The following is a 72,089-nucleotide window of genomic DNA, read 5'->3' as shown; positions in this document are numbered from 1 at the left end:
TATCATTAGATTCCAAAGTCCATAGTTTTGTGGTAGTAGAGGGATGCTTACACCATGTTGGGTACAGAAAATGTATGCATGTCTTTAAAGGTGTACTCCGAATTTATACTGCAGTATGGAGAGTGGGAATATTCTCACAGCAGTTAGGCAGATCACAAGGTCATAAATCCCAGATACTATACTATAAAAAGCAGCAGCCAAGAGGGCTAAAGTTAGTAGATTAGTTCTTCACATAGACGTTCATCGGAAAACAAGACCTGGAATAAGAGAGAACACTGTTGGAGCTAACATGTGGAGTGTAACTGGTTTATACCTTGAGGAATTACCTGTTTTTTTTTTTTTTTTAGAGCTGTGGGGACAATGCACTTCATACAAAAGCCATTCTTTCTGGTGTTTCTTTATTGTTCAAATTTCATTTCAGTAGTAATTTGTTTGGGGCAGCAATGTTATCAGCTGCTGTGACTTTTCATGTATTTGGGTATTCACACTAGTAAAAGTCATTTATATCGGTTTCTGGGTTCATTTTTCTACACAGCTGAAATCTGTTATGGTATGCCTCATTTCTGTAATATGGATTGTCCCATGGGTAGCACCCAGGGAATATGTAAGCAAAGTACCCAGACCACCTTAGATGATACTGGTCAATATGAAAGAACATTAGCTGTACTACAAGACCCACTTAAATTGCAAAGCTCCTTACTCATTCACTGTGAGGCCAGCAACTCTGAAAAAGAACCTAATTTCTGCCACTTTTCTTTTCTAACACATTTTTGTTTAATAGCAGCAATGCAACTACTACACTGAACTTGCTTTCAAAATAAATGCAATCTACTACATCAAAAAATGTCCTCATTCCTACCAGCATAATCAACATCAGGCAATTCACTCTGTTTTACTGCAGTAAAATCTAAATGACCAAACCAAGATGATTTCTGTTAATTACGATTAGATAACAATTTCTCATGATCTTATCCTTTCAGGCTCTACCCAAACCTGTTGAATATTGGTGAGACTGGTTCATAAACTGATTGGAAAACTGAGTGCTTTAACACAAAGCTGAGCTCTGTCTTCACCAACACTGCCTGGTAGAATGAGAGCATTATCACAAAGCTGAGCTCTGTCTTCACCAACACTGCCTGGTACAATGAGAGCTTTAGCACAAAGCTGAGCTCTGTCTTCACCAACACTGCCTGGTACAATGAGAGCTTTATCACAAAGCTGAGCTCTGTCTTCACCAACACTGCCTGGTACAATGAGAGCTTTAGCACAAAGTTGAGCTCTGTCTCCACTGACACTGCCTGGTACAATGAGAGCTTTACCACAAAGCTGAGCTCTGTCTTCATCAACACTACCTGGTACAATGTCTCCAATACTGCAATTTGCTACACTAGTCAGCTGGTCAGTTGCTTAATCCCTTCCTTATACAAACACCCCCAACAACAAAAAAATGAAGTAAGGTAGCTGACCCCCCCTCACCTAGAGACAGCAATTCACTGTTTTATGGGAAAGAATCACAGTCTCTCATTTGCTGTCACTGATGTTAATGACAATCACTTCACTTGTGGCACTAATCCAGGCCAGTATAACCCAGAGATCACAGCCTTTCGAAATGATGAGCACACATTCAGTATACCAGGTTTTAACTGGGGTAAGCTCTTTCTGAAGGGTACAGGTGTCAGTGTGGGTCATGAAAATAATAACAGTTTATCTTAGTTAGCCAGAAGTCCTGGTTCTCATTTTGGAGATCAGAGAAGTAAATGCCAAAAAGAAGGGGTACCAGTATAGATCCAGGGATGGGGGACTCTGCTGATTACCTTCATAATTCAGATGACACCTGCCACATGAACTACGCGGGCTCTGTCTTTTAGCCTGTTTGACATCTGTTTTAGGACATATGGCTCTACATTTAAATAATTTAGCTTACTTGCAATGGCTACATGCACAACCAGCTCATGGTCAAATGGGACCCTAGGCAGGTTAATGGATCAATGCCACCAGCTACCATACCACCCTACAGTCAGCAAGCACCCCGCTGCAGCCAGACACTCCCAGCCAGCACCCCTCTCAGTCATGCCCCCACCAGCACACCCCTAGCCATTCAAGTGCTCTATTACTTGGCCATTTCTCCCCAGTTACCATAAACACTGTTCACACCTGTCAGTGTGAATACTAGTTGTGACACTCGTGCCCTGGCGCAGCAATCAAGGAGCCTCAATCCTCACCACTAACACCAGAGAGGGCATCTCATATATGAGGAAAGGATAACAAATACACACAGTACAGTGCAATTTCCCTTAAGGGCACACAGGAATCACAGTCAGTCTGGGGCTGGTCACTCCCTTGCTCTCCAGGTCCTCAATAAGACTTCCCACTGGCACAGCTATAGGGTCCAGATCTCAGCCTAGTGGGCAAGCTAAGCTTCATGTCCCTGCCCTAGTAGCTGACACACGCACACATTTTGAGGAGAGTTTATACAACCACACAGACACTCCTGGGGAAGGCTGGCACAGGTTCTCCAGCTGTGCCCTTTTTTCCCAGACTATATGGCAGTACCTGCTGCCACCATCCACTAATAATTATCAGCTACTCAGAGGCCGTTAAAAGGGTGTCCAATTATTACTGTGCAATATTATTATCCAATTGATGAGTGTGACTAAACAGTAAAATCTTATTTGGAGTGATTTGGACAGTAAACTATATAAATATGCAATGTACTCTAGAGCTTAAATTATCTCTACACAAACCAGCCACAGTTAAAAGGTTTTAAAATATTTAATAACAAATTATTAAAACCACAAGACAATACTTTTTACTACACAGAGCTAGTCAAGAGTTCAGAGATCACACAGAAATACTTAAAATAAATCAGTAGTACAGTTCTGACATCACAGAAAAAACCTAGTCTAATCTTTCTAGTTCCTAATTATTTCTAAAATAGAACACAAGTCTAAGATAACTTGCATATGAGCAAGGCAGGGCTGTGAGTTGGATGATCAAGACAAAAATGCTTAATGCCTTCTTATTCTCTCTGTTTAAATTGAAATTGCAGTTCTGATAAACATTACATCATTCTTTCACTTTGTGTTCCCAGGCTGACATATACTACATTATTTTGTTATCTTGCAGCTGCAGGAAACTACAGCCATAAAAGACATTCCATATGTAAACTCTAGTAATTATTCCTTAAGTTAAAACAATAGGCAGGATGCCTTCATCTTGCCCTGCCTTTGCAGAATTGTAAACATCAAAGACAGTTATGAAATAATTTGAACATGCTTGTCTTAGCTTTCTTTACAGCAGAAGGCAATGTTGCTACATTGTTTTAAGTTCACATTTCACAGCATATTCTTTCATTTAAGAAAAAAGGTCTGTAGTTCAACATTCATATTTACAAATGATAGAATTATGTATAAAATCCTATCTGGCTAGGTTGGCAGCCTTTAAACTAGTTTCTTCTTTACTTCTACAGTGATTACAGATATTTGGATTTAATTTAAAACTTTTATTTCAAATGTTATTGCACAAACACTGATAGGCATTTGCTAAACAAAACAATAGTCTCACAATGAAAACACGTAGCACGAGGAACAATAAACTTCTCTGTCCCTGAAACTCACATTTGTTGAAATCTATATTCACAGATTCTGGCCAGTGGTGGATTACATGTCCCTTTGAGCTGTTTTCAAACCATGAACCTCCAGCAGACAGTTTTAGGATCATGCAAAAATGCTTGTGTTCTTTGGGTCACTTTCCTGATAGTATTAAATTATATTCTTTGTTTAATACAGCACCACTTGCTAGATTGTGCATTTTATATTTGTAGATTTGAACATTTTTCTGGTAAGCAATTAGACAAAACAAATGAACTAATAATAACAAAATTACCCATTTCAGAACATTTCAGGCATTAAAGGCCTCTTAAATGGCTGTCATTATAAATCAGCCAATACAAGTCAATATGCACAATCCCTGCAGAACTAAAAGAAATGTGAATAATTCCACATTAAAGAGAACTATAACAAATAAAGAGGTTGCTACTGGCAAACATCTTTGCATTGTAATGTTTCATCTACAAATTTAATGCCTCCTGCCCTTGAAGAATAAATTGCCAGTGTTACATTAATAAAAAAAAAATGTGTGCTGATGATATACAATAGGAAATGACTGGCAAACTGACAAGTTCATAGTTACTAGACATCTCATTCCAAGGAGGACAAACTTAGGAGTCCAGCACCCTCCCCTTTAAGCTGCACAGTAGTATCAGCCATTGATCTACCTGGTGTGGGAACAGAATCCATAGCATTCTGCACTAAAGGAAAGTATGCTACCTGTTACACCCCAACACCTAACAACACTGCTCTGAAACTCTGACTGAAATTGATAGAGTGTAATCTTCAGTGATCTACAAAAAACAAGTAAAAGAAAGAAACTGTATAGAAACCTGGCATCTGGTGTGTAGATTTAAGGCACTTGCCTGCTCTTAATATTTAAAGGTTCATTGTTTGAATCTGAGTAAAGTCACTTGACTAGACAGTGCCCTTAATTCAACGCTGGTGCTAGCAATTTGGGGGGCCCAGCAAGTTTCAAGTTGGGGGCCCCACCCAGGAGAATATAAAATGTGACCACATTGCTATCATGCCCCCTTTCCTGTCATGCTCATTCAGCATAATTTAACAATCACTGTATAGTGTTACTACTTTCGGACCATTAAAAAGACTTGAAGTGTCAAGGTACACACTGACTGGCCTTTAGTACCAATGTTACATTATCATTATGAGAAGCCCCTGCACCACAGCAAGGTAGCCACTCACAAAGGTACATGCACACACTGACTGGCATTTAGTAGCAATGTTGTTACGCTATGACAAGCCTCCATATCGCATCAAGGTAACCAGGCCCACAGAGGTACACAAAAACACTCTCACTGACTCCTACACACAGCACAGACACACAAGACAAAGACAGCAATACAGAAAGACTGAACTGAGACAGCCACACAGACTCCCTCACACAGGACAGAGACACACAAGACAGACAGCTACACAGACTCTCACACACAGGACATAGACAACCACAAATTAAGACAGCACTATAGCAGGACTGAACATTAACACCCACACAGACTCCCACATACAGGACTGACACCATCACAAGATAAAGACAGCAATATAACAAGACTGAACAGACACACAGACTTCCTCACAGGGCAGACACCAATACAAGATAAAGACAGCAGTATAACAACACTGAACAGACACACGGACTCCCTCACACAGGACAGACACCATCACAAGATAAAGACAGCAGTATTACAAGACTGAATAGACACACGGACTCCCTCACACAGGACAGACACTGATACAAGATAAAGACAGCAGTATAACAAGACTGAACAGACACACAGACTACCTCACACAGGACAGAGACACTCAAGACCAAGACAAAACTACAGCGACACTGAACAAAGACCCCCACAAGATGAAGGCAACACTACCATAGGACAGAACTGAGACACCTAGAAAGATTTTAAAACACAAGCCAATGACAGAACTATAGCAGGACTGAACATTAAGACCCACACAGACTCCCACATACAGGACAGACACCATCACAAGATAAAGACAGCAGTATAACAAGACTGAACAGACACATGGACACCCTCACACAGAACAGACACCAATACAAGATGAAGACAGTAGTATGGCAGGACTGAACAGACACACAGACTCCCTCACACAGGACAGAGACACTCAAGACCAGGACAAAACTACTGCGACACTGAACAAAGATCCCCACAAGATGAAAGCAACACTACCGTAGGACAGAACTGAGACACCCAGACAAATTTCAAAACCCAAGCCGATGACAGAACTATAGCAAGACTGAAATACACAAGCTTTTAATAAACTGGCCCCATCACACAAGACAGACAGCTACTGACATGCACTGCCAAGGCACACAAGACAGCCATGGGACAGACATAGACAAGACTGCAGACACACAAGACACACAGGAGAAATTAAAGAGACTGAGGCAGACAGCATTGTTAGATGTAAGTTGGTGAAGAGAGGGTATTCTAGCCATGTGTTAAATAGGGCTGTGGAAAAAGTGAGAAAGCAAATCTCTGGTTGGAGAACATGGAGTCATGTAAAGCATCATGGGCGTGGAGATTATCACAAGGTGTCTGAGGATGACTTTTTTTTTTCAATAACTTTTCCCCTTTTTCAGCTACATTGAAGGCATTAATATATAGGTTTTGCCTATTATCCAGCAGGATGATGAAGTGGGGAACATTTTCAAGGGAAGGTTATTTTTTTTCATAGTAGATTTTATAATTTGAAGGAACTATTGAATAGTAGGGTAAATAGCAGAATGGAAATTAGTTCTGACATAGTAGGCACCTTTAGATGTGGAAGATGCAAGGTGTGTGATAAAGTTAAAAACATTTCAGGTACATTGATTAATGGAAAAAGTTTACTGCCCTGGGATCTTACAACTGTAGTACCAGTGGGGTTGTTTATGCCATTGGATGTGATTGCCTACCTGTAAAGTGGTATATAGGTCAAACCAGAAGAACTGTGAAAAGGAGAATTATGGAGCATTTGGGGGATGTGAGGCACGCCAGGCTTCATAATCTGGTGGCCCAGTATTTCCATGCTGTTCACAATGGCAATACTAGTAGTTTATTTTTTTTCTGTTTTAAATAAACCTTATGCAGTAAAAGGCATGGAATATGGGTGCATTCTGTTAAGGATGGAAAGTAGATATATTATTAATTTTGGAGCTCTGTGGTCCCATGGGCTTAATATGGATTTAGATTTACATGTATAGGATGAAATATTTTAGTATGTATCATTCCAAAGATGTACAGATGTATAGGATGAAAGACTTGTATGCATAGAATGTAATATTTTAGCATTTGTCAATCTAAAGACGTATAGGTGTATTTTGTATGAGCATTTTAAATTATTATGTTAAATGCAATAGGAATGTAAGGGGTTGCACTATAAAGGTATTTTGATGCGCTTTAAATGTTTCTGAAGCATTTTAAATGCCCTTGATGCACTTAAATTTTCCTGACTCACTGATTAATTAATTTATCAATCATTGCATAATTGAACTGAATAATGAATGTAGTGAAATGTCTATAAACTACACCATTCTTGTGAGTAATTATTCCCTGGAAGGCTTGATGCCAAAGTACTAGAAGCACAGTAAATGTGGATGGTGACAGTTTCTCCAATTGCCAGTGTGTTTTTTTTTTGTCCACTAAACTAGGCAACCAGATTGTAAATCATGCATGAATAACACAAATTGATGTGGGAAAAGGTAGAAAGCCAACAAGTGACTTTGTAGGGGAACAGAGACACCACAATATCATACATGCATTTGGTATGCTAGCAGTCACACCTGTTCCAGATGTCAATAAGCAGGTCACCTTACTCACAGGGGACTGTGTGAAAACATGCTTCCAATGCTTCCATGATCCTCTGCATGGCTTGTATTGTCTCTTGCAGGCTTAGACGTACCATGCCAGCAAAGGCATCCTCTACCTTAGTGTGCAGCTTATGACAAATACAGAGCCTAGCTACTTGGGATACATGTTCCCACAAGGTGACCATCCTCTGTGGACTGGCATGCTTTTAGAGTGGTCAGCCATCCAAAAAGCCTATGCTAATAAACCTCCATTCCCTCCTTCAGCTGGTATATCTTATCTCAGGCAATGCATCTGTAAAACAAACGAATGGTGTGTAGACATGGAGGAAAACACCCCAAAAGAAACATACACTACATAGAGGTCTTATGAGTTTAAGGTGTACGCTGACTGTAAGTCAGCTAATTCAGTCTACTTAGCAACATGTGTTGACTGTGAATCATTTTATGTAGGTAAGATTAACTAGAACCTGAAAGATCGTGTGTTACAGAATCTTGGAGACATTGGGAGAATGAGCTGTTTGAATGTGCTGTACAAACACATTAAGGATAATGTGGGGCATTTTTTAAAATTTACTGTTATAGATATTATTGGTGAGTCCATTAGGGGTGGTGATATCGTCAACAAAACAGAAGCATCAGAGATGCATTGGATAGCAGCACTACAGGCTCATAGGACACCTGGGTTGAATTATACTATAACTTTAAAACCTGCTTTAAAATCTTGACCCTTGCATCATTAATTGTTTGAAATGTGTGATTGGGTACTTTATTTCTTAAATAAGCGAATGCATTGTGGTTCTTTAGTATCTGATGAAGCATATAATGTAAAAGCGCTTATCCTTTGTACAAATAAATTGTTTTAACATTTTCACAGTGTTTTTGGATTTATGCTGCTAGCCATGGTGGTTGAACTGTGTTTTGTTTGTTATTTTGTTTTTGCTTTTTACACAGTTTGACTTTTAATTATAGGTTTTTGTTTATTTTGCAACTTTGAGGTTAAGGTAGCCTCCCAGGTGAAGGATAACCATAAAGCCTTCTTCAACTATATTAGAAACCTCAAAGGCAGCACACATCAATATGTCAAACCGGTAGTTAATGGTACCACATTCACCAAGCCTGGAGATATAGTGAACCTGTTAGTGGGTAAATTCAGTTCCAAATTTACCCCACCCCCCACCCCAGCCATTTTCCAAGAAGTACCCCCATACATAACCCCTCCAACTGTAACTAGGGAGCACGGACTGGCTGTTGTCACTAAAGCCAAGAACATAGCCTTAGTGGGCCCTTATAACATCCCAAGGTGCCTCCTGAGCAATCTAAAGTATAACTTATCTGGAGTCACTATTTAACTATAGTCATAAAACATGTTTTGTGCCATCAGAATGGTGGACTGTGATGATAATCTCCCCTCATAAGAGAGGACCTTCAGCAGATCCTGGAAACTACAGACCCCTAAGTCTGACGAGTCTTATTTGCAAAGCCATGAAAAAAATTAACATGGAAATTATCAGCAGGGACACAGGGACATAGGAAACCTTCAGACACTGGATCCTTCCCACTTTGGGTTTATCAAAGGAATGGTCTGCTTATTGAACTTGATGGGCTTCTTTGGAAAGGTCACTAAGGCAATGGATGGGGGGAAAGTGGTGTATATTGCCTACCTAGATCTGGCTAAAGCATTTGATACAATATCCCACTTGGCAATTGACAAATAACTTATGGAACTAGGTATGGTTCACTGATAGGATCCAGGAATTTAGAATCAGTGAGACCACCTCCACAAAGGGTCTGGTTATTAACAGAATCTCTCAGAGCTCTGTGCTGGGCCTGCCCCTCTTTGGCATCTACTTCTTGGAGGTCAAAGCCAATATCTTTGGCCTCTGACTGACCAAGTTCATAGATGATTGCAAACTTGGAGCAGTCATTGAATCCCCTCAAGAACACCATTCAGGAAGGTCTAACACAGACAAATGTCTGATGCCAAAGCCATGGCTTAAAACAGAATACAAAGAAATGCATCATAGTACCTTTTGGGAAGTGGCCACCCCAGGTAACTATGTCATCAATAAAACACCCCTAATAGTTGATTCACTAGTCAGAGATCTGGGAGCTCATGTAGATAGTAACCTAGCCTTTGACCAATATGTGTCCAAGGTAGTAAGAAAATCCTTTTATGTTGCTTTAACTTTTAAGTAAGGGAATGGCTTCTATGTCCAGAGAGGCCATTGTAATGGAATGTTCTCAAAGGCTCCTTACAAAAAAATAATAAGTGAGTAAACTCAGTACTCTACACTGATCGACTAAAAGCCCTGTTTCTTTACTTGGCATCATACAGACTTGTGAGTGACGATCTTTACTTGCCGTACAAGGCAATCATCCCTGGACCCTGTTTTGATGAATCTTTTGCACATCTGCTATAAAAAGAGCGTCAGAACTAACAGAACAAAACACTTGAATTTTGCTTGTGATTTAAATAGAACATGTTGGAGAGACAGGTATGTTTCTCAGGGAATTCCCATTCTCTGAAACAGGCTTCCCATCCAAGTGAAGCAGAGTTCATCCTTAACCCTTTTTAAGTGCAACTTGGACTAGTGGATAAGTAATCAGAAATTCAACCCTGGTCTGTCACCTATATCTCTGATGGACAGAGGCATTCAGTAAATCACCCCTATATAAATCAAACAGTCACATTTGGGTTGCATGGCTATGCTTATCAAGGCCCTAGTGGCCATTAGCCTAATATACACCTATGAACCTTTGAATCTATAGTAGGAAGACTCTACCTGTGATGAAGCTAAATAGTTGAAGTTCTAGTCTAAGGTGATTCAATTCAAATCAATTCAATTCAACTTTATTGTCATATGTACTAGAGACAGCATCACAAAGTACAATGAAATTATTCTGCAATTCTTGCAGCAACATATAAAAACATGACAGTTTACAAGAAGAAGTAATCTAAGGCAACAAATAGACAATGATATAAATTTCTGAGATTTCTGATATCATAATTGATGAGACCACTTATGATACACTCTGTAGTTTTGTGGATACGGCTGATGGGTTTATAATTACTTGGGTCTGTGATAGGGCCACCCTTGTGGAGAGGAACCTGGCCACAGGTGTGCATCACAGTTCAAGAACAAATCCTGTGCCATAGCTTAAACAATTTCAGGAGAGGTTCAGTGATGGCATGCTTGGGACTATTTAATAAATATCTAGGTATGTTGCCATGTCATAGGGAAGCAGTACGCTTTGTCATTGACAACACATTTGCAACATATTCTTTGGTGATAAAAGGGGGTATGACATATTGCTGGGATATGTGGAGTATGGATTGATTGTTTAGGGTGAAGTTTGTACTAGCCTTGTTTGCTAGTATGCTGGCAATACTTCTTGGGTCAGGGTGGGTGGGGTCCCATTCTTATTACTGTTGGGTATTGATCTGCAATATTCTAATGTAGCTAAAGCAGGACTTCTAGTTATGGGTAGCTTCCGAAGCTAGCCTAAGTTAATACAGTACTTTACTATTTCATTTGTACTTTTCAGTTCCCTGGCAATATTTTTCATGCCATACTTTTTATGATGAGTTTTGAATCTGCTGTAAAATTTAAGGAGTCAATTTTCTTTTGTTGTAAAATTTCTTTATATTACTTTACCAACAGGGTGGTTTGTTTTCAAGTTTCCTATTGTATTTTTCATTTGTTGAGACTGTTAATTCTATACATTTGTTTAAGTGGAAATGCAAATCCTTTGTGTCACTATCTGTGCTGCTTCTGTCATTGGTACATTTTGTGATTTCATCATATAATCATATGAGGACTGTCCATCTGAAGTCCTTAAACTCAGCAGTGTTGATTTAGTATCTTTGGAGGTTTTGCAGACAAATGTCACAAGTCAGTGGACTGACTTAATTGGGGAAGGAAAGACCAGGAACATAGTATATATCTATATCTATATATATCTATATATATATATATATATATATATATATATATATATATGGTTCTACCTGACTTACAGCGCAGAAGACCGACAGCGAATTCGAGCTCCCAGAAGAGCGAAAAGAAGACCGACGCCAAATCGCGAGTGGCAGAACATCGACAATGCAGAAGACCGACACGACGGATGACAACACCAACGCCGAGGATGCCGACATGGGGAAAGGCTGTGTGAGTATGCGGTAGTGACGACGTAGGTGCGAGGTAGCAGGTAAGTGTGGAGATTGACGGTCTGTGGGGATAGGGGTGGGTTAAGTGAGTTAGGGTTAGGGAAGAGGGGTGGGTTAAGTGAGTTAGGGTTAATAGGGTGGGTTAAGTGAGTTAGGGTTAGGGGGTTAAGTGAGTTAGGGTTAGGGGCGATAGGGCGGTTAAGTGAGTTTAGGTTAGGAGGGGAGGTAGTAAGTGTGCGATGACGGACCTTACGGTTAGGCTAAGGTTTAGTGTGGGCTTGTAAGGATTTTCGTGTGCTTCTGTTGTGTGTGTGGTTTGTGGAATGGGGATGTGTTTTGTTTTTAATTGTTATTGTGGTGTGTGCAGTGTATGGGGTTTCGTGTTTGTGTACCGTCGGTTATTTCGTTGTCGGTTATGTGTGGTTTCGTGTTTATGGACTGTCGAATATGTGGTGTCGGTGATGTGGTTGTCGGTGTTGTGTGGTTTCGACTATGTCAGGTAGAACCATATATATATATATATATATACACACACTATATTCATGAGGTAAAAATCTGGAATATTATGTCCTCTATAGAGATTATTAACTATCTGTTCCAGGGAAGTTTAGTTAATTAAGTCAAAGAACTTCAGGGCATATCTTACATTAGAAGTTTATGTTCTCCAATTAATAGTAGAGTAGTTAAAGTTTTCCAAAATAATATAGTTCTTGTTAACATGAAGTTCTTCAAAATACTTTCAGTATATCTAGGACTGCAGCAGGCTTTAAGTTGGTAGTTTGTCTTATTTATGGTTATCTGGAGTTCTATGAGTTCATTTTGTGTTTCTCTGGGAATCTATCTGGAGGTGATATGATCTTTGACAAATATGGTGACACCAATACCATTAATATCAGGTCTGAGGGAATGGTAGTTATAGTGTTACTGTTTGTTTCTCCTGCTGGTCCTGTAAAAATAATTTGAAAACATTACCAATAAAGAAATAGCATTTACTGCTATATGCTTAGTTAGGAGGTATGGTGGGTACTTCCCATGCACGCTGCCTTCATTGTCATTATCTGCAGATGTAGAAGGCTCACCTGTTAATAGTAATTGCCATGTGTTTAATGTAATCAGTCCATGTCAGCGTTCAGTTGTCTATATAAATGTATGCTACTGTTTTTAAACTAACCTTCCTGAGCAGAAGAGTGTTGCTGCTGCATTCATTGGCAATGGCCAGTGTCCACACCACCTCTGATTATTCCACTGCCATCATCTTCTGTGTAGTTGTCACCCCCATGGATGGAGAGAAGGTAGTTCTCATCTGGTGTTAAAGAGATAATTGTTAGTGGCCTCCCCCAGTACTTTTACAGGCAGTTGTATTCTACCTTTACTTTCTTCTAGCATCTTCTAATGTATAATTTGCCCTGTTCTTGTACTGAATAAATGTTTAGTTTCTTCCACTGATTGCAATAATGCCCCTGACAAATTGATTCCAGGCCTTTGTACTTTCATCTTCTTTGGGTCCCCCTTTACCAAACAGATATTTACCATATGTCCTAAGAGCTGCCACAAAGACGATATTTTCCTAACGGCTGAATTTGTCCTTTTTCTGCATTGATTCCCTGTTATGCATCATTACTGCACATCAGAAAATATGCCACAGCCATATACAAAAAGACTTTTCATGTAATAATCAAACAACATAGCTATGAAAGTTTAATTGCCATCCCTATGAAAAAGGCAGGTGACACAAACCCCATATTTATATGCATATGCAAAATCTCAGTCCAGCTAAGTAAAGCTATTCTACAGTAATGTCTACAGTACCATAAATAAATTCACAACTATAAATTAATAATTTTTAACAGATTCATCCTTCCCATAGTCCCCACCACTGCTTGTATTCATAATAATGTCATTTTTTATTCATCACTGGCACTGAGAAATCTCCAAGTAAAGACATATATGTTGAGCCAACAAAATATCCTTACCAGTTCAGTATTTCACAAAGAAAAATCAATGCATTTCTACCATGTATGCACAATCGCTAAATAACACTAAAGTAAATGATTTTCTCAGTGATCGCTAATAATTTTCCACTGTTTCTATCATGATTTTCTATTTCCAAATGACAGCTTTAGATTATTCACTAAAGTCATTGTTCTATGACCATCATATGATTACAAAACATTGCTTGAAGTCAACTCATTATTTTTTTTTACTTTGTCCACAGTATCCTAAGTCATTTGCTGCCTAAGTCCAGTAATTGCATGTCAATACGGGGATGCTAAACTATTTCACATAAGATGAGGCCCATTCATGCCTTTGTATGTAAAGCACGCCCTTTTTCATTTATCACTATAAATTGCAGTGATATATAAATGCTTATGGCTACATATGCACCTAAATGGCCACTCATGAATGTGGTCTCAAGTTGACTTCAATATCCTGGAGATGGTGGCAGTGTCAATAGCACGTCATAAGAATGTGCATATAGCCACATATATGTTAAAAACTGAATATGTTTAGAAAGAGCAAAACTGAGTCATATGCAGGAGAGTTTGCACAACCATCAGGTATAATCCCTGCATATAAAACATCATCTGGCACATCTTATCATCAATGTTTAATGAAATTGATACTCACACACGTAGGAATATTTATTCACAGGTTAGTACAAGGCTAACTGCCTTTGGGAGCCATTTTAAGCCTAGCTAGTTACCCAACATGAGAATCAAACCCTACACCTTGTCTTTGTAAGGTAAACACTGTAACTATTATGCCAACCTCCCACTGCAAAAGGAACTGCCCCCCCCCAAAAAAAAAGCAAACACTGCTACTCTACTTCATGAGACACATATAAATACCATTAAGGTGTAAAACTCCAAAAAAGTAGCTAAGGCAATGTACCACACCAATAGCAAAAGAAAAAAATGATGATTGCATACAGTTTTTTATCCACCATATAAATGAAATGTGAATGTATTCTTTAAAAAAAGGGTATTTGACAAAGCATTTTTGATTCAACCAAAGCTGCCAATAATAACACTAGCTGGTATAATGCCTCTGCTGGTTAACTGGGTTTGGTTAAGATGATGTCACACCGCAGAAGTAGTGGTTCTAAATCTGTGAACCACAGCCCTGCTCATACTTTCTTCATTTTGGTTCCGGCATTTTGAACGATAGCAGCTCCTGCAAAGGCACAAAGCCACACTCTGATCTGGTCAGATAAGAAGACCCAGTTTACAGTCTACTTTCTTAGAGAGACGTACTTGGATAAGATCATCCAGGCATGCTGAAGTAAGTGAGTGAAAAAATGATTGACATCCAATATAAGTTTGGTGAGGTCCAGTCATCCATGATAGTGATCACCTTCTCCAGCCAACAGTACTGCCACAGGTATGATGACCTACAGAAGACAGAAGAGTAAGCCCCACAGGGTGGCTGCTAGGAGGCCAGAGTTCTATAGTAAGATTTTTTTTGGGTATATTAAACATAGATTTAAACAATAATCTATAAGATGGTTGCATAATTTAAGGTATTTTCTAGAAGAAATATGTGCAACTGCAGATATGTATCTATAATGTTATTATAATAATGCAAAATAAAGCATAAACATATCTGTACACAGAGCTGCATCTGAATACAAATATATGTAATGTTTATGTAATAACTTAATTGTATAAATACAAATATAACATATGTATGACTAAATTTATCTGTATCCATATCTATGTATACACACACACATACATATTATGTCTGCAAATCACAAATCTACAGCTGCATGAGTACACTTACAGCTATTTTTTCATATTTATAAATGTATGTATTTATGCAGAAAGCAAATACATATAATTTCCTTTAGTACTGCACTATCTAAGGTGATAGTTAAAGCACATGTAGTTTTTGAAAACAAAGGATTTTGTTTGTGTAGGCCAGAAACATATTTATTAGTACAGTAATTGTATAAGACAGTAATTTCTTCTACAACACTAACTGCATGTACAAGATGGTGGAACTCAGTCAAGCACCACACCCTAGTTTATTAGAGGAGTAGGTGGGGGGGGGTGCAGTTTCAAGTGAATTACCGACACATATTTTGTGTGAAACAACCAGCTGTATTACTTCTGTATTATTTCTGTATACGTTTTTCAACTATCCCTTTATATGGTTAAAATTATTAAGGCAAAAGCTATTAAAGTACATATTTTTTTACAGCTAAGGAACTGAAAACTTACTTGAATTGCTACATTTTTACATGTATATACACGTTCTGCCTGAATACAATTCACAGACTGTTACATGCAAAGCATTACATTTTTTAAATACCATTCCATCAAACAGACAAGTTCACACCTATAAAGAGTAACAATGTATTCATAACTTGCAATAAATGGAAGACTGGCCCAGTATGAAAATTCATATAGTAATAAATATTTAAACAAATGCATAGTAAGCAAGTACAGTAGTAAATGATATGTCTTGCATGTTTGTACTAGTGATATTAGTAATATTATTGAAAAATAGAGGTGAAATACAGGCAAACAACAATTGTCTTATGTATTGTACTTCTTGCAATGAGAATCACGAGGCCAAGAGAACAGCTAGGCTGGTTGATGTTGTTGGTAAGTGTGCATAAGATAGTGTTGTATGTTTAGCTGATTTTATCAATGTATATAAAGAAATACTCTATAAAGGATGGTAACTGAAACACTACAGTGCAGTCAGTACATTATCCAGGTGCGACTCGTGGCATCGGGCTGCCGGACTGCAGCCCCCTCAGCTAGACAGCTGGGTACTTAGTTTATTTTTTTTTTATGTAAAAAAAAAAAAAATGAAATCTGTTCTTTAACTTTAAATTTCGAGTTCGCGACTCGAAATTACGCGCATGCGCATTGCGTGCTTCTATCGCAACTCCGCAACAGCGTTTTTTTTTTTTTTTTTAAGTCTTGCTGCAATGTTTACATTGCAGCCCGGAGGAGCTTCTAAGGCATCATTGTGATGCCCAGAACTCCCCAGAAGTCTATGCGGTTGAGACACAAACCGCATAGACATGGAAGGGGCTCAGACTGCGACGTCCGCAGGCACGTCATGACGTGCTTGCTGGGCAAATGCTGCTGATTGGTTGTCGCTCTCTTCCCGGGCTTTATGTCCTGGGAAAAGAGCGAGAATCAGTCAGTTGGTTTTCGGCGTTGGACCTAGTAGTGACCTTTTTTCCCTGCTGCTTAAACAGTACACATTTTTTTAAATTTTTTGGCACAACAAGAAGAGAGAAGAAGAGCGCGAGGCAACAACAACTGTGGTGGACCTGGTGGATTTATTATTGCTGCTTCAGTGCTTCCCTGCTGCTTTTTTCATCAGGCTGTTCTGGAATCAACAGGTGAGTTATTTACTATTTATTTCATTACTTATTAATCCAATGCATTGCAAAATATATATTAGATATTTTAGTATTATTATAATTATTATTGTATCACCTCATTGCTATGTCAGACTGTTTTAGATAAATGTATAAAAGCTATGTTATGATTTTATTTATTATTTATACACAGGTTGACAGCTATGGTGAGAACTGAATTCACTGAATATGTTTGGGGGCTGTATTTCCCATTACTGGCTTTGTCTATGTGATTTTTGCTTAGAGGTTGAGAACTATGGAACTGAATTCGCTAAATATGTTTGGGGGCTGTTTTCCCCCATTATTGGCTTTGTTTAGGTGTTTGTGCTAAGAGGTTGACAGCTATGGTGAGAACCAAATTCACTAAATGGTAGCCATTTAAGTTTAAGTCTTCCTCACTTTCACAAAGCAGATGATTTGACATAGTGGTATATTGTACTGACTGTTTTGCACAGGGTCCTGGGTTCAATACTTCATCTATGTGATTTTTGCTTAGAGGTTGAGAACTATGGAACTGAATTCGCTAAATATGTTTGGGGGCTGTTTTCCCCCATTATTGGCTTTGTTTAGGTGTTTTGTGCTAAGAGGTTGACAGCTATGGTGAGAACCAAATTCACTAAATGGTAGCCATTTAAGTTTAAGTCTTCCTCACTTTCACAAAGCAGATGATTTGACATAGTGGTATATTGTACTGACTGTTTTGCACAGGGTCCTGGGTTCAATACTTGGCAATAAAATGTATGGTGGTAACACAGCATTTTATTCTAGCAATTTTCCAACATTATACAAGCAATGTTTAAAATGTGTGCCTTTTTTTTGGCTTTTGCCCCCCCCCCCCAATAAATTTTGGCTTTTTCCAGATTTCTTGTGCTGCACCTTTATTTCAGAAATGCATGTAGATTATTTTATTTTGTCAGCTGCTTAAGTTAGCAGTACTAATATTAAAAAGTGTCCCTTCTTTGACAGGCTCCCAGCTGTATTGTGTGGCAATTTTATATTTTTGCATCACATTTTTGGTCCATTTTTCATAAAATTGTGTTTTTTGGCAAATTAGTGGCAAATCATTAAAGACTGAAGTCTGAAAATAATGACAGACATTTCAGTTTCAGATTTTATACCCTTCAGAAAATTCATACTAATGCAAGACCTACTATTCTATTATCTTTCTAAGTTTATAAGAGCAATATCTAAAAAATGTCCCTATTTTTGGGCCTTTGTCCCACTTCTGTGTATGGCTTTGTCCAGATGTCTTGCTCTGAGGTTGAGAGGTATGACAAATGTGTCAGGGCCATCACAGTCAGACAGAGATATTTCAAATTGTGACATACTTATTGCAACCCACTCCTCCATGTAGTGACTCTTGATGTGTTCAAGCAAGGCAAGGAGCAGTTATACAGTGTAAATGTGCAGAGTATCCCCCTATCCAAGGTAGACACAAGTACTACAGTGGCTTTCCATCTGTCCTTGATTTTGCAGAATGTTCTGGTTTCTGTCATATTTTTATACTGTTGAGTTATGCTTATTATTCAGAAAGTGCCTGTTGCTCTGTGTTTAAGTAGCAATGCTTTAATGACCATCAGGTAAGCTTGTCTGAGATTGTAAGATGCAACTAAGCTTTAAAAAAATACTGTTAACGAACTGCCGACATTGAAAGCCTTTCTGTTGTTGCCATGCAGAAAATACTTACATAACTAGATAATGTATAAGCCTTGGGTATTGAAATACATATGACAGTATTTGTAAAAAAGGACATGATTACAGTATTTTAAAAAGCTCATTACATTTGTTGGAGACTTGCAGTCATCTTTGCAGGCTTTAGCTGTAAACTAAACAGAATGCCAATCTATCTTATGTGTATCTATCTTATGTATCTTGAGCTTGTTTCTTGTTTGCCTTTCATTTTTTACTTTGATCATGTTTTCCCCATGAAACAAGAAGACAGTTGTTGTCAGGCAGCAGGTCTTCTTTAGATAAGAAACATTTTTACAAGTGGGGGTATAACAGAGATTGCTACTTTCAGCATGTTACTTGGTACTTTAATAAAGCTGAATATAAATTATAAGTAGAACTGCAGTGCAAGGAGAAGTGGTTTGAGTTGAGTGCTGCTTGTTTTTCTTATACTTGATTTTGACTGCCATTCCAGTAATGTATTTAAAAAGTAATTTATTTTTTCATGCCTCACACCCTTTTTGTTTCCATCTAGATATTATGTAAGCTATCATGCAGCCAATGTATTGAAATATTTTTTTTCTTCCACACTTCATTTTGTCTTGATTGGACTCTCATAATGATGGTTTGACACCCAGGGCAGCGTATTTAATTAAAGTTACAGTTTTTGTGGTTTTGAGCATAGCTCCACCCCTTTCTAGTTGACCACACCCCTTCTCATTGACCCCCCACCCATTCAGCTGTCTCCTGCAGCCCCCCTTTGATTTGAAGTCACCAGCTGCCACTGACATTATCTCAGCCAAATGTAACAGATATGTTAATATATAAGTGCATTACTCTGTGTTTAACTGCTTTCATAATACATAAATTTATAAATGGCATTTTCAGTGCAATATTGCAAACAAATGCATATCAGGCACAAATATGATCATTTATGTTAGCATAGCAGACTGCATAATGTAAACCCCACCAAAACTTGATAGCAATACACTGTTTCTTCCCAAGTACACAAAGACATTTCCTATATAGTTTCATCCAAAGTTCGCATAAGTACTTTTCATATCATTCTTCCCATTTCCACAATAAAGATTTATAAAAGTAAAAAATGTTTTAAAGCAAGAAACTGAATGCAGTGTAATATGGAGTGAATGTATTGTGTGTTCATTCTCTTTTGTCTTTCCTCCCCCTCTCCCCTTTATGCTCTATTTTTCTTATCATAATTATGCATTCCCTTGTCCTTCTTTACTTGGTTTCTTTCTCTCATTTATGTTCATTTTTTTAACAGATCCAAATTCCTAGGGATCATCCCAGGTGTGTATCTTCCAGGTTAAGGAGCATTCGCCCCAAACCATCCAGGGACTTCTTCACAGGGTTAGGGCAGTGGCACCTGTTCTGCAGATTGTCTGGCATGTGACAGCTGGCCAAGCCTCACTGAATGACGGCTTCAGGATTTTGCTGAGGGTGTGCTGGAGCAGATCATAAGGAAGGAATTGCTATACGTTTCTTTTCTGTATATTTTGGCAAAAAACTGTTTTTTGTTATTGTCTTTAATTAAATAGACATCCAGATAACTTATAGTATACAACTGGAAATTGAATGTAAATTTTAAAAAACTTTAAATAATATATTTTAGTTATTATCAAACGTTTAGGAATTTTTAAAAAAAAAAAAAAAAAAAATGTATAAATTTAAAATTGTCATGTGTTTTATGATCTATATTTACATATACTTACTTCTGATGTAAACTGTACTTTACAAACGAGTTAAATAGTACCAGTTTTACTTTTACATCTATTTTTTTCTATACATTTTTTCTACGAGTTTCTAACTCTTTTTAAGTTGTAAAGTTGTGTCTTCATTAGATAATTGATTAATCACTTGTTTAAAGGATGATATATAAGCTGAGGGTTGGTCCTAGTAATTTGTCTGATGAAGTCATTCTTAGAAGAACGACGAAAAGCGCTTAACAATAAAACTGTGTTCATCCGTTTTCCTTGCCTGAGTCTTTCGTGTAATGCACCCATGCATGTCAGTATTGGCACTGTGTGTGTGTGTGTGTGTGTGTGTGTGTGTGTGTGTGTGTGTGTGTGTGTGTGTGTGTGTTGTATGATGCGTATGATCACATTCACACTCACTGCAACCCCCATTGGCATACTGAAGCATGGTGTCCAATGTCAGGCACCTCCACATACCCTTTAACCATATAACTTCTGTATGACCCCTGTGGTGCATGTGTCACCTACACAGAAATACGTTATGGCAATCTCACTAGTGATGAGTTGTATACCTGGCCCTGCCAAGTGTGTCAATGTGTGTACATCCCTGTGAGAGTGTGTCTGTGTTGATACTGGCATCTGTTCATGTGGACAGGCACATGTACTACACCCACCATATAGTTACCATATCCCTGTTGCAGATGTCACTTATACTTTTTGAGAGCTTCTCAATATGTAACCTATGTAGCACATCCAATAACTGAATAGAAATGTGATAGCACGACATAGATGTCAGGGGTTTTGTACCCTGTGCTGGTAGGTGTGTGACACAAACATGCTTAAGTTTTACTCTCCCACCCCTCCCTGACTTTACTTTGCCTCTGTCTGCCTCTCTCACTCCCTCTTTGGTGGACGTGGAGAGCTACACATGCTTTGCTTAGGCAGCAGCATGTGTATTTTAAGGGATGCTCAAGATCAGCTGATGGTCTTTGCATGAATTGCAGCACTCAGAGATGTACACATGGCCATATATATGTAGCACTATACAGATGTGTATACAGACATATGTATGAGTATACATGTGTATGTACATGTAGATATATATAGATCTATTATATGTATACGACCATATTCCTGTCATGAGTAAACTCACGGTTGTGTATATTCTCCCAGATGTATCTCACCGTATGTATCTGCTATGTGCACATTATGATTAAAAACATATGTGATGCAATTCTCCTTTAATAATCACATCACCACAGTAGTCAGGAAATCCTTCTACGTGGCACACCTCATCACAAAAGGTTTCTCATCCAGAAAAAAAGAGGTCACTGTTCCCTTCTACTCATCACTCATTAGACCCATTATAGAGTACAACACCCCTTTTCATATGTACCTCACAAGACATCTACAACAACTGCAAAGGCCACAGAAATACCTTACAAAGCAGATTACTGGCCTCAAACAGATGCCCTACTCAGACCGTCTCAAAAAACTCCAGCTATACTCCATCGCATATCGCCTACAAAGCTATGTCAAACCCAGAGCTGTTGGACATGCTCCACTTAAAGAAATCCCAATCCCTCCAAGCTACACAATCTAGGGACCTAAACCTTGCCACCACAATAAACAGAACATGCTGGAGGGATAGATTCCTGTCCCAGATACTTCCCATACTGTGGAATAAACTACCTATCTATATCAAACAAAGCTCCTCATTAGCACTCTTCAAGACAACTCTTGATGATTGGATGGGAAATAGGAAATTCACTCCGGGGATCACTTCTATGGCTCTACTCTACAGTGATACAGGAAAATAATTTTCTTGGGTGGCAAAAGCCAGGGTACCTTTTTGGCTGGGCTTGTATAGGCCCTAGGGCCGATAGCCTAGTACTTACCTATGAACCTATGAACAGTCATATTAATAACAAGGACTACACAATTCAGGAACTAAAGGCAATTGTTCAATGCTACTCAATATGTGTATTGGCACCTATATTGGTAAAGCAACAGCTGTTTTTACAGTGGTCATGGTGTAGTGGTTAAGTGCTGTGACTTTAGCGGACAGAGTCCTGTGTTCAAGACCTGTAAGGGCTGTTCATTTTGTTGCTGGGCAGAACAAGGGCTGTCAAATACAGAATGGTTAAGGCAGTTTTGAGCAGATTTAAGTGGGTTTGCACGAAGCTAAGCAGTGCTGAGCTATGGGAAACTTATGGGCACTTACACAGTGTAGGCTTTGCTTACCAGTGCACAAATCAGCTCAGCTGTTATATTGCAGCAATGTTGATACTTGCTAAGTAACCAGGTCACACCACCCAGTCTGATAATATGTAATAAGTGCATGTAATGCCATGTACAATACATGCACCTATGTGCTGTCATTACTGTAGCAAGGGATGTGAGTGTCATGTGTGGGACACATACATATATGAGGCCTGTACAGCACTGTTATCCATGTGAATGTGTTACATACATGTGTAGTAGCCCAGGGTACGTGCTGTCACACTGGCATGTAGTGTATCATGGCAGTACTACTGTTGACAGTGCTAACCCAGGCAAGAGCAGAGTGCTAAATGTAGGACTAACAACAGGCACACCTGTGGGCATAGCTGGACACCGAGGCCTCCCTGTTGTATGCCTGGTGTGTGAGCTGTGTCACAGTATATACCCCTTATTTCAGTTCCTGTACAGATGTGCAGATGGCAGGTATCCAGCTGGAATATGAACAGGCAACCTAATCTTGATTGACACTGACATGTCTGCCCAGCTGTGTCAGAACTGGCACATATAGGCGATGTCACCCTATACGCACCACATGCTATGGGTACCTCCACTACACTACCACAGTCAACAGAACATGCTTGGGTACAGGTCTCCATCACAGACACTAACCATGTGTTGTAATGTATGTTGCATACATGTCAACTTGATCACCTCAGTGACGATGTGCAGGAGGCACCTGGAGGATAGGCTGATGTATGTCATTCTCACCCTGAGGGTCACCACAGTAGTGTCTGTCAATAGATTGCCTGCTGCCACCTGGCAGGTGAGGTGGCAGGCTACTGCTGTACACACAACCCATCTCCCCTTGGGCAATAGCTAGGTACACAGCTATGACCACCTGCAGTGATGCACTGCTGTCCTGACATATGTGTGCATGTGCATGATCAAGTATAGCAGTGTCTGTGTGTTATCACACCTGTACTTGGGAATTCCATGAGGGCCTTCACAACCAATGCAACACCCATTGCCATAGTCAGTTGTGCCTGCTGCTGTATGGGACATTACATGTACCCTGTTAAGCTCCCCCTATATCGGCTACATGAGCCTTGCAGTACCAGCACAACAGTGGTTTACAAATGGGTTGATAGGCATGGGATACCCATTATTTTCTGGCATGCGTGTGTAGTTGTGCATGTCTGTATATCTGTAGGGTAAAACATTTCAAGGCCACATACTCCTATTACAATACCCATTGCCACACAGTAGTACAGATAGTGTTGCTGTCCATAGGTGAGGCATGACATTGCAACACCCTACTACGCATGTGGCATGTGCATTAGATGCATATCCCTGTAGTACCACTCTTGGGGTATACTATGGGTTGTATCGCAGTCATGACCAATGTGTGATGGTGGGTATGGCAGAGTGTCATCATGGGTTTCAGGGAGTACAATATCCACTGGGGGATGTGGGTGCTGTGTACACTGTCATTACACCAAGGTACACCCAGTATATGTCCCATGTACCACGTTATGGTTACCACTGTCACCATCAATGTTACAGGTAACTGATACCACAATCCAAGCCAGTGATGCATGAGCTGTGTGCAGCCTACCTGTAACACATTGGATACACAGTCAAGTTAGTTAGCAGCGATAGGCCCTGGTATCTCTGATGTGTGTCTGGCTGTTATGTGTCTGTTAATGTGTATATGACGGTATGTCACACTATGTATTGTCCATATACACCCATTACATCCCCCATTAGCATAGTGTACATGTCTGGGGATGTTCTGCGTGTAACATATAACCTGGGACACACCTCACCCTAAACACTGTGTGGTGTGTGCAATGTAAGCCACACACTTCAGTATCACTACATAGCTAGGTAGGAGTCTAGTCCCAGTGTTGGCAAGTAACAGTGTGCGTGTATGTGGATGGGTCTACATCAGGTTCCAGGGTATACATGCCTTAGCGGGTCACCTGTCCATGTGGCACAGGCAATAACCATTTTAGTAACCTGTGACATGTGTTCAACTGTACCCCAGATATGTCACAGCCATGGTATCACCACAGTGCCATTCCGCATTGTGGAATATGACTGCAGACCATCCTCATGCTCACACATGTACACCTACAACACAAATGGATAACATTATAGGGACCGCAATCCACCAGTGTTAGTAGCATCTATAATGCATCATTGCTGGATGGCTACACTATCTGCCATTTATGCATTACACTTCACAACTTACATGTTACACTGCAGTACTGTGTTACACTGATGGTATGGATGACAGGGATGTGGCACAGGTTTTATCATATGCACAGGGTGTGATATTGGTTTGCCAGAGGCTGAGGGTGGACCATACATTTGACACCATGTGTGTCGGTGAGGGGTGTACTGTGGTGAGCTGGGTGTGGTGATGTGGTGTGTGTAGGTATGGGGTTGGCCTAGGTGTGTTTGCATAGTGTGTGGGTATGCATGCACACAGTTCTGCCATATGACTGTCCTACACAGATGTTTATGGACAGCTGCAGACCATACCTGGCAGGCTGTGCAGTTCACTGCCTCTGGCCATGGACACATGGACTGTGCCTGCCAGGGGTTCCATGGGCACATTCAGGTACAGACCTCGATGTTCCACTCTTACCTGATGATGACAAATGTCCGCTGGTACCAGGTCCCTCCACATGCATATGGCCTGCTGTGGTGTGGTGTGGTGTGGACAACACCCCCACTGCAGTGCTGGGGCTTGTACTGCCACTACGGGAGCCCCTTGGTGTCCTAGCACATCCACGTTGACTACCAGCTTTTGGCATTGCTGACCTACGTCCACGCAGCCGTCGCTGCATTCCCACCACACGTTCAAGCATGGACAGACCACAGTTGATGAGGGCCATCATATCACCAGACCATCTATCCATGAACTCAGTTAATCCACTGATGGCCAGCCAACTCATGGGTGTTATCATTTGCAGATGTGAGAGCAACACTCTGCAGCCTCAGGCCCTGTCTGTAGTAACATTCTATATGTGCCTCCTCTGCCATGACAGCCTGAAACACTCGCCGGCTGGTACCAGCTATGTCACCTCTGTCAGGGGCATGATGTCCAGCGGCCCTACCATGAGCATCCTGGGACATCTGCCTATGTGATGCCCTGCCAGATATCTGGCTATGCCTGCTGTGACTGGACACAATAGGCATGGTTACCACACTTTCCTGTGCACTGCCACCGAACGCCAGCTGTCCCTCCACTATGACCACTGATGATGGGGTGTGTATAGGCACTGAAACTGTGTGCAGAGCTGGGGTGGCTAAAAAGGGGATGTCAAATGTTGGTGCAGTGTTGGCCCCTGACGACCCCACCTGTGCCTCAACATTACTATCATCATCTTTGGTGTCTGTATGAACACATCAGATTGCATGCAGGAGGGACCCTGACCCATCTCACCATCTGTGGGGGAAAACAATAAACATACTTTAAAACCTGTACAGAATTGGCTAACAGTACACACAGACACAGACAGACATACACACACACACACACACACACACACACACACACACACACACACACACACACACACACACACACACACACACACACACACCTCCGTAATACCTATCTGTCCATGGCTTTACAGACAGTCAGACATATATGTCCATGTGGTACCCCATCCTGTATCACACTTGTTGACATACACACATTGATGCCACTCATTAACATATCAATCATCTAAATGCCTACACAAGCGGTCACAACAAAGGCCTGTTGCTACTTTACCTGCTTGACCTGTGAGTAGTGGTTTTACATGGTCTCACTGCTGTCATTCGGTATGCACCCTCTTTATGTCCGGACATGATGAGCATGGCCCCATATATGTATGGACTACTATGTTCTATCCATAATATCACACACTGGTGTGTCATGTGTATATAATGCTCAGTACATGCCAAATATGCTGCTTCTTTAGCCTATCATGTGACAACTGTAATATTTGGATACACTCCCTGGAGTTGACTAGTACTTCCCCAATGCATCTGTAGTGCTGCATATGTGGGTTGTAGGTGACCTCTCTGCTGAATGCAATATTAAGGGTGTACCTAGTGTCTACCTTCCCTCTGGATGCCTGTTCCATGCTACAGACCATATTATACTATCGGCTGTCCTGTGATTACACACAGGACAGGTATTCCTGGTGTGTAATGTGGTAGTCCATGTACACATACTGCATGATCCCAGAGGGAGGTACTGCTGTATGAACACCCCATAATCACACATGCATGGCCAGTATCACAAACACACACACACATGTGGACAAGCATTCTAGATGCATTGACCTCCTCCACTTCACCAGAGTGACCCTACAGACAAACTGACTACCCACCAAGATGCACATGCGCGTGCACACACACACACACACACACACACACACACACACACACACACACACACACACACACACACACACACACAGGTGTGGTTGCACAATGAAAGTACACACAGTCCTCCTATTACCCCTCTGTCAACATGCATAACATATGGCACCCGACAGCATGCAGTGCCTTTATAGTCAATCCATGCTGTCAACAGTATACATGTGTGTGATGCATGTGCTGTGCCCCTTCCCCTGGATACCACTGCACCCATGAACACTGTGTTTCTGTGCACCTGTTCTGCACCCTGCCATGTACTGTGCACCACACCTCACAGGTGTACGGCCCATTGCTGAATGTGTACTACTGTGTCGGTTATGTCAGCTTTAATGCTATATATGTGTGTGTGTGTGTGTGTGTGTGTGTGTGTGTACATATATATATATATATATATATATATATATATATATATATATATATATATATATATATATATATATATATATATATATATATACATATATATATATATATATATATATATATATATATATGTATCTGCATATATGCGTCTGTGTATATGTAGCCTAGCGATGTTGATAGCTTCCACATTGTACATTCCTTATGGGAGCCAGACTGTACTGCATGATAGGTTACTGATACCAGCCTGACATCATACAGGTGGGATAGAGTACTGTTAACATCTTGTGCTCATGTCATGTCAGGTCCTGGTTATGGGATCTGCAACACTTGGTAGTGTATTGCAAGGTGGATGTGTTTGGCTGTGGGGTATTCCTATTCATACAAGATGTATGTTGTTTGTGTCATCTCAACCCCATTAATGGTGCATGTGGACATATATGTTTTTGTTATGTTCCCATTGTTATCTACAGATGCATGTCCATATATACCTATTTTTATATATATATATATATATATATATATATATATATATATATATATATATATATATATATATAATCCGCTTACATATAAAAAACTTGTTGTATATACTTAGACATATAGATGTAGACATATATATCTATAGATGTATGCATTTGTATGTATATATGTTTATATATGTATATATATATATATATATATATATATATATATAGATATAGATATATAGATATATATATATCTATATCTGCATATATACATATGTTGTATCTGTTTAGATATTAATATATATATATATATATATATATATATATATATATACACATATATATATATATATATATATATATATATATATATATATATATATATATATACACACATACATCTACATGTTGGAATACATTCCCTGTACTGTTGAATGACTGGGCTGGATGATATGTTTGTATATACATAAGGGTTATGTGTATCTGACATGACTTAGTGGTAAATAACTTTGGGTATGGTCTTTAGGGTCCTGTGTTTAAGCGTTGCAGAGGCTGTTTATTTTGTTGCTGGGCAGAACAAGGGCAGTTGGATACAGAGTAATTAAGGCACTTTTGAGCAGTTGTAAGCAGGTTTGCTTGGGTATGAGCAGAGGTAAGCACTGCTAACTTCCGGTTACAGTTTCTTATACTTAGCTAGCTTCTAAATTGCTTAACAAGTCTAGGCATTGCTTACCCCCATGCAAACAGGCTTAAACTCGCTTACTGCTGCTTAAAAGTGCTTACCCCCACTTACCCCCATGCTAATTTCTTTAGAAAAATAGGAAAAGGGAAAAGAAAAAAGGGTTGATAGGAAAGTGGCAAAAAAAGGGCACAAAGTTGGAAAGACAGTAAGGAAAATAGGTAGAGATGCACAGGAAGGGTGTGTGAAAGGTCCACAGCTGCCAATTTCTTCTACAGCAACAGCTGTGCATATACACTGAATTTGTAGGTAGATTTGGACACTCAAACCCCTGGGAGGGGCTGAGGACAACAATAATAAGTTGTGATGCCATTTAGACCAGATTACATGTGTCCAGTGGACGTGTGCAAAATGGACAGCTATGTATGGGTGAGTTTTTTTGGGAACAGATTTCCCCCTTTTTTTTTTCAGGTGAGAGTGGGATATTGGGGAGGGATAGTAGGTATATTTGGGGAGGTAGGTTGGTTAGGTTAACAGACAAGACAAACAAGACGCATACAGGGGCAGTATGTGACACATGTGGGGGGTAAACACCTTGATGGGGAGGGGTGTTGGGAAATCGAAAGCCCATGAGCCCCCTAGTGGACACAGTGTGATTGAGGTCCCCACCCATGGGCAGTCACCACTGCACCTTCACAGCCCCAAAGGTGGCTGTGCGGGGACTGAGTCGCAGAGCCAGACTGACCCTCTAATTGTGACACGCAGCCCTCGAGCTAATGTAGCAGATCACCAAATTGCTGGTTGAGCTTGCTACGCACCACGACCTGGACCTTGTGATGGGTGACAGTTTCCTGCCCGTGCCCACTCCCGGGGGGGTGACCCCCATCCCCTGAGGTGGTTCCACCCAAAGGTGGTGCAGGACCAACAGATAGGGAGGTCCCAGGTTGGGCCCCAGACATGCTGATGCCCAGTGCCACGGCCAGCTGAGGTGGGACAGGTGGGTCCGCTGGTACCGGCCTTCCCAAACGTGCTACAGTGTTCAGATTTTATTATCATATGTGGGTTAATAATAGTCAACACATTCCAGGGTTAGGTATAACAGCATGCACAGATATTCCCATTAACCCAGACACCAGATACGGAACAGTTGCATAGCAAGCAGAACACATGCATATATGGGACCACAGTGGTAATAAGAACAGCATACAGGTACATTGATGGCACCATGCCACAAATGTTGGAATAATTCAATATAGCACATGCATGGGAACAATTAAAATATTTATCAAACAATTGGACATTATCAGAACATTGGAGTCATTACATACCGGTTGGGGTGGGAATGTTGTTTATTGTTGGAGATATGGTGGGGGGAGAGAAAAATGTTAATTAACAACTAGTATATTCCTGTAATCCACATTACTTTCCTATTCAGTGCTGTTATCTGTACCTTACAAGTCTTACTACACTACCCTATAGCCTTAGTTTAGACAATGATATGGCTGTTGTCATCGTTATACCTGAACTGATTTTACCTGCAGTATACACCTCTTACCTGGAATACCTGTGGAGGGGATGTTTGTTAACACTAACTAACTGTTTCTACACATACTCCCAGATTCTGGGTTGATGTTGTCCACATAGCTATGCAACACTTTCTGCACAGACTCTGGCCATGTGTTGACCACATGCAGGTGTACCGGGACATATCTAGACTATTGTCCTCGTCAACCTTTAGTGACTTGACACACACATATACATATTTTCCTACAGTTATATTATGTAGCACAGTGTGGGTGACGGAGATCAGTGATACTTTATTATTCAGTGAAACTGTAACACTCACAATTCCCTACAATACCAGAGTAAACAGTACCAGTACAGGTTATAATGGTTTTTATTTCTCAGCACAGTCTTCGTATCTGATGTACCTGTGGAATTAATGTTTGTTAGCACTACCTGAATGTTGCCACTCAGAGTTCCAGATTACATATTAGTATTATGCACATACATCTCACTATGTTACTGTACACACTCTGGTCACAGCTTGACAGCATGGGGCTGTAGATAGGACATACTTGGCTTATTAATCTCATAACAGTTTTGGGAGTTGCTACAATGACATATTTGTTCTCATAGATGTTTGACAATCACTTGTATTCCCTGTTTGCTGGCTAAACATCTGGAATCATGCCATAGACCTACCAAAGGGACAGTGGGACAGGGAGCAGATATGGGCCCATATACTGGACATTTTGGTCTTATCTGTACAGTTGTGGGGTATGATTCTGTATGCAGCCTGCTTCCACTCCCAGGATTCAGACCATGGCTGTGTCTGCTACAACTTAAACACTGTCCATCAGAGTTGTGTGTGCTATATAGATATTGTTGTATATCTCCTATCTGCTTTCTGTGTTATAATTCTCCTGTGCTTTTGCATTCTGACTTTGTATTACAACACTCTTATACAGGATTTCCTAGACAGTTATATTTTGAAGGACAGTGTGGGCAACAGTAATGAGCAATACCTCATTATTCAGAGCAACTGCATCAGTCACAATGCCATACAATACCAATGTAAACAATGCCAGTACAGGGTATCATTCATGTATTTCTGGGTACAGTGTTGGTATGTGACAGACCTTTAAGAGAAATGTTTGTTAGCACTACCTGAATGTTGCCACACACAGTACCAGATTCCACGTTAGTATTATGCACATACATCTCACTTTGTTACTGTACACTCTCTGGCCACAGCTTGACAAGATGGGGGTGTAAACTGGACATACATGGCTTCTTTGTCTCATAAGGTTGTGGGGAGTTACTAGTGTGCTAGCTTTGTTCTCATAGATGTGTGTCAATCTGTTGTATTTCCTGTTTGCTGTCTATATGTCTGGGATCATCCCACTGATTTTCCAGGGGGACAGGTTGACAGGCAACAGATATTGGACTCTCTAATGGACATTCTGGACATATCTGTACAGTTGTGGGGTATGATTCTGTATGCAGACTTCTACCACTGGCAGGATTCGAACCATGTCTGTGTGTGCTAAAAAAAGCAGTTCACATCTCAGTTGCATGTGCTATTCGGGTTTTGTTGTCTGCCTTTTCCCTGCTTTATAGGTTCATAGGTTCATAGGTTGGTACTAGGCTATTGGACCTTGGGCCTATACAAGCCTAGCCATAACAATTTCCTGGTTATTTCTTCCCACACTATTTACTTTACTGGACCCCTGTCTAGCAGGGTGACTGACGTGATCCCTGGTGTGAATTTCTTTTTGAAGAGGGCCAAAGAGGTGCTCGGGTTGACATGTATAAGCAGTCTATTCCAGAGTCTGGGGAGTCTCTGGGTCACTTCAGCATGTTTTGTTTATTGTGATGACAAGGTTTAGATCCCGGGAGAGCGTGGCTCTGAGGAATTGGGATTTCTTTAAGTGGAGCATGTCCAACAGCTCAGGGTTTGACATGGCCTTGTATGTTAAGAAGAGATCGTCTCTGAGTAGACGATATGTAACAGAGTATAGCTGGAGTTTTTTAAGACGGCCAGCATAGGGCATCTGCTTTAGGCTTGTGATCCTTTTAGTGAGGTATTTCTGTGGCCTTTCCAGTTGTTGCAGATATCTTGAGAGGTACATACCAAATGGGGCATTGTATTCTATAATGGGTCTAATGAGGGATGAGTACAGTGGGACAATGACCTCCTTTTTTCTGGATGAAAAGCCCTTAGTGATGATGTGTGCCACATAGAAGGATTTCTTGACTGTTGTGGCGATGTGGTTATCGAAGGTGAGACTACTGTCCACCTGTGTCCCTAAGTCTCTTATCACACTTTCGGTGTTTAGTGTGCTGCCTCCTATGTGGTAATTAATGAGTACATGTTTTTTCCCAAAGGGGATAACTATATATTTCTTGGCATTGAGCTTGAGCCCATGGCTCTGGCACCAAGTATCTGTTTCTGTAAATCTACATTACCATATGATACCAGAGTATACACATGCAGTCCAGTAGTTAGACCTTTATTGTCAGGCTATTACGCTTTTATTTGCATACATACTATATGAGTCTTTTTCTGCCATATTCTTCGGTGTATGCAGTACTTGCCTTAAACAATACAGGTTTTATACAGGAAATTAATTTACTAATACTTTTAGATTTATTTCCTATGACAGTACATGCAAGAGTATTACTGATCTGCCTCATGTCACAACCTCTCCAGATGACTGCCATGGGCCTCCTGGTTAGTGGTCCATTTGATTGCAGCTGTGGAGGACATAAGAGGAATATTTAGCCATACCTATCCATGATATACATGAGCTGGTAATTATTACACACTTTGTGGGGTGATACTTACACACAGCTGGGACATCCCCTGCCTATCTAGTCTCTTGGATCCACTGCTCCAAGAGGTCCCCCTTACACCACTTCAGGTCGGCATAGTGATGCCTGACCCGCTCACCAGTTTGGGGTATGCCAGTGGCACTGGGGAGGTCACGGGTGAGATGGTCCCAGGCATCCGCCTTATATTGGGAGCCCTGGTACTGGTCCTGCAGCAGTCTCTGTTCATGGTCTTTGACAAGGAGTCCTGCCATGACTCTGGACTCCTGGATGCACCAGCGCTGTGCCCGAAAGTGCACACCCTCTCCCCTTCCTGACATAGTGCCTGCAAGGGAAGCTATAACCAGTTATGAGAGGTACTCCCACCTCATGGGTTTAAGTAGGACCGATTTCCTGCACTTTTTCGTAATTGGCCAGTTTTGAAAAGGCTAAGCTATGGACAAATCTGCTTACCTAAGGTTGGCATTGTTTAAAGGGATATAACACTGGGCACATTGAGTTAGCTGGCTTACACATTGCTTATACCTCCTAAGCTGGCCTGTGCAATGCTTAGCATTGCTTACATTTGACTTTGCATTATATTTCCTTTTTGGCATTGATTTATTATTCATTACATCTTATATGTATGCCTGGTATCCATGATTCATGTGTATGTACACTGTATGGGGTTCTTGTGTTTTATTGGGGACTTCAACACTCTATTACAATTATACCTGCCTTATGGGCTTACTGCTGTACTCCAGTTCACATATTTATGTTATGTTGTGGGTTATGGAACATATGTCTGTATACTGATTCCTTTCACAGGTTCAGTTTGATTTTACTATAGAGAAGACTTGTTTGCTGATACCTCACTCTTCTGTACTGCTGTGATGGCTTGGTGGTTAACTACTGTGACTGTAGTGTATAGGGTCCTGGGTTCAAGACCTACAAGGCTGTTTTTTTTGTTGATGGGCAGTACAAGGACCATTGGATACAGAGTAATTAAGGAACTTTTGAACATTTGTAAGTGGGTTTGCACAGGTTTGCATGAGGGTAAGCAATGCTAACCTCCAATTACATATGCTTACTGAGAGTTAGCTTCAGAATTGCTTAACCTGTGTGCTCATTGCTTACCCCCATGCAAATGGACTTAAACTTGCTTACTAGTGCTTAAATATGCTTACTACTGCTTATTAGTGCTTAAACCTGCTTACTAGTGCTTTATTCATTATGACACTGACACCTCACATGTGCATTTACTGCAGTACTCCAGTTCGGGATAACTCAGAACCAGGAAGTCTCACCAAACTCGAACCGACTAGTAGTAGAAAGTTTTAACAACAGAAATGTGTTTCAGAAACAGTCGCGTGTTTCCGAAACAGTATTATGCACCAAATTCTTCCAAATGCCCATACAGATGATGGAAATACAAGTGGTGTATGTAAAAACAAAAGTCCAATAAGAAATCCAATAGAACTGTTGGAAAATGCCAAGACCAAAGAATTTCCACGTAGATCTTTTATTCCACAAAACATGGTAAAAACAATCCAATGTAACCAAGCGCTTTCGCCTGGACAATTCCAGGCTTTTTCAAGATAAAAGTGAGCATGTGGCCGTGCTGGTTAAATACCAAGGTTAATAGGCCAAATTAGCAATTAAAATTTAATTATCATCAACATTTAAAGTGCCATAGTGCTTTAGTACTTATTTCGAAGTTCTAATGGAGTTAATAATTAAACTTCCTCCACTACCTAAATCCTATATGCTACAGAAATGCGTGTTATTTCTTGTGTGTCAAAAATGTTAACAAAATTCATTAATTACTATTGTATTAGATACTAAGTAAATAAGAAATAACAATAGCAATAATAAAAATAGAAAACATAAATATTACTTTACTTTCAGTACATTTCTGTATTAAATAATTAAAAATGACTTCTTTAAAAATAACTTCTTTTAAAAATGACTTCATTAATTAAATACATTATACTGTTGTTATCTATGTAAACCACTAAAATACTTCTTGCATACGTTGTATATGTTTGTGTATAAATGTTATTGTAACCTAATTATTTTGTTCATCTGTAAGTTAAACTCATGTATGCATAAATTGTAACCTTCTTAAAAAACTTGCATAACATATTTGATACTGATACCAATTAGAACTAATATAGTAAAAATTAAGTCTAAATTAAAATAAAAACCACTTATAATCTATTCCTTTTCATCTTTAATATACTGTTGATGCTAATACTGTCATTCATTCCCGGGTTTCTAGAGGCATCCAATTTAAGTTGCCAAATTAGCTCCCTAGTTTCTAAGTAACTTTCCCAATCTCCTCCTCTAGGGTCAATGGTGACCCGTTCCAGGACAAAAAATTTTAAAGACATATTAGTACATATTAAAGAATGTTTAAAGAATGCATTGGAAGTTTTCTTTTTCTCTATCTCGTATATATGCTCATAAATTCTTTTTTTGAGCATTCTAGTGGTCTTTCCCACATAGAAACCAAAACAAAATGTACATACACCCAAATACACTACTCCTGCTGTGCTGCAGTTATGGTATCCTGATGTCTTTAAAGTGCAATTCCTAGATGGTAAAAATATTTCTGCAGCGTCTAGTAAATAATTGCACTGCTTGCACATACCACATTTGTATGTGCCATTTCTTCTATGAGAGGAGACAGTGTTCATCAATTGTCGTAGATTGGAGTTCTGTTCAAACATCCCTTTCAAGTTAATGTCACGCTTTCTAATAAAGGTTAATGTTTTAGGTAAATAAACTTTAATATCTTCCTGTGTTGTTAATATTGGCCAAAAAGCATGTAAGGTGTTCTCTATGTATGTTGAATCACTAGTGTAAGTGTAACTAAAACTTTTCTGTATGTCATTTTGTGTTGTATTAGTGGTTGTGGGAAGGGGAAGTACTTTACTAAGAAGAGGTGGAAATTTGGAATCTCTTTTCTCTAGAACTTCTTCAGTGATAGATTTAATTAACTGTATAGTTTTTTACATTTACATTACATTTACATACAAGTACATTTTTGTTAATGATGTGACTTCATCAAGAAAAGCTTCTAATGTGCTGCATATTCTAGATGCTCGAATCAGTTGGCCTCTAATGATCCCCTTTTTTGTGTAAATAGGGTGCGAACTATCAAAATGTAGGAATGTGTTAGAGAACGAAGGCTTCCTGTAAATACTGGATTGAAAATGTTCACATTTCTTATCCTTAGTTAATAAAATATCTAAATAATGTAGTGAGTTTCTACTCAGTTCATAAGTGAATGACAAGAAGTCAGTAGTTGTATTAATGTATCCAAAAGTACTCCAGTTCACAAATATATGTTATTTAGTGGGTTATGCAGCAAAAATATTGGTCATAACATGCTTTGCCATGGAAAATGGAATGTGTTGTAGTGGGACTTGAACCGGGAATGTCTGCTCGTAAGGCAAATGGTCTTCCCACTACACTATTGCTATGCTGTTTTATTTGCATGTATCTTCCTTGTTATCCTCTTCAGCCATTTAAGCTGCATTAACCGTAGCTAAGCAATGGGTACACCCGTGCACCTACGCTTAGCTTTAATTGGATTTTTTTAAAAAAAAAGGTTTGTTCATTTTATTTCTGTATACTTGCTGTTGTACACGAGGGGGACTGTGGTTGGGGATATGTGAATACCTATGAGTGGTCTCGCTCATTTCTTAGCCCTTTCTGCTGTTCTTCATTGTGAGGGCATGTATATTCTGAGAGCTCTGCTCCAAGACACACCCCCTGCACTTCTACATGCTCCATGTAAGATTAGGAGCTCTGGCAGTGCACCTCATTAATATGCATGACGCGCTGACATCCTGCTCCTAAATGGCCACCTCCATGCAGGACTAAGCTAGTCCTGCATGGAGGAATAGTAAATCCATGGGCTTGTTTTTGATTGTGCTTGATTTCAAGTGGGCTAACTGACCAAATGTAACTTCAGTGAAAATTGGAATTTTGTTTTCTATAATGTGTAATGACCTCTGAGTGGGTGGTGTTGGAGATGGCTTTTTGAATAATAAAAATTAAAAAAAAAAAGATGATTGTCTTGAAGAATTCCTACACTTGGGGGACACTGACTACATTTCTGTGTACCTGTGGGGTATGGCAAGATTTGCTTCCCAAAAAGTTGAGTTTCTTTGAAGTTCCAATTCAGTTGTGTAGTCTCAACCAAATGTTTTTTGGCAAATGTGTTAAGAAATCTCATATTACCCTGGATGATTAGCATTTTGAAAAGAAAAACAGCAAGAATGCTACCTTGAAGTCATTCATAATGTGGTGATCTGCAGATTACACTCAGTAAACAGAAAAAACACTGCTTAGTGAGTGTAAAACGAGATCAGTCTCACTCACTTTCATGAACACACACACACACACATACACACACACACACACACACACACACACACACACACACACGCGCACACACACACACGCACACACACACACGCACACACACACACACACACACACACACACACACACACACACACACACACACATACACACACACACACACACGTACATGCACAGAAAAAACTATAGACAGTTTAAGATAGCTTTTGTGTGCGTACATGCACCAAGGGTGTAGCAGACATCTGCAAAAATCACAAAAAGCATTTAGTCAATATTTCTGAGGGGTGAAGAGTAAACTATTATCTGGCAGAAGGTAATGGCATGGCTCTCACAGCGCATTTGTCATTTTAATGTACAAAGAGGCCTACAGATAATATGATTAGAGCTCTATAAAGATAACAAATAAAAATAGCTAAGAGGTAACCTATGTCTGGCATAAAAGGCATGCTCTGATCCAGCAATGATGGATTTGCATTAGTAGGATATAATCAGTCTGGGCTTTCTCAAATGCAATAATTCTGCACATATAGCTCAACAGAAGAAAACAAATGGCTTGGGACAGAGTTTTGCTGTGAATTTTGTAAGACAGAACTGAATGTAAAGGTACACCACTGCAAGCTAGTGATAAGGCAAACTCTGCAAGTGCGAGCAGTACAAGTACAGTGAAGTAAACACAAAATGCAGTTTTTAAGTGATGATTTTATTTATTATGGAAAAAAATATCCAAACCTACAGGATCCTATGTGAAAAAGTAATTGCCCCCCCCCCGGTTAAATCATGAAGTAACTGTGGTTAATCACATTTTTGGGAAAGATGAGTTCAATTTCACTAGCCACACCCAGGCCTGATTACTGCCAGACCTGTTGAATCAAGAGATCACTTAAACAGAACCTGTCAAAGTGAAGTAGGCCAAAAGATCCCAAAAAGAAAGACATCATGCTGCAATCTAAAGAAATTCTGTAACAGATGAGAAACAAAGTAATTGACGTATCAGTCTGGGAAAGGTTACAAAGCCATTTCTAAAGCTTTGGGACTCCAGCAAACCATGATGAGAGCCATTATCCACAAATGGAGAAAACATGGAACAGCGGTGAACCTTCCCAAGAGTGGCTGGCCTGCAAAAATTACCCCAAGAATGCAGCGATGACTCATCCAAGAGGTCACAAAGGAACCCAGAACAACATCTAGAGAACTGCAGGCCTCACTTGCCTCAGTTAAGGTCAGTGTTCATGACTCAACCATAAGAAAGAGACTGGGCAAAAATGGCATGCAAGGCAGAGTTCCAAAGCAAAAACCACTTCTGACCAAAAAGAACATAAAGGCTCACCTCACTTGAGACTGGGCAAAAATGGCATGCAAGGCAGAGTTCCAAAGCAAAAACCACTTCTGATCAAAAAGAACATAAAGGCTCATCTCACTTTTGCCAAAAAACATCTTGATGATCCCCAAGACTTTTGGGAAAATATTCTGTGGACTGACAAAACAAAAGTTGAACTTTTTGGAAGGTGTGCGCACCATTACATCTGGTGTAAAAGTAACACAGCATTTCAGAAAAAGTACATCATGCCAACAGTCAAACATGGTGGTGGTAGTGTGATGGTCTGAGGCTGCTTTCCTGCTTCTGAACCTGGATGACTTGCTGTGATTGATGAAACCATAAATTCTGCTCTCTACCAAAAAATCCTAAAGGAGAATGTCCTGCCATCAGTTTGTGACCTCAAGCTGAAGCAAACTTGGGTGCTGCAGCAGGACAATGATTCAAAACACATCAACAAGTCCACCTCTGAATGGCATAAGACAACAAAATGAAGGTTTTGGAGTTGCCTAGTCAAAGTCCTGACTTGAATCCAATTGAGATGCAGTGGCATGACCTTAAAAAGGCGGTTCATGCTCGGAAACCCTCCAATATGGCTGAATTAAAACAATTCTGCAAAGAAGAGTGGGCCAAAATTCCTCAGCAGTGATGTCTCATTCCCCCAGATTCTCTAAAGCTTACACGGCATGCAAGATCGGTGCAGGACCTCAAACAGGCAATATGTCTGTTGTGCGATCCAGGAACAGCCTGCAGGGGCGTGCACTAGCATTCCTCCAGTAATCCTGCACAGACGAAGTACTTGAATGCAAATCACCCCATTTGCAGGAGAAATCTATACAAATGAGGTGATTATGCAATCCAGGAAGCTTGCAACTGTCCGTGCAGAATAGAGCTATCTGCAGAAATGTACTCGGTTAGTAACACAGTGGCATGCAAATGGGATCGGGGGGGGGGGGGATAACAAAATTAATCTAAATTAAGCATCCTGACTAAAATCAGTATTCTGCCATGCAAGTCAGTGGCAGGCAGAAAACAGCATGGCCAGTGAGTAGTGATTGCTAAGGGGGGAGGCTCAGTGTGAGACAAGTAACTATGCATTAGCAGGCAATCCTATGCAAATGAGGGGAAGGATAGTGAATCCCAGTTTTCCCCAGCATGTGAGCCAGGTCCCAACAGTGTAAGAGTAGGAATAGCTTGGTGCAAGCCTAGGAGTTAGGTGACATCATGGGGGTGTGTGTCAGGCATACTGTAAGTGGACTGGAGCCCTGTGGCTCGGGTTTGCTTCTAGCTTAGCACAGCTAAGCTATGGGGTGTGTCTAAACCTGCCTAGCACTCTTTACAAAGCCTAAGCGAGTGTGCGCGCTGTGCAGTGGGTTATACAGGAAGAAAAAATAAGTTAAACCAGGAAATAGCAGCACTGTGCACATTTGAGCACTGTGTTTGAGTGGTGCACCCCTGGGCTTAAACAGGAAGGCAATGGGAAGGGAAAACAGCAGTAGAAAGGTAATCATTGAGAACTAGGTTAGCTGGCAGGTGAAATGTATCAGAATCAGCCAGTTACACAGGCAGCAGACCAGCCCAGCCCAGAACACTACTATAAACTATGCAAACACCTTCCCCTCTGTTTTTCCCACACTCTGCACCACCAGTGTAAACAAGCAGGGGAACTTTTAACACTCATAACGGCAAAATGATAAGGGCTGCAATAGCTATCATACAACAACTTGTGGAAGAGGCTGAGGGGGGTGAGGATGTGAATGCTGTTGACCAACCCACAGTGAGGAGATGGAGAAGAGTGTTCAGACCCAGTGTAACCTACCAGGGGCAACATGAGCTGGAGAAAGTGGAGCACTATAGGGTGGACAGGGACCTCCTACAGCAAATTGTTGAGCTGAGCTGGGCCACACCTCACACAAAGAACTAACAGAGGGGAACCCATCCCAGTGGATACCAAGGTGTGTGTAAGCCTATGAATACTAGCTACAGGTACCTTCCAAAGGCCAACAGGGGATATGATGGGGATTTCACAGGCATCAGCATCCAGGGTATTCCACCAGTTCCTGGACGCCATGTCAGCACATGTCAGTGAGCACGTATATTTCCCCAACACCCGTGAGGCATTGGCCAGCAATATGCAACTGTTTCACCAAATAGCAGAATACCCAGAGGTAGTGGGTTCTGTAGACTGCACACACATATGCATCAAAGCACCACCCGGTGAGCAGGGTAGGGTCCGCATCAACCACAGGAGCTTCCCCTCCATCAACTGCCAAGTTGTGTGCAATGCCCAGGGCATAATAAGGAATGTGTGTGCTGGCTGCCCTGGAAGCTATCACTATTCCCATATCTGGCATCTGACGCAGCTGTACCAGAGATTTGCCAATGGGGACATCCCTGATGGTCACCTAGTGGGGGATGCTGGATAAGCACTGGAGCCGTGGCTGACATCCATCAGAAATGCACACACACCCGAACAAGAATTCCATAATGAGACACACACACAGAGCAGAATTATAGTAGAGCATGTGTTTGGGATGCTCAAGTCACGGTTCCGGTGCCTGGACACATCCGGTGGAGCCTTTCATGTACCCAAATTGTCCTTGTATGTGCCATGCTACACAATATGATCCTGTGGAAACAGCTGCAGCAGGAACAGCTGGGGCAGGGCCACACAGCCCCCCACCATTGCCAAGGCCTGCACAGACACAGGGTGACTCAGAGGAGGAACAACCTGAGCCTGTCCCAGTAGGCAGAAAGAGGCCTGCCCAGTATGCCCTGACCTTGGCAAAGAGGCAACGCATAGCACATACACTGACACAGGAGGGACCCAGGGAATAACACCTCTCTCTGACTCTCACATACAGCAAAAGGGATGCCAAACATTACACTACCTGTGCTTAACCATGTGTAGGGAGTGTACTATGTGCATATGACATAGGCAGTCCTGCAGCACCACCCTCAATACTGGGACACCCACAAGGTAAGTGACTCACACATGCCAGTCAGGGGGGTTTATTACACAGCAACAGTCACAGCAAGCAGGACAGGTGTAGACAAACACAAGCAAAGGCTGTGCTATGGCCTCTGAATGAGGCCTATGGATAACCTCCCCCCAGGCCTACACAAGCAGACTAGAGCAGGACAGGCAGTGGGATGTCAGTTCTGAAGGGTAGGAAGTCAGAAACTAATATGTAGGTTATTAAAAGCTAAGATCTGTAGTACACTGGTATGCCTCTAGTCAGCACGATAGGCAAGACTACAGAATGAAATGGAGTACCCGACATACCAGTACAGTCCTAGCAAATGTGTATAACTGTCAAGTGTGCCCCCCCCCGTCCTACGTAGAAATGTAGTTACAGCAGGTGTGCCCCCCCATTCCTGTGTAGAAATGTAGTAACAGTCAATGCCAAATGATCGATGGATACCCTGCCGAGACAGCATGCTACCTGTAGGTGTACAGCACAAAGATCAGCACTGTAGTACAAACTACCTGGACTTGATCCACACATTCAGTACAGACAGGCATACTGGGCATGCCCACACACTTAGAGAAATGAAGGCAATGTCAGTCAACAACATACTGAAAGGTCATACTGGGCATGTTCACACACTTAAACACATGTCTGCAAACACCAGTGGACCAGACATATCTGGCAGCAGCAGATGTTAGTGCAGACACTACTCAGTATGCACCACTCATGCTTTGCACACACAGTGGATAGGAATACAGGCATATATGTAAGGACAACACACTATAATAAGCCAAAGGTAGACGTACATAGATGTGTGGAAGATGGTGACTGTGGCAAGAAGCCACCCAAGCCTGTGTCACACAACCAAAGGGCCACAATCACATGAGGGTCAGATGTCACTCACTGTAGATACTAGCCACAGGTATCTGTCAGCATTACAGAGTATGTGGTGCACATGCCAGCTGTGCAATATGACTGTACAAGGAAGTAGTCATCTAGCAGCTGTATACACGTACCTGTGAAATATGACCCAGGTTGTGCCTGCATGTGGCGTGTCAACCCCTAGATGAATGGTTATGGCCCATGCACACACACTGCCCTCCACATAGCCCCACTATGACAAGCATGCTGAGGTCATCCACTGTGAAATACACCTTTGGGAGAGTTTTAGTCCAGTAATCTCCGTGGCAGTCCCATAACTGTGTACTGCTGTTGTGTGATAAAATAGGTAGGAGTTCTGACCCCAGCCTTGGCAACTGTTGTGTGTGTGTCTGTCCATCTTTGTCTGTGTAGAGAGCAATGCTTTTTAGGGTGGTCACACTCCCTACAATTGAAATGCTCTACATTGGCAAGGCTGCTGATGTCATCCACCTAGAAATACACCTCTGTGAAGGTTGCAGCCTAGTGATCTCTGTGTTGCGTCCCATACCTGTGTACTGCAGTAGTGTGATAAAACAGTTAGGTAGGAGTTCTAACCCCAGCCTTGGCAATTGTGTGTGTGTGTGTGTGTGTGGGGTGTTTTTGCATGTGTGTCTGTCTGTGTAGAGTGCAATGTTTTTTAGGGTAGTCACACTCCCTACAATTGGAATGCTCAAATTTGACAAGGCTGCTGATGTCATCCACCTAGAAATACACCTCTGGGAAGACTATAGTCCATTAATCTCCATAGAGTGTCCTGTAACTGTGTACTGCTATAGTATGATAAAGTAGTTAGGTAGGTGTTCTAGTCCCAGACATAACAAGTGTGTGTGTGTCTGTCTGTGTAGAGAGCAATGCTTTTTAGGGTAGTCACACTCCCTACAATTTAAATGCTCAGTTTTGGCAAGGCTGCTGATGTCATCCACCTAGAAATACACCACTGGGAAGATTGAAGCCCAGTAATCTCCATAGTGTGTGCCATAACTGCGTACTGCTTTAGTGTGATTTAGAACTCTGGGAGGGTTCTATTCCCACCCATGACAGGTCTGGATGTTTTGTGTGTGTTTCAATGTCTGTGTAGGGAGCAATGTATTATAGGCTAGTCACACTTAGTACAATTAAAATTCCCTACTTTGGCAATCCTGCTGATGTCATTCATTGTGAAATATACCTTTGGGGAAGGAGCTCTTCAGTAATCCCCATGGTGTGTCATATAACAGCTCCATGCTGTAGTGTGATATAGACCTCTGTTAGAAGTTCTGTACCCAAAAATGTCAGTTGCAGATGTTTTGTGTGTGCGTCACTGTCTGTGTAGGGAGCAATGCATTTGAGTCTAGTCACACTTACTACAATTTGAATGTCCTACTTTGGCAATCCTGCTGATGACATCTAATCTGATATACACCTTTGGGGAAGGAATACCCCATTAATCTCTGTGGCGCGTACTATAATTGTGTAATGCTGTAATGTACTAAACTAGTTAGGTAAAGGTTCTACTCCCAGACATGACAGGTGTGTGTGTGTTTGTAACTCATATCCTGTGAGTGTGTGACACCTGGGCCTAATGTAAAGCGGGTTTTGCAAATTTCTTATAATGTGGCCCTAGTAAATATCACAATGTCCACCATACAGGGATAGCAAATGTGAAATAGCCGAGAGGCTGCGGTGCAAACCCATACCCATACATGTGACATCAAAGGCAGGCAATCACAGTTAGCATCCCCAGTATTACCCAGAGCACACTCTCAACCCATGTCTCATGTACACACACACACACACACACACACACACACACACACACACACACACACACACACACACACACATGCCTAGGCAACAGCCAATATGTGGGTAGTACACTGCATATTGGCCACTGATAGTAACTATGGAGTGATTGCAGTGAGCTACAGAGGGCATGTCTCCCTGTCCATCTGTCCAGTAGGCATGCAGACAGTGCACCTTCCAGATGTTCCCCACTGGACACCTGCAACACCTGTGGTGCCATCACATGTGATCCACAAAGGACATACCATGCCTGAAAACATGCCCTGTATGGGCAGATGCCACTGACACCATGGAATGCCATTAGCATGCTATAAATGTAGGTGCAGGGTAAACCTGCTGTCCAATACCAGTTCCCACCACAGGTGGCCAAGACTGGCACATCTGATGATAATCTGTGCACACAACATGGGCCAGACACCCCAGGCACAGTTCCACATGTCACTGTACATGCATGTGGGAGGTGTGCACATCCCAGACACTGTCCATGTCATGGACTAAGGAACACATACATGGCAAGCGATGCACAGCATTGGCCACATGTAATAGTCACCCAGGTGACTGGATGGTGATTACAATACCCACCTGTGTGGGCAAATGCAGAAACTACAGACCTGACCCACAATGCAGACCATTGTCATGTGGCCTGATGCCAAAGTATACCCATCACCTAGACTTGTATAGCTGTCTGGCACAGTCGACCACCACACACCCATGCAGAAATGTACACATGCATGACACTACTGGCACCCTGTGTGTTTGTGTGTATGTTGTATGATGCGTATGATCACATCCACACTCACTACAACCCCCATTGCCATACTGAAGCATGCTGTCTGATGTCAGACACCTCCCCATACCCTTTACCCATATAACCTCTGTATGGCCCATGTGGTGCATGTGATACCTGCACAGTAATGTGTTGTGGCAATCTCACTAGTGATGAGTTGTAATCCTGACCCTGCCAAGTGTGTCAATGTGTGTGCATCCCTGTGAGAGTGTGGCTATGTTGATGCTGGCACCTGTTCATGTGGACATGCATGTGTACTTCACCTACCATCTAGCTACCGTATCCCTGTTGCAGATGTCACTCACCATCACATATACATTCTGAGGCCTCTGCAGCAGGTAACCTATGTAGCTTATCCAGTAACTGCATAAAACTGTAATAGCACTACATAGTCATCAGGGGTTTGATACCATGTGCAGGTAGGTGTATGACACAAACATGCTTAAGTTTTACTGTCCCAACCCTCCCTGACTTGTCTTTGCCTCTGTCTGCCTCTCTCACTCCCTCACTGGTGGATGTGGAGACCTACACCTGCTTTGCTTAGGCAGCAGTATGTGTATTTTAGGTAATTTATTTTTATTTATTTATTTTACATTTGTTGTCTGGGCTAGTCTAACTGGATATATGTCCATTTTCAGTAGAGGCCCAGGGAGATAAGCTCCATGACACACAGATAAAATAACAGCAAATATCAAAAATAACATCAGTTGTATATACAAGGACATGCTCCCTGTAATGCTCATGATCAGCTGATGGCCTCTGCATGAATTGCAGCCCTTCCCTAGCTGATTGCATGTGGAACAGCTGTGGTAACATTCCCATAGCCAATTGCATGGAAACACACTCCAATATCTAGGAACAGCATGTTGGTGTTGGGCCTTTTCATTCACTGTGAGCAGGAACTTGATCTGTTGTTTGGCAAACATCATCTCAGATGGATTGGGGATTTACCTCTGACAACATACACTGTGGAAACAGGCCAACACACAGGAGGGGATGTGCCTGACCTGTCTACAGACTGTATGTGCTGCTATAATGCATTCGGAGTAATTGTTTAACAGGGGGTGTGCGGATATGGCTGTCCTAAATGTATTAATACCTGCCATGTCAGTTCTATGTTTATGAGGACTCCCCATCTGTAGGGGAATCTGCAAACTAGGGAGTATGTTGTGCCTTTGGTTTCATATGTTACCCACAGAGCATGTATCTGTGAACTGCAGAAGGTAGTGTGAGGATTGCAGTCTGTAGATGGTGAAAGCCGTGACAGTTACTGACTTCATATCCCTCATAGGACATATGTTGCAACAAACCCTGTTACAACAGTAAATGTATGATGTTATCACAGCAACATGTCAACATTGGCCCTGTGTATGTGCTTCCATCCACAACTCAGTCAATCTTTGTACATATGTCATGCATTAAGAGGTGCATATGTGCTGTACACCATAATTAGTGTCATCATATCTGATAACAAGCCAGTGAGATATCAGACTGCTACACATGTTATGTAGAGTAGGGATTATATTTGATGACATAAGCTATACATTCTGTGGTTGTTTGTACAGTACGGAGGTCTGTGTACTTATGGTGAATATCGACAGTGTGTGTATTGTTCATATGTACCTTGGCCTGTGTACAGACTGTGGTAGATGTCATCATCCTAGGTCCCGTCCTATCTGATATTACATGCTGCTCCACTGTATGTTACTGTATTGGCTTACATGTTTGTATGGTCATACACACACACATGTCCCATACCATAGACAGCCATCAGACCATACTGTGATATGGCCCAGTATATGCAGGGTTATTGTGTGAGTGGCACATATGAGGATGATGTTGAACAGATAGTCCATATACTGTAATATTATGCTAGCTTACCATATGTGGCTGCGGCTGTGCTCACATTGGTTGTGGTTATGCACTTTCACACAGGTGTATCTTACCCTGTGCTGTGACATGCCTGTAGAACCTGCTATATATGCAGGTACATGTGCATTCCCCAATAGGAGATGTTGGCCAGTGTTGAGCCAGTCTGCCTGTAGCCTGCACAGTGCTTTGTTACATGACTAGCAGCTTAGTGTACTTACCCAGTGAGGTGCCATGTCCAGATACTTGCCAGATGTACTGTTACCGAGCCTCCCTTAACAGTCATGTATGTCAGATAGAGTGGTGAGATACTGTACAGATGTATATCTAGTGGGTAGTATGTGTCCATGGCACCTCTGTACCAGCAGTTATTATGTGTCAGGACAGACAGGGGTGTGTGAATACATAACCTATGGGGTGAATGTATACCAGTCATTATGTGTTATACCCATCTACATGGCTGTTAACATTCATATTGTCAGCTTGGTCCACATGTTCTGCACTAAGGGGGTCTGTGTATACCTCTGGACTGTACAGAGTGTGTCAGAATGTCGACATCTATTGGCCAATATCTCTGCTGTAGTCCACAGGAGCATTACGGGCTTGCAGCTGTACTGTACTATGATGTCCTTAGGATGTCTGTCAGTAGCCAATGGCACACATGTGAAGAGCAGATATGACCTCCCACACACACCATGTCTATGAAGACAATCCCTATTACAGTAGTAATAGTCTGCTAATATACCTGCTATACATGCCTGACATCCCCTTGCTCTACAAAGGACTATAGGGACTGAGGTAGGGCTACACCCCATGTTCAGGACATATGGTAAATATATATGTACATATGATTATCCAGATATCTATATAGATAATTACACATGTACATATTGACATATATAGATGGGTGTGTATATGTACATAGATATGCATATACACACTCAGATATATACATATACAGAGCAGTATATGTCTACACATATACAGATAGAGATATATATGCACATATACGTATACCATGCTGCCATACCTGCTAGCAGTCCACTGCTGTTGTATCCCCCACATATACATTAGGGCTGGGGCCATATATGTGTGGGCTACACCTACACAATACATGTGTGCCTATATGCACTCCAGAGGCCAGTGTATGTAACAGTGGTATATGGCCCTGTATTATTGAGTCTAGGAGGGGGGGGTGCACCATATATAACCTAGGCTGTTACAAAATATGGGGGTATCAGGTTGAGATGCCTTAAGGTATCTGGATGTACATTAGCATACATGTCACCTATCTTGACAGCTCTTATATAAAGTGGGTTACTGCTGGCCTACTGCCTCCTGCCATACAGACTGTTCTGTTTGCCAGTGTGACTGTGATGGTGTCAGTTATGTCTTGTTATGTAACAGTTAAATCACATTTGGTCAACTGAAGTCTGTAGTACCTAGTGACCTTGTACAGAGTGTAGACAGAGGCTGCTGGACTATACACTTGCATCACTTACTGTTGATTGTGTCGTATCCTGTGGCCCAGTCTGTCTTTACTATTGTACAATTTGAAGGGCTTGTCCTGGGCAGCAACAGTTGTGAACCTTTCCAGACTACTGTATTAGTATAACTGTATCACAGTTGCATTACTCTGTTGATATGGATGTCAGTATCTGAACAGCTATATGACATGGCATATAAATCTGTAATAGTACATAAATAAAGGCATTCCATTTCTGCAAACCTGTGTGTAGTGTTTATCCTATGACCTCTCTGTGGGTATATGTTGCAGGCAACAAATGTCATTTGTGTGGGTGGCTCATCCAATGTCCATTTGTTAAGGTGTTAACTGTAGGCATAGGGGATGTACCATAGTGTGTGCACCTACTACATAAGTATCTTATTGTACATATCTCTGCGTGTGTATGTGTAGTCACATGTATATATATATATATATATATATATATATATATATATATATATATATATATCTATATATATATATATATATATATATATATATATATATATATATATATATATAGATATATGTATATCTGTATCTGCATATATGTGTCTGTGTATATGTATCCTGGGGATGTTGATAGCTTCCACATTTTACATTTCCTATGGGAGTCAGACATCATACAGGTAGGATGTAGTACTGTTAACATCTTGTGCCCATGTCGTATTAGGTCCTGGTTATGGGATCTGCAACACTTGGTAGTGTATTGCAGGGTGGATGTGTTTGGCTGTGAAGGGGTATGCCAATTCGTACAAGACGTATATTGTTTGGGGCCTCTCAACCCCGTTAACGGTGCATGTGGACATATATGATTCTGTTACTCTGCCATTGCTATCTACAGATGTATGGCCATATATACCTAGATATATATATATATATATATATATATATATATATATATATATATATATATATAAAACTATGTCCGTATAGGCATTTGCATGTATATATGTTCATATATATATTTATATATACATATATATATATATATATATATATGTATACATTTCTAAATATATATATATATTTTATATATATATATATATATATATATATATATATATATATTTTTTTTCCTTTTCTAAACATATATATATATATATATATATATATATATATATATATATATATATATATATATATGTTGTATCTGTTTAGATGTTAATATATTTGCACACACACACACATACATCTAAATGTTGGTATACATTCTCTGTACTGTTGCATGACTTGGCTGGATGATATGTTTATGAAAACATCAGATTTATCTGGCATGGCTTTAATCACTTTGTCTATGGTGTACAGGGTCTTGGGTTCGAGCCTTGCAGAGACTGCTTATTTTGTTGCTGGGAAGAACACGGGATACAGAGTGATTAAGGCACTTTAAAGCAGTTGTAAGCAGGTTTGCACATGTTTGCTTGGAGGTAAGCACTGCTAACTTCCGGTTACAGTTTCTTATACTCAGTTAGATTCTAAATTGCTTAACGTATGTAGGCATTGCTTACCCCTGTGCAAACAGGCTTAAACCCACTTACTGCTGCTTAAAAGTGCTTACTGATACTTACCCCCGCATTCATTTCTTTAAAAGAAAAGAAAAAGAAGTTGATAGGAAAGTGGTGAAAAAGGGGCACAAAGAGGGAAAGACAGTAGGGGAAATAGCCAGGGATGTGCAGGAAGGGTGTAGGGAAGGTCCATAGCTGCCCATTTCTTCTACAGCAACAGCTGTGCATATACACTGAATTTGTAGGTAGATTTGGACACTCATACCCCTGGGAGAGGGGTGAGGACAACAATAATAAGTTGTGATGCCAGTTATACCAGATTACATGTGTCCAGTGGACATGTGTGCGAAATGGACAGCTATGTATGGGGCGTGATTTTTTTTTTGTTGGAACAGATTGCCCTTTTTCTTTTTTTTGCAGGTGAGAGTGGGATGTTGGGGAGGGGTAGTAGATATATTTGGGGAAGTAGGTTAGGTAGGTTAACAGACAAGACACACAAGACGTATACAGGGGCAGTATATGATGCATGTGGGAGGTAAACACCTTGATGAGGAGGGGTTTTGGATATCGGAAGCCCACAAGCCCCCAAGCCCCCTAGTGGTACCAGTGGGACTGAGGTCCCCACCTGTGTGCAGTCACCACTGCACCTTCACAACCCAGAAGGTGGCTGTGCTGGGGGCTGAGCTGCAGAGCTGACATAGAAGATCACCGAGCTGCTCTTTGATTGCTCTACGCACCACGACCCTGACCTGGCGATGGGTTATAGGTGCCTGTGCACGCCCACTCTCGGTGGGGGGGTGAGCCACATGCCTTGAGGCGGTTCCACCCAAAGGTTGTGCAGGACCAACAGACAGGGAGGTCCAGGGTTGGGCCCCAGACATGCTGGTGCCTGGTACCTCAACCAGCTGAGGTGGGACAGGTGGTTCCGCTGCGACCAGCCTTCCCAAGCGTGCTATAGTGTTTAGATTTCAACATCATATATGGGTTAGTAATAGTCAACACATTCAAGGGCTAGGTATAACAGCATGCATAGATATTCCCATTAACCCAGACACCAGATATGGAACAGTTGCATAGCAAACAAAACACATGCATATATGGGTCCACAGTGGTAATAAGAACAGCATGCAGGTACGTTGATGCCACCATGCCAACAATGTTGGAATAATTCAGTATGGCACATGGATGGGAACCATTAAAATATTTATCAAACAACTGGACATTATCAGAGTCAGTACATACCAGTTGGGGTGGGTATGTTGATTATTGTTGGAGATAAGGTGGGGGAGGAGAAAGACGTTAATTAACAAGTAGTATATTCCTGTACTCCACATTAATTTCACAGTCAGTGCTGTTATCTGTACCTTACAAGTCTTACTACACTACCCTATAGACTTATATTGGACACTGATATGGCTGTCGACATCATTACACATGAACCGGTTTTACCTGCAGTATGCACCTCTTACCTGGTATACCTGTGGAGGGAATGTTTGTTAACACTGACTAACTGTTTGTACACATAGGCTTGGATTCTGGGTTGATGTTTTGCACTATGCTATCCAACTCTTTCTGCACAGACTCTGGCCATGTGTTGACCACATGTTGGTGTGCCTGGACATATCTAGAACATTGCCCTCTTCCACCTTTAGTGACCTGACACACACATATACATGCATTCCTGCACAGTTATATTATGTAGCACAGTGTGGGCGACAGTGACCAGTGATACTTTATTATTCAGAGAAACTGCAGCACTCACAGTCCCCTACAATACCAGGGTGGACTGTACCAGTTCAGGTAGTATTATGCACATAGATCTCACTCTGTTGCTGTACACGCTCTGGTCACAGCTTGACAACATGGGAGTGTAGATAGGACATACTTGAAATATAACTCTCCCAACAGTTTCAGGGGTTGCTACAGTGACAGGTGTGTTCTCATGATGGTTGACAATCACTTGTATTCCCTGTTTGCTGGCTACACATCTGGGATCATCCCACAGACTTACCAGGGGGACAGGCAGCAGATATGGGCACATATACTGGACATTCTGGCTTCATGTGTACAGTTGTAGGGTATGAATATGTATGCAGTCTAATTCCACTCCCAGGATTCAGATCATGGCTGTGTCTGCTTCAACTTAAACACTGTCCATCACAGTTGTGTCTGCTATATTGATATTACTGTATATCTCCAATCTGCTTTCTGTCTTATCAATCCCCTGTGCTTATGCATTCTGACCTTGTATAACAACACTCTTATACAGATTTCCTAGACAGTTATATGTTGTAGGACAGTGTGGGTGACAGTGATGTGTAATACCTCATTATTCAGAGTAACTCCATATCATTCTTGTATTTCTGGGCATAGTGTTGGTATATGACAGACCGGGTCTACTTTATTTATGCGAAAGCTTAAAAAAGCGAATGCATGTGCATCGAACCATATGCATTGAAAGTGTGAACCGTAGAAAACTGTAAATGAAAATCTCCGTAGGTGGAGATTTCCATTTACTTCAATGTAGTGCGATCTTGGAGTTGGTATATTTAAGCACAGCCCCCACGTGGGGGGTGAAGGGGGGCTTGCCCCCCTGCCTACAGCTGTTACATGTCATGTTTGTTGTGTAGTTCCATTTTTATTGTGTTTTGATGGTTTCTCGGTTCGATGCATATGGTTTGATGCATATGCATTCGCTGTTTTAAGCTTTCATGTAAATAAAGTAGACCCGACAAACCTGTGGGAGGAATGTTTATTAGCACTACCTGAATGTTCCCACACACAGTACCAGGTTCCACATTACTATTATGCACATACATCTCACTCTGTTACTGTACACAGTCTGACCACAGCTTAACAAGTTGGGGGTAAATGGGACATATGTGGCGTCTTAGTCACATAAGGTATTGGTGAGTTGCTAGTGTGCCAGGTTTGTTGTCATAGATGTGTGTCAATCACTTGTATTTCCTGTTTGCTGCCTATACATCTGGGATCATCCCACTGATTTCTCAGGGGGACAGGTTGATAGGCAATAGATATGGGCAACTTTAATAGACATTCTGGACATATCTGTACAGTTGTGGGATATGATTCTGTATGCAGACTACTACCACTGACAGGATTCAAACCATGGCTGTGTGTGCTAAGAAAACAGCAGTTCACATCTCAGTTGCATGTGCTATTTGGTTATTGTTGTTTGCATTTTCCCTGTTTATTGTCTATGTGTCTCTCAGTTGTATTAAATGGTCTCTGGGAATTACACCTTTCATATATAGGCATTCCTACACATTCAATGTATGGTGCATGGTGTGGGTAACAGTGCTTAATACTACAGTACTATTACATGATTGCAAATCTACATTACCATATGATACCAGAATATACACATGCATGCAGTCCAGCAGTTAGACTTGTTTTGTCAGGATATTACACTTTTATTGCCATACAAACAATATGAGACTCTTCCTGCCATATTCTGTAGTGTATGCAGTACTTGTCTTGAACAATACAGGTTTCATGCTAGCAATTACTATACTACTACTTTTATTTTTATTTCCTATGACAGTAAAAGCATGAGTATTACTGACCTACCTCGCATCGCAATGCCAGGTGGCAGATGTGGGCCTCCTGGTTCTTGGCCCGCTCCGTTGCAGCTGTGGGGGACATAAGAGGAATATTTAGCCATACCTATCCATGATATACCTGAGCCGGCACTTATTACACATATACTGGAGTGATACTTACACACGTCTGGTACTGCCCCTGATACTCTAGCCTCTTGGAGCTACTCCTCCAAGAGGTCCCCCTTCTGCCGCTTCATGTCGGCATAGTGGTGCCTGATCTTCTCATCAGTTCGGGGTATGCCAGTGGCATTGGTGAAGTCACGAGTGAGATGGTCCCAGGCCTCCACCCTATATTGGGAGCCCTTGTACTGACCCTGCAGCAGTCTCTGTGCAGGGTCTTTAACTAGGAGTCCTGCCATGACCTTGGACTTCTGGATGCACCAGCACTGCGCCCGGAAGTGCACTCCTTCTCCCTTTACTGCAATAGTGCCTGCAAGGGGAAACTACAACCAGTTATCAGATGTATTCCCGCCTCTTGGGTTTAAGTAGGGCCAATTTCCCACACTTTCCGTGATTGGTCAGTTTTGAAAAGGCTAAGCTATGGGCAAACCTGCTTACCTAAGGTTGGCATTGTTTAAAGGGTTATACCACTGGGCACAAAGAGTTAGCTAGTCTACACATTGCTCACACTTCCTAAGCTGGCCTGTGCAATGCTTAGCATTGCTTACATTAGACTTCCATTATAATGGCTTTTTGGTATTGTGTTATTATTCATTACACCTGTTATGTATGCCTGGTATCCCTGATTGATGTGTATGTACACTCTGTGGGGTCCTTGTGTTTTATTGGGGACTTCAACACTCTATTACAATTACACCTCACTTCTGGGCTTACTGCTGTACTCCAGTTCACATATTTATGTTATGTAGTGGGTTATGGCACATATGACTGTATACTGATGGCTTTCACAGGTTGAGTTTGGTTATACTATGGCGAGGACATGTTTACTACTACCTCATTTTTCTGTATTGCTGTAATGGCTTGGTGGATAGTTACTGGGACTGTGGTGTATAGGGTCCTGGGTTTGAGACCTACATGGCTGTTTATTTTTTGTTGATGGGCAGAACAAGGGCTGTTGGATACAGAGTGATTAAGGCACTTTTGAGCAGTTGTAAGCAGGTTTTTGTGATGGTAAACACTACTAACCTGCCACTACATCTGCTTACAGAGAGTTAGCTTTAGAATTGCTTAGCCAGTGTAGGCATTGCTTACTGCCTTGCAAACGGGCTTACGCCTACTAACTAGTGCTTAATTATGCTTACTTCTGCTTATTTGTGTTTAGACTTGCTTACTAGTGCCTTATTCATTATGATACTGACACCTCACATTTGCATTTGCTACAGTACTCCAGTTCATAAATATATGCTATTTAGTGGGTTATGCAACAAAAATATTGGTCATAACATGCTTTGCCATGTACAATAGAATGTGCTATAGTGGGACTTGAACCAGGAATGCCTACTCATTAGGCAAATGCTGTGCCCACTACACTATTGCTCTGTTGCTTTGTTTGCCTATATCTTCCTTGTTATCCTCTTCAGCCTTTTAAGCTGCTTTAACCGTAGCTAAGTGATGGGCACACCCGCGCACCTACGTTTAGCTTCAATCGGATTTTAAACAAAAAATTTGGGTTTCTTCATTTTATTATTACATTCTGTTGCTGTTATACACAAGGCGGACTGTTGGTGGGGATATGTGGACACCTGTGAGCGGTCTTGCTCATTGCATACCCCTTTCTACTGTTCTACATTGCAGGGGCATGTTTATTCTGAGCGCTCTGCTCTCAGATACACCCCCTGCACTCTTACATGCTCCGTGTAAGCCTAGGAGCTCGGGCAGCGCACCTTATTAATATGCATGGCGCACTGCCGTCCTGCTCCTAAATGGTCGCTTCCATGCAGGACTAAGCTAGTCCTTAGTAAATCCGGGGGATTGCCAGTTATCACAAATGCTTGATTGCAGTTGTTGCTGCTAAGGGTGGCACAACCAGTTATTAGGTTTAGGAGGCAATTACTTTTTCACATAGGGCCATATAGGTTTGGATAGTTTATTTTTCCTTAATAAATAAAATCATTACTTAAAAAACTGCATTTGGTGTTTACTTGGATTATCTTTGTCTAATATTTAAATTTGTTTGATGATCTGAAACATTTGCATATGACAAACATGCAAAGAAATAAGAAATCAGGAAGGGGCAAATTCTTTTTAATTGCACTATATATATATATATATATATATATATATATATATATATATGAGTATTATTGTGGTAAAAAAGATTCGAGAATGTATTAGAAAGTAGGAGGGGGACCAAACAAAAGTACATTATGTTACTAGAAATGAAAAAAGGGGATGAAAATCTAAAGTTCTGTTGAAAAGATCAGACTAAACAGGAAAGCTACTGTAACACAGCTCTAGCAAAATGTACTCCAGTTTATACAAAGTACAAGACCCATTTCAGTAACACAGAGTGAGAACTGATAATAGCAAGAGCTGTTTAACGCAATTTGCACTCAGTTAAAATTGAATATTACTGCAAACAATGTATTTGAGTCCCGAAGCAGAAACAATGGAAAAACCTAACTACCATTTTTTAGCATACAGTGTTGCAAAACAGTCAACTAAAAAAAAAACAAAAAAACAATGTTAAGGCAATCAGCACATTAGAATATATAGCAATGATTTGGTTTATTATGTAGAAAATGTAATACTTTTTGCACTGAGCAATGACCTAAATAAAGTTAATTAGCTGTGCATTTAATGCTGAAATTATTAATACAGTAGTACAAATGTTAAAAGCAATTTTAGCATATAATTAAATAACATATTCACCATAATAGTGATAACTAGAGGGGAGCACCACATCCAAGTTATGTATCCAGAGGTAAAATACTAAGACAGTTAAAGCTAGCAGAGTGGGGAGGGGAGTAATTATACTGGTCAGAATTTACAATAGTATAATCAGGTATGGGGGAGGAGCCAAGTAGTGCTTGAATATCAAAACTGGGCCAGCAGGTTATGAGTCACACCTCCCATATTAATGGGACACAATCAGCCTGGACTTTTTCAAACCCAGTGATCCTGCACACTCATGCACCTAAAGTATTTAGAGCAGTAAAGAGGCAGAGAGTGGTAAATTGGAGGTACCTCTGAGTTTTGGTGTATAACTTTTCCCTTCACTGGTGGGGGTATTCCACACTTTAAAGTAGCTTCTTCCCTCCTTTTTAATTCATCCTGTTTTGTAGTATTATAGATGGTATAGTACCCTAATAGTTGCAACTACATGGGAAAGCCACATCCAAGCCATGCAGCCAAGGAACGGACTAAATTGACAGACAAATAAATCATCTGTAACCCAGTTTCAAGATCCCATTTTGGCAGTACTCAAAAACATGAAGTAACAACTACCCATTTTTTCCCCTTTCAATGAGGGTTTCAGGAGCCAGACCATGGTTGAATTTACAATCTCCCATCCTTTCATCCAGGCTGCATTTGAAGAAGGTCAGGGAGCTCCTTCTTCGTCTTGCTTTTTTTTGTTATATTCAAGGGAAGTTAACTCCTTAAAAGAAAAGCTTATTAGACTTTTTATTGCTTTTGCTTCATGATGTAGAAAAAATGAGAAAACACAACAGATCAATCATCTCGTTAATATAACTAACAAAAATAAGCATGTACTTGGACTTCTAAGATGGCTGCTCACCGAGTAAGCTGGATTTTATGAGCAGGCCAATGGAAGCATTTGCATTCCTTGGTACAATAATAAGATTAATTATGAGGATGTATGAGGGACTGCAGGCAACAATTAAAGTGAGAGGGTTCCTCTCTAACAAGATCTGCCTGAGCAGGGGAACCATACAGGGGTCTCCTCCTCCCCCTTTATTTGTTGCATATTTAGAGCCATTGGCAAAAAAAATAAAATAAAAAAAAAAATAAGGGATTTAAAAATTTAATGATATAATTGGTATGGTAATCAAGAAAAGTTGGCTTTATTTGCAGACAATATTATTTTGTACCTGATAAAATCAGAAAACGACATCTCATGGCTGTTGGATATAAAATAGTTGAAGAGAAAACACAGGCTATAGCTGGAAACTGTGTACCCACACAGGAATCAGTGCAGCAAGACCCATATTTATGAGGACATAATAAAATGAAGTACTCAGGAGTATGAATTAACAGGATTCTGTTATGGCAGCTAAGGATATGTGGGAAGAGACTAAACAAAGGATTATATAAAATCTGAGAAACTGGAAGCTCTTGTTAATAAATATGCATAGTAGGATACAAGCAATGAACATGTTTTACTCACTTTAGTTTTATATATAGGTCAGGCATATTTTTATCAACCAGACGAGAGGTTGTGGACAATAATTAATAAAAAGTTGGAGGAATTTATTTGGGAGGGGAAGAGGGCAAAGGTGAAGTGGGATCATTTGATCCCTCCAACAACAAGGTGGTTTAGGATTACCTAATTTAAAGGGATATTTCAGAGATGCACAGTTAAGGATCACATGCATAACATATGCAGAAAGCTATAATTCAAAGTGGAATGGGATGATAATGATGAAAAGGAGAGGAAGTCAAGAAATAAGGAGAGAGTGGGATTTTGGATGTAGATCTACCTTTAAGGAGAATAACAACAACCATGCAGAATATTACATACATGGAGTAGTAGAAAATATTCTAAAAACTAAGCCAACATGAGAATGGAGAAAAGAGATTTACTAATATGGATTACTGCAATTAGTGATAAGAGAATAAGGAAGATGGGCCAGGATTTTTTATTTATTTATTTTTTTGGAGAAAACTGGAAAGGAACCAAGGTATTTGGAGAGAAAGGGAATACAATGGGAAGAGGCCAAGAAGACATTTGGACTGCAGGCTAGAGACTGCCTTTCCTATCAGGGATTGATATCAGGGTATAGTCAAAGAGAGAGGAATAGGGCACTCCTAAGTGAAAGACCTGCTCTGATTGAGTATTTAATTGAAGTTACAACAGAAGCTGCTGTTATAAAGCGATTACTAGTAGGGCATATAAAATATCACACAGTAATTAAAGAACTCAATCAGAGGAGGTAAGGAAAGATTGGGAAGAGAGACTGGACTAAAGGAAAGAATGTGAGGACATATGTATGCCGTCCGTGTATGCAACAAAGTCCAGAGGATTTTGGCTTGGAAGTGTTTGAGTAGGTATTTTTATAGCACTGTCAGGCTCCAAAGAATTTTTCCTTGGGTAGATTGCAAATGTTGACAGTATGATGATGAGGAAAGCAATACCTGGGAACATATGTTTTGGGAGTGTAATAAGTTAGCAGACTTCAAAAATTCCTTACAGAGTACTCTGTCAGAAATATTGGGTGTGACTGAGGGAATGATTTTTTTGAGCTGGGATACACGATCTGGATTTCTTAGACGTAATAAGGCCTTGCTAAGTTTAATTATGGTGTCTGCCAAAACAACAATTACCAGAAAATATAAATCAAAGTCTAAATCAACTGTGTTTGAAGTATTTATTATGGTATTTATTATGGTAACAGAGATGAAAAGAATGATATGGTGATAATTACATAGAAACAAATTGAAATTGTGGGAACTATACATGCAGAATAATGTTTTGGAGGAGGAGGAGTGAGATTTGAAGAAAGGCAGAAATTGAGCAATTTATGTAATGTCGGTCATATGAGAGAGTTGCAGAAAATGTATGTGGTGTATAATGTTTGTGACTAGAAGCATGTTAACATGCTTTGTTTTCTTTTATGTAAATGTATGCTTGCCTACTTCTTTAGAGATAATTCAGTGAGGGCGTTAAAAAAGAAGCATGTACCTTACAGATCATTTTGTAAATGCTAATGTCAGGCATTTCTATCATTTATTGACAAATGCACGTATTATAAAGGAAAAAAAGAAAAAAAAAACACAACAAAAGCAAAAGTGAGTCCAGTTCCAATAACAGCCTGCCATACTCGCTGTCTGTAGTGTCTGAAATAAATTTACTTAAGGAGTAAGCATTTTATATTTATGTGGCCACCAAGTATCCTGTTTGTAAAATATATACAAGTGGCTCTGACAGGAACACCATTTTTCCCTTGTCTATTCCTACAGCAATGACATTTTTCTGTCCTCTGTCATAAAGAATGCTTCAGGCCTACAGTTATACCTGTTGGTTTGGTCCATGTTAAATGATACCAGTGTAGAACGAACTATTGTCTTAGCATGACAGTTGTCAGTGAAGACACAGGCCTTCAATAAGGAATGCTGCATCATTTGATAATGGGTATTTCAACACCACTTAGACATGAGAAATACAGCACTGTTGCTGGATTCTACAAATCTGTGACTTATCAATTATAATTAACAGACTTTAAAAGTAATGGGAGAAATTACAGTTGTCATTTATTTCATGTAATTTAGCTAGAAAGCAAGGAAACCAAGCTGACATTTAGCATTTATTATTGTAAAGAGAATTCTAGAATTAGAACCAAATTAATATTTAACATTTATGCTTGACTTACTGCTTAAAGTATTGTTTTAGTGAAGTAATGCACAAATATCTATTTATCTTTTGTTATGAATTCCTTTTCATTGTTTGACATAGTAGAGTTATAAAATATTAATTAAGGTAACCCGATTTAAGAATTCCAGTATGGACCTGTAAATACAGTATGCACACAGAGGCATACAGTGTTCCTTTGCTATGTATAAAGACTGTACAATTAATCTGTATTATAGTCATCTTCATCTAATTACCTTTTGCATGATTTGGTACTTATCATCTTAGCTGTCAGAGATCATTGAAGCAGCCCCTAGTTTCTCTTACCTCAGATTATTAAAGTGTGACTATAGCTGAAGTGTAGCACAGGTTGCTTGTTTCTTCAGGAATCATGATTTTAAATTTAAACTTTTGATTAGACCCATCACTGATTACAATGTCCCATTTAGGATGTACCTTATAAAGTATATCAAGCAATTGGAAAGATCCCAGAGGTGCTTAACTAAAAAGATCAAGGGCTTAACAGGACTAAACTACCATGAGAGAGTAGTATAGACTCTTTAGGGGTGATCTGTTCCTTGCTTATGGGGTTATATGGGCTCCAGCAGTCCAATAACTCTTATAACTTCAAAAATCAAACAGTCCTACTAGCCCTAGGGCCAGAGAGCTAAATCTACTCTAATAGATAAATAAAACAAGGTAGAAGGAGAGATTTGTCATACCATGCCTATCCGTTCTCTGAAAAAAAAAACTTCTCCATGTTAAGCAATGAAAAAGGAGCTGGACAATTAGATGGCTATTCATAAATTCACCCTGGTTTGATTGGCCTCTGCCTGTGTGAAGAAGGAGGTAAGGCCTAAAGGTAGGTACTGGCAAGGTAGAAATGATCTCATGTCTCATTTGCTTTTTGATTCTTATTAGCCTATAGATTCATGGGTATTTCGAAGCCACTAAGTCTCATGAAAATTCTTACCTTACCAATATACTCCCTTAGGTAACATCTCCATTTTGCAAGATGGCCATACTAGTCAATCCTGGAGTAAATTTGTGGGTACCCATTCAAGGAATATAGTGAGTCATACTGCCTATCATGCAGGGGGAATTTATTCCACAGGTTTGGCAGGTGCTCGGGTTATAAACGTATCCCTGCATTGTGTTTTATTTATTTGTTGATGAAAATTTAGGCTCCTGGCTCTAGTACTGGTGGAGATATTGGACTTGCAGAGAAACAGAAGGTCTACAACAATTGGGTCTCTAATGGTGTAGTAAGTGAGAAAGAGATCTCCCCTCAAAGTCTGTACACTGAGAGTTTACTATGACAAATTCATTTTGGAGGGTTTGAGTGTCATAGAGTGAATTAATAACAACCCCCAGTTGGAAATCATTTGCAAACATTGTTAGCCAGAGATATTGGCACTCTGTTTGGACATATGAGAAGTAAATAAAAAAAAAAAAAAAAAAAAAAAAAAAGAGTCCCAGCACTGAGCCTTGAAAGAAACTGATGGTCACTTTCATACTTTCTGATTGAACCTTGCAGTATGTGGATTCTGTGATTTAGCCAGTTTGCAATTCATCTTACCATATACAAGTTGTTTTAAAGCATTTAACCTTTGTATTATATCAGCATGGGGAATGGTGTCAAAGACCTTAGCCAGGTCAAGATACAGTGCATGCACTGCATGGCCACCATCAAAAGCCTCTGTAATCCTTTAAAAGAAATTTACTTAATTAAATAAACAGGATCAACTGTTCACTAAGCCACACTAATGGGGGTCAAGTCTAACAAGGTTATGGCATCACAGTATACGAGGCCAGTTATAATATGTTCTATGGCTTTGCAAATAGTGCTTGTAAGGCTGATAGGTCTGTAATTGCCTGGGTCAGTTGTAAAGCCACCTTTAAGAAAGAGCATCACCACTGTTGTTTAGTACTCATTAGGGACAAAACCAGTAGATGAACTTAATGTAAACACTTTGAGATGTGTGTCTCCAAGGACGTGATTGATAAGTAAGTAACAGGTATATTATCTGGTTCCACGGAGAAAGTATGATTAAGGTTCCCATGCACGAACTGTTCACTGCATCTCTCCATTTCTTTAAAATGTCCCTGTAATTTAAAAAATCAAATCTAGGAATTATACAAGTTGTACAAGTCAAGCTGCCACGCACCAAATCTGACACACATCTTTGCTAGCAATACAGTTGTATGCCTATATATCCCTACTCAATATCACACTGTCATTCTCCTGTTTCTACTGAAACATTTACTGTACACATACACATTTATACACAACAGTATAAAGATGTGTCATAATATTAGAACTATTGGACACTGAGTAAGTTAACACTGCTGGAGACAGAGAAGAGCACATTACTAAGTAGGTCACTGTCTTGGACAGGTATGCACATTACTCAGAAGGTTAATGCAGCTAAAAAAATGTCACTTGTGTGCTCTGTGAAATAGCTACAACTGGTCACTATCATTTTACCACTGTCTGATTCACTTCAACTATATGTAGATCACCCAGTTCATTCTCATCTCTAGACTCCCCAGGATTACAAGGTACTTCCATTATGACCAGCTCTTTCTCCCACATCAGGCTGAACATACAATAATGATATTAGCTGGTCAGATCTCTTGACACCACAAATACTCTCTGGGTCCTAGAAACATTCTGAAGATGTAGGAGGCTGGAAGGGTTGGTTCTCTTATCTGCCCCAACCATTATCATTCCCTACATTTTGCCCTCTTGTCTGCCCCAGCCATTAATCCCTAAGCTCTGCTAACATATATTTCCATCTTTATTTCTGCCATTCTAAAGAAATCAGTCAAAATTAAGAATAAGTTATCCAGTGAGAAAATGTTCGGCTAGTACAAGTCTTGTTTCATATGTATAATGTTTTGAGTGCCTGTATGCAATTTGTGCAGCATAACAAGATTGAGCTTTTCTAGTCATAAATCCATTATTACCCTGTAAAGAGAACATAGTATTATTAGTTATGCTGTATTTTTTCAGAAGTGCAAGGCCAGATACTTTCTGAGATAATTTAAAACATAGTTTATGATTCATAAAGACAGCAGTGAATGCTGAAGCTCTCTGTTACTCCTTTTAAACATTTTTCAGCTGGTCTTCACACCCCATGCCACCCAATATGGGACTGTGCTCAGGATACTTATGCATTCTCACTTTGAGATCACTATAACTAAGAGTAGTGGGCATACTCCAAGATACTGTGACCTTAATATTACTCGATCCTACTACATACTCCTCAATATTTGCACCTTTAGTTCCCCTACTCAGAGGATTGCAATCACAGTCCTTGGAATGGCAACAAGTATTATTAGTGAAATGGGTGGAATACTTTCAACTACATATTCCTGCAAGACTTCAGCAAACCATAAATGTGTATTATTCTTAAAGTTTATTGATGTCATTATGAGAAACAAATTTATATTGAGATTTATATTGTGATGCTATGCTCTATACTATATTTTCTGTGCACCTATCACTTTGCTCTGAGATGGCAGTCATCATAAAATCAGCCTGATTGCTTATTTCTGTGGCACATTTAAATTTCACAACCTGAGTTTCAGACATTTTAACCACACTTGTTAATGCCATAAGAATCAGCAATATTAGTAAGAGAGTTAGGGAGAGCTTTCTATCTTATAGGATAATAACTCATCTGCTTTTTTATTAAAAAGGAGGTTCTATATAGTCTTCAAAAATAATTATACTTATCCATATAAGTCAACCTGGTAAAGATGATTTCACTTGCCTGTCTCTGTGTTTTCCTAGAAGTAAATAGAAGTAAATGAATCAGCTCTTAAGGAAGTTCCTAGTAGCTAACAATCAAAGTAAAAACTGAAGTAATCATTGCGGATGACCTTAACATTGATTAGCAACACTGGTTGGATGAATCTGCTCAAAATTCTATATATTTAAGGAGACCATTGAAGTGCCAGCCCAGGTAGACCTTACCAACTGCCCCAAAGCACTGTTTGCTTACGTGACTTGCTCTGATTAACACATTTTGAAAAACAGAAACAGACAGACTCAATCCCTAAAATATAGGAAGTGGTTCATTAACAGCTCACAACTTTAATTATCTGTACTTTCTGCCATTTATCTGTATGGATTTTTCCATAATGATCATTCCTACATCTAATGAGGATAAAGTTTGGTGTCAAGAGAGTGTTCTGCACCAGGTCTTTACAAGTGATCCTAGAAATATCATACTGTTAGGTTTCATCACTGACTCAATGAATGACCACTTGTTAATGATTGATGTATAGAGCTATATGCTAATATCAATAAAGTGTGAAAGTTTGCTTTCTTAGAAATTTGAAAAATCTGGTGCTAGCAGCTTGACTTATGCTCTGAATTCTGTAAACTGACTTCGCTGGATGATGGTCTTTTAATATACTTTTGTTTTGGCATGATCCATTTTGTACAAACCTGTTAGGCCTATAATTATGCTATGGCTCCACCTCCCCACACCGCCTTAGAAATGGATACTAAACCTAACCGTAATGCTGCTCCTTCCCTCAACTCTAACCCTCCACCTTACCTTTCTAAAAAGCTTCCCGTAACACTGCCACTATACAAGTCTCACTTAGACACACAAATTGTACATCTATCCCTTAACATAGTCCTGACCTAACTGTAAAATACGTAAACTCACACACAGACATACACCTATACTTTACTAATACTTGACTCTAGCACTAATTCACATACACATGCACAAACAGTCTCACCACTCCAATCCCACTTACCTGCTCCAGCATTTCACACCACTGACATTCCACTGCTTGACTATCCATATTGTTGACATTGAATCATGCCCTCTGCATTTGTCAAAGAAACAGCATTCAACATAAGGGGTACAGGGGGCTTGCCCTCCTGTATATAGTTGAAGGGTAATATGTTTCTGTATGTATTTGTGCTAGAATTTAGTAAGTGTTGGTATCCTGTCTGTTTTCAGTCTTTTGAGTTTTCAGTATTTTGAACTTTCGAGAGTTTGGTCTCAGGATTTTGGGCTTCAGGATTTTGGGCATTCAGGATTCTGTAGCACTCCCATATATATGTGTGTGTGTGTGTGTGTGTGTGTGTGTGTGTGTGTGTGTGTGTGTGTGTGTATCTGTGTGTGTGTCTGTGTGTGTGCGTGTGTGAATCACCTGATCAAATGGACAGTTTGCCAACACTTGTCTGGTCAGCACTATTTGGTTGACACAGGCGAATGGTTAACAGGTGTGTGATATTGACACTCTCCAGGTAGGGGAATATTCCCTTTCCCCAGGGAATGTGCAATCTGGAGTTACTACATATAATTAGCAGGTGGTGTGGGGGGGGGGGTTCAGGGGAGCTTGCCTTCAAGATAAAACACTTGCTATTCATTCAGTGCACTCTAGGGTAATCTCCAGAGCATGAAGAGAATGTGCCAATGTGCCGATATTTCTGAATTTGACACTGCAACAGAATATTTAGTGCCTGTTTTTCTTTTATACTAATAAATGTTTTGGGGAGTAAGCATTGCGTAATGAGTCAAGAGATCAACAGCACCTGCATCCTTTGAAAGAGACAGCAGTTAATTTCAGTATCATCCCATTCTAGAAAAAGACAAAAAAAAAGGAAAAAGTTGAGTTAACTGAAATACTTGCATATCTATTTCGAATCAAAATTGTTAATGGCAGTTTTATATATCATTTTCTTTCTTATATAAAACTGGTGGTGTACTGATCAGTGCAGTGAGAATGGAAAGTCTGATAAAGTTAGTCGTAATCACAATTTTTTCTTACATTTCTTATATAAGTATTTTATTGAAAATTTACATACAGGAGCAAGCACACTAACAAAATCAAATAAATAATGACTATTTACATATGTGTCTACATCAGTTCTTAAAGTATAAATAATTAAAATTCATCTAATAACCAGAGAATATAAATTAATCTTGGAACTTGAATTAATATTTGTCTTTTAATAAGTTCAGATTAATACATTACTTATATTATGAGGTCATTTTGTTTTCATTTTGACAGTAGGCATTTCTCCTTTTTTAATTTGTATTAAAATTTTCAAAAAATATTGTAAAACAGAATTTTATCATACATAATAAGCAACTAAACAACCATTTGCAATAGTGTCTACATCAACTATTCAATATATAATCAGTTACTTTTCAATGAAGGTAGTAGATGTCAGCAAATAAACATATACTACTATAAAATCATTAAATCAATAATTTTCTAACAAATCACTTACCTTAAATCAATTATTATAATAGGAAGTAATTTTATCAGTTCTCATTTTAATAGTAAACAACTCATTTTGGCATAAAGTATTAGCAATATTTATAAATTCATTGAATGAGGGAGTAGTAGTTTTCTTCCATTCACTGTAATAACTTTTCTAGCAATAACCAAAATACTCTGTAGAAGTGGGTATTGCATTCTAGGTCCAATTCCAAGAACTGGAGCTTTAAATGCAACTAGTGATTTAGTTAATTTAACTTTATCTGTTCACAAACCTTGTAAAAAAGTATTACTGTTTTCCCAAAAAGTTTAATAATATCACAGTCAAAGACCATATGCTGCCAATCAGCCTTCAATATAGATTTATATCTCCAACATCCAATCACTTTTTATACTTAAGCTGCATTTTATAAGGAGTAATAAAAGTTCTGTTCATGAATTTTCATGAAAATAACTTTTAGCATAAAGAAAATATAGTTTTATTTGAAGATAAAAATATCAATATTTTATTTTATTCCTGTGCTTTAGCACTGTTAGCCTAGTAAAGCAATTCCAATAGCTATCATTTACATGTAGTTTTGTGTTTCTAAATGTATATATTTTAGTTAAATATGTTTTCCCTAAGTCATTACCAAAGTCAAAATTATTTAGAAAAATTTGTAAATTCTGGAAAATAATTTCTTATTGAATTAGGCACTAAATCAGTTTTAGAACTAATAAATTATCAGTTTATCTGTATATTAATCCAATTCCCCATACCTATATCATACTTATTTGGGTCTACTTCTTTTGACCTAACTTTCATTTGTCCGACACTCATTTTCCCGACCCCATTTGACTGAAAGTTCATTTGCCCGACACTTCATTTGACCGACAAGTATTATTAGCAAGAAAATGGAATATGCCCCCTTCCCCACTGTAGAGCGACCCTGGAGTTAGAATATAAAGTTATGATATTGTTAACTTTTGATGTAATATTGCTTAGTAAAAGAAAAGTAAGTGGGGGGCTTCACCCCCCACACCCCCCCTATCTATATATTCTAACTCCAGGGTCGCACTACAGTGGGGAAGGGGGCATATTCCATTTTCTTGCTAATAATACTTGTCGGTCAAATGAAGTGTCGGGCAAATGAAGTGTCGGGCAAATGAACTTTCAGTCAAATGGGGTCGGGAAAATGAGTGTCGGGCAAATGAAAGTTAGGTCAAAAGAAGTAGACCCACTTATTCATAATGAAATCTGTAATAGGTAATTTCCCTCCATTTATTATCCAGTATCAAAAAATCAAATTTTGATTTTTTTTAACTCTAGCATTTTGGAGAAATTTTAAGTATTAATGCAATCTATTGTAAAGGTTAAAGGGAATATTGTAGAAACCCAGGCTTTCAAAGCAGCATTTGTTCTAAATAGCATTTCTAAATGTAATTAAAATAATAATATAATGAGTCAGATGGTTTATTAATATTCCTATTAAAGTATTCTTTAATAATCAGTTTGAAACTATTTTCCTGAACTATGAGTATGTTGTATCAGTTTGTTGTTATTGCCATTTAATAAGATAATCTCATGACTTTTTTTTTCATTTAGCCAAATAACTAGGGTTAAACTACAATGTTATATTTTTGATGATAGAAGACATTACATATAATTCTCTATCTGGGAAACTCATTCCATCATTTATTCAATCTTTTGTATGCCCTAGTGACAATCTTGGTTTGTTAGGGAACCAGAGAAACTTTAAAAGTGTACTATTAATCTGTTTAATAATTTTTTAGAGGGAGAAAAGAGAAGTTGACTGAATTATGTATAATATTTTTGGTAAAATAATATTCTTGATTAACATTTATCTATCTTGTTCTAATAAATCACTTAACTTCAACTATTTATTATAATAGAAGTATTTTTATACATTCTCATTTTAATAACTAACTCATTCTGACAAACAGTATTAGCAATATTTATACATTTATTGAATGATGGAGTAGTATCTTTCTTCAAATTCACTGTAATAAGTTTTCTAGCAATGGTCAAAATACTCCGTAGAAGAGGGTACTGCATTCTAGGTCCACTTCCAGGAAATAGAGCATTAAACAAAACTAGTAATTTAATTAATTAATGCTTCTGTCCACAAAGCTTGTAAAAAATTATTACTGTAGTATTCCTCTAATAACCATTTTGAGATTATTTCATGAACTCTGAGTATGTTGTCTAATTTTGCTGTTATTACCATTTAACCAGATAACCTCATGAAGGTTTTTCCATTTGGCTGAATAGCTAGGATTTAACCACAATGTTACATTTTTGATGACAGAAGACAGTGCATATAATTCCACGTCTGGGAATCTCACTCCATCATTTATCCAATCTTTTGGATGTTCCAATGCCAATCTTGATTTATTAGGGAACCAGAAAACTTTAAAGTATTCTAGTAAACTGTTTAATAAATTCTTTAGAGGGAAAAGGAAAAGTTGACTGAATTATATATAATATTTTTGGTAAAATAAAATAATATTCTTAATTAACTGTAGCAGAGTGGTGCAGTAGTTAGCATTGTTACCTCACAACAAGAGGTTCTCCAGTTTGGTTCTTGGCTAGCGTGCCTTCTGTGTGGAGTCTGCATGTCTTCCCTGCATTCATGTGGATTTTACACGGGTGATCCGGTTTCTTCCCACATTACAAAGACATGCATCTGGAGTTCTTCTCCCTAGACCTCTGCTGAAAATAGGCTCTGTCCCAGTCGGACTTTCCTGTTTAATAAATGATAAATAAAACAAAAATAAATAAACAAAAACATTAATCTAGCTTATGTAAGAAAAAACATTATTTCACTTCTTTATTAACAATTTAATAGAGTACAAAATGCTATTATAATTAATTGAGTTTTTATTATAATTATGTGGCAACATGATCCCAAAATATTGAATTTCCTTTTATCCTACTACAATTCAGTAAACTTTTTTAATTCATTTGCTCTATTATTAATCAATAGAATATTTGTTTTATTTTTATTAATCCAAACAGCAGGAACAACTGGAGGCAAACCCAAAACACAATAAACGAATACACTCCAGTACACAGTAGGCCCCAATAAAGGCAGTCTCAGATCAACAAGTCATGGGACCCCAAAGTAATGTTCCAAAGATTTATTGAAAAAACAGTAGATTGAGTGCTTTCGTATCCCTAAAAATGGGAAACTTCATCAGAATCTAATTACATCATTTCCTCATGGTTTAAATACCCACTCCTACACACACATATTGGATAAAAATACTTCATGAATAAAATAAAATGTGAATAAAATACTTGTAAATATCAAGTTGTGAAGTCTATATTAGAACACAGAATGTTCAAAAGTTCGAGTGTTCTAATATCGACCCATTTTCAGCCAACGCTAAAAATATTGAAGAAACAGAAAACTGAATTTTTCCTAAGGAAAGAATTTGTTTGTCCTTTTCTGTTGCTTTGGTATTTTCAATGCTGTGGTGAAAAGTTACGGGTTGGGTTCAGGTAAGTGTGCGATTGTGTGGATGTGAGGGTTAGGGCGGGGTAGGTGAGTTAGGGTTAGGGCATGGGTGAGGTGACTGTGTGATAGTGACGGACCTTAGGGTTAGGGTTTGGGTTAAGGTAAGTGGATAGTTAGTGGTGTATGTATAGTTTAGTGTAGGGTTAGGTGTAAGAGTTTAAGTGCATGTGTGTGGATTGCTGTTAGTTTGGTGTGCTTGTGTTGTGTGTATGTGTTTTGGAACAGCAAATTTTTTCCCTAGGAAAAAATTCGCTGTTCTGAATGTTCGATGTTTTAAATTTTTGATTCATAGGGTTCACGAATGTTATTTACTGACATGTATTAAAATGTGAAAAAGCAGATTTTAAGTTTTGGGTTATTGAAAAGGTACAACATCAGAACAAAGGGGGGGATTGGGAAACAAAACTAGAGTTTAGGGAACAAGTGTGGCAGTTGTGGTTAGACGCATGCATATTCCCAGGTCTTAATGACCATGTATCCCTGAACCCAGCACTAAAAATAAGAGCAAATACCTTGTGATGCATGTGTTAATATGGTCTAAATTTTGTATGAACATCGTGACAGTGTTATAATACTTATCTATTACTATTTACATCTTTTGCACATATTAATGTATGTTATGAACCTTTTGCATTAGAACATATGTGGGGGGAATGGTTGTATACATAGTTTTTAATGAGTATTCACAACTTGATATTTACAAGTGTTTTATTCACATTTTATTTTATTCATGTTTTATTCATGAAGCATTTTTATCCAATGTGTGTGTAGCAGCAAGTATTTAAACCATGAGGAAATGATGTAATTAGATTCTGATGAAGTTTCCCATTTTTAGGGATACGAAAGTGCTCAATCTACTGCTTTTTCAATAAATCTTTGGAACATTACTTTGGGCTCCCGTGACTTGTTGATCTGAGACTGCCTTTACTGGGGCCCACTGCGTACTAGAGTTTATTTGTTTATTATTTTATTTTTATTAAAACTTAATCCTGATACTGATTCAAATATTTTAGTGATTTGATTAAAAAAGTAAAAACATTATGAATATTAATTGTTAATAAAATTTTATCTGCAAAATGCCTAATTTTAGAAGAATAACTATAATTTATTTTAAATCCCTTTATATCTAAGTTTGATCTTATAACGTTTGCTAATGGTTCAATCACCAGATAAAATAATAGAGGACATAATGGGCAACCTTGTTTAGTGCTTTTCCGGATTCTTATTGATTGACAGACAAATGAACCTAGTTTAATAAATGCAAATTAATCCTTTTAAAGATAATTTAGCAGTTGTATGAAATTATCCAAATATATATATATATATATATATATATATATATATATATATATATATATATATAGTTTCACTTCAGTATGTCGAAATACTGAAACACTGACGCTCTAATGGCCGAGACCAGAATGCCAAAGTTTCAGTATTTCGAAATACTGAAGCGGCATTAAAAAAATAATTAAAACAAAGAAAACAACTGTTTCTGCAAGGGGGCAAGCTCCCTGCACCCCCCTCACTAAAATATACCATCCCCATGATTGCACGATAGTGGGGACACGACAAATCTCCTGTTCTATGCTTCTGCACATGGCGTGGAATGAGAGATTTCCCTTTCCTCCACTGTAGCGTGATCTCTGAGTTGGTATATTTAAGTAGAGAGGGTGGGGGGTGTAGGGGGGCTTGCCCCCCTGCATAAATGTTGTCTGTAGTGTTTATTTTATTTTTTTATGGAGCACTTCAGTATTTTGGAATACTGAAACTTCGGCATTATGGTGTTGGCAATTACAGCTTTGGTGTTTCAGTATTTCGAGATACTGAAGTGAAACCAAATATATATATATATATATATATATATATATATGAATTCACTTTATATCCTCGAAATACTGATATGTCGAAATTCAGTATTTCGAGGCTATAAAGTCAAAACCATGAAGCAAGGAAAACTCAGAACTGTGAAATTCAAAATCTTGCACACTGGAGATTTTGAATTTCACGCTTCTACTCCACACACACACACACACACACACACACACACACACACACACACACACACACACACACACACACACGCATACACCTTCCTCCTCACACACAAACACAAGCTCTCATAGGTTCATAGGTTCATAGGTTCATACTAGGCTATCTGCCCGAGGGCATTTACAAGCCTAGCCCATCGTTTTGTGGCTTACGCCACCCCTTTAGTATGGGGAACTATACCCATTATTTTGCTGTGCCTCTGTCGAGCAGTGACACTGAGGTAATCCCTGGGGTA

The sequence above is a fragment of the Protopterus annectens genome, chromosome 8.part1, assembly GCF_019279795.1.
Source record: "Protopterus annectens isolate FY-2018-M chromosome 8.part1, PAN1.0, whole genome shotgun sequence".
Classification (NCBI taxonomy): Eukaryota; Metazoa; Chordata; order Ceratodontiformes; family Protopteridae; genus Protopterus; species Protopterus annectens.
The sequence above is the reverse complement of the archived record's forward strand: the minus strand, read 5'-3'. Positions refer to the sequence as shown.